This window comes from Sceloporus occidentalis, unplaced genomic scaffold (genome assembly GCF_023333645.1).
Source record: "Sceloporus occidentalis isolate IW3139 unplaced genomic scaffold, rSceOcc1.0.p SCAF_103, whole genome shotgun sequence".
Taxonomy (NCBI): domain Eukaryota; kingdom Metazoa; phylum Chordata; class Lepidosauria; order Squamata; family Phrynosomatidae; genus Sceloporus; species Sceloporus occidentalis.
In genome coordinates this window covers 227,438-295,878 of record NW_028317083.1, presented here as the reverse complement: position 1 = coordinate 295,878, position 68,441 = coordinate 227,438, and the positions used below count along the sequence as shown (strand labels likewise).

General features: G+C 41.2%; 5 protein-coding genes across 5 annotated transcripts; 3 read left to right on the top strand and 2 right to left on the bottom strand.

Moving 5' to 3' along the window:
- Nucleotides 1-12,743: 12,743 nt before the first annotated feature.
- Nucleotides 12,744-20,712, bottom strand: LOC149283472 (zona pellucida sperm-binding protein 2-like). The gene is made up of 17 exons (XM_089497431.1): nt 20,708-20,712; nt 19,746-19,810; nt 18,286-18,372; nt 17,790-17,875; nt 17,487-17,636; nt 16,932-17,105; nt 16,744-16,840; nt 16,470-16,651; nt 15,833-15,938; nt 15,578-15,753; nt 15,281-15,372; nt 14,707-14,834; nt 14,449-14,638; nt 13,763-13,898; nt 13,410-13,503; nt 12,943-13,038; nt 12,744-12,865 (listed from the first exon to the last, which is right to left on the bottom strand). Exons 1-17 carry the CDS (start codon nt 20,710-20,712, stop codon nt 12,744-12,746), a joined length of 1,986 nt encoding a protein of 661 aa, XP_089353557.1.
- Nucleotides 20,713-24,135: 3,423 nt separating this feature from the next.
- On the top strand, nt 24,136-29,525 carry LOC149283471 (ankyrin repeat and SAM domain-containing protein 4B-like). The gene is made up of 2 exons (XM_089497510.1): nt 24,136-24,299; nt 28,475-29,525. The coding sequence occupies exons 1-2, from the start codon at nt 24,136-24,138 to the stop codon at nt 29,523-29,525; spliced, it is 1,215 nt and encodes a 404-aa protein (XP_089353636.1).
- Nucleotides 29,526-32,424: 2,899 nt separating this feature from the next.
- LOC149283470 (ketimine reductase mu-crystallin-like) lies at nt 32,425-42,337 on the bottom strand. Its single transcript, XM_089497430.1, has 8 exons — nt 42,171-42,337; nt 40,888-41,038; nt 38,477-38,539; nt 37,574-37,675; nt 35,218-35,401; nt 34,931-35,052; nt 34,209-34,293; nt 32,425-32,498 (listed from the first exon to the last, which is right to left on the bottom strand). Exons 1-8 carry the CDS (start codon nt 42,335-42,337, stop codon nt 32,425-32,427), a joined length of 948 nt encoding a protein of 315 aa, XP_089353556.1.
- A 3,321-nt stretch (nt 42,338-45,658) lies between these two features.
- On the top strand, nt 45,659-54,059 carry LOC149283469 (cytochrome b-c1 complex subunit 2, mitochondrial-like). The gene is made up of 14 exons (XM_089497504.1): nt 45,659-45,691; nt 46,894-46,971; nt 47,216-47,365; nt 47,898-47,962; nt 48,498-48,554; nt 48,781-48,905; nt 49,072-49,169; nt 50,250-50,307; nt 50,801-50,896; nt 51,428-51,627; nt 51,716-51,796; nt 52,923-52,999; nt 53,670-53,823; nt 53,976-54,059. The coding sequence occupies exons 1-14, from the start codon at nt 45,659-45,661 to the stop codon at nt 54,057-54,059; spliced, it is 1,356 nt and encodes a 451-aa protein (XP_089353630.1).
- A 4,018-nt stretch (nt 54,060-58,077) lies between these two features.
- LOC149283468 (uncharacterized protein C16orf52 homolog B) lies at nt 58,078-68,129 on the top strand. The gene is made up of 3 exons (XM_089497518.1): nt 58,078-58,183; nt 67,586-67,798; nt 67,945-68,129. Exons 1-3 carry the CDS (start codon nt 58,078-58,080, stop codon nt 68,127-68,129), a joined length of 504 nt encoding a protein of 167 aa, XP_089353644.1.
- The last annotated feature ends 312 nt before the right edge of the window (nt 68,130-68,441 follow it).

Sequence of the window (68,441 nt, the reverse complement as noted above, 5' to 3'; positions counted from 1 at the left end):
AAGCTTCAGATCTTGAAGGTAGAAATTAATAATAGAAATAGCCACTAATAAAATGTCCGACACTCCAGCATCAAAATATGTCTTATGGTGGATTAGAATGAGGAACCTTGGACATGGCTAGCTGCACACCGGGCTATGGGTGGGGTGCGGGGCAAAGCGTTTGGGGAGTAATCCAAATGTGGGCAGGGAGTGGGCTTGGTCACACGCCACTTCCTTGTTGGGTCAAAGAGGAGAACTAGGTATGCTGCCCGGATTTTTGTCACTATACTCTGTATCATTTGAGTTGTGTTCTTGGGTCATCATATTACTCTGATTTTGCATTGGTCATTCCTGAGATGTATACCTAGGAACTTTTAGGCTCTGGCTACCAGGAGCCCTTCCTTGCAGGATACAGCCAGGACTACCCTCTGACATCAGTGGGCGTTCCCACTGACATTGGTGGGCGTTCCGGCTGACGTAGCGGGCGGTCCCACTGGTGCTATGGGCGGGGAGTGGGGCATGTCAGCGCCCTGCTTCAGCGACCCAGAGGATTCGGATGTCGACCAAGAGAACCATAGAAGCGACGCCTATCCCGGAGTCTCCAGGCAAAACCCGGAGAGTTCACAAACATATTTAGTTGGCTTCCTAACGTTCCTGATAGAGCCAACTTGTTAGAGTTCAACTGCTCAGACAGTCAATGATGGCTAATATCTGATAATCTGTATCAGACAGGTAAATATGGTGCTTATACAGTCTTTCTTGCCCAGAACTTTGTTCGATCCTTTCAGGGCAAGCGATTCACTTTCTACTTTCTAGCTTAATGCTTAGTACTTAGTGGGTTTGTAGATATATATTGTAGATATAATATATATAGTATATATCTGTCTCTCTGCTGCTTCCAATATCAGATATCCCTACAGACCAAGTAATGGTCACAGCTTAAACTGAACTGGTTGATTGTTGTAATACTTCTCACAAAGAACAATTTAATACTTCTCACAAAGAACAATTTGGATATATTGGAGAAAATACTGTGTCATGCACAGCATGCTGATTATACTTCCAAAACTGAGATCGATCGAGGACACCATGCTTTGCGATATGGAATTTATTTAAACAAGTACAGAGATACAGGTACATCTGGCAATTAAGAGCAAACCTATAAGTCTGCTTCTTTTTTATTCCCATATTCCCAAACCTGGCAAGGAGGAACTGAGCAACATTAATGATAAAGCAACAAAAAAGACCAAACGCTGAGAAAAGAAAGAACGCGATGTAATATGAAAAATGTTTCTCATAAAAATCTGAGGACATATTATAAGTTAATAAAACATTCCTTAATTTCACTCAATGGTTGATTGTTCAGTTAAGGACGTTGGTAACATTACGGATATAGTTTGGATGGCGTAAAATAAAAGTGAACTCAAGAGGAGGATCTGCTTTTAGAAGTGACAGCAGCAGAAGGACCTCTAAGAAAGAATAGGCAGACATGCCAGAGGCTAAAACTTGAATCAGCATCCGCTATTGAAAAAAAGGACATTGTAGAGCTTGTCTGAGAACAGCCTACTGAAAGAACAGTCATGTCATGTTTTCATCAATTATGAAGTCACTCCAGCCTCTCTATGCCATGACTATGTCTTTGTGAAACACGAGCCCCTCTTACTTCCCTGATCTGGCACTAGGGATTCCAGCGGGCTTCATTGATGAGCCTTGTCACTTGGTGATAATGCATTGAAGGCATGTGAACATGCTCCACGATTCTTATGCACTCACAACATGGCTCACACATGCACATGGCTTAGGACGTCAATATAACCTCTGGGAGAGTTCGTGTTTTTATATTGTTACAGGCAGGGATCGGTGAACCAAGCTGCTTTTCCCTTCCCTGATAAAAACTTCTGAGCAGAGTTGTCCGTTTAATTATGATGTAACATTGGGTGTCCAAACAGAATTGCTCACAGGTCACCACTCCATGCTTCCGATGACATCACATCACAGTCAACCTTTATGAGTGGAAATCTCGGAAAGGAACTGAATAATGATGGTGTCATAGGGTACATGTATGATGCACGTAATCCGCTGTTTCCATTAGTCTATATGCAATTATACATCAGCCATTTAGAACCAAAAGTACCTTCAATTCGTGATGAAATAAGTGACATCATAGGGTTTGTTACATCATTACACATACATATGTCAAAAATATCTTGTCCCTTTTTAAATTACTGACTCTCCTCCATAACCCCTCTAGTACTTTTGTAAAACCTCACACTTTTCTTTTTGTTCTTAAATTAACATCCTTGGAGTCCAAAGCATTTTACTGCATGCACAGTTATTGAAAGTGGTTAGAAAATGTAACTACTCCTCCTCCAGCTGCCTCCACTGAAACCAGCAAGTGTAAGCAGGAAGCATACTGGGCATGCTCAGTGTCACTCCCATTGAAATCGGGAGCCACTCACCCGTGTGCTACCAGAATATCAGTGTTCAACTAGCTTGACTGCTGAATTTCCCATTGACTTAAAGGGAGTGCTAGTGAGCATGCCCAAGAAGTGTACCGACAGACTTATTTACAGTACGATAGGGAGGAGCTAAATTCAACAGACGTCAATTCTTTTCTAATTTACTATAAAATGCATTGCATGCACATGCAAAATGTGATTAACATGAAAAGAGAGTTGGCGTGGGCATTTAAGAAGGCATGCTCAAAGTGATTAAAGTCACACTGCCAGGCCTTGACAAGCCACTGGGTCGCTGGCCGACATCACGTCATGCTCACGCGATCTTCCGCTCCAGTGACAGATTTGATACTGGCCGGAGAGTAGGATCCAGTTCCACTGCAGCGCTGCGGGGGATCTGGATCCTAACCCTGCTGCCTGTCCAGCGCCCGAAACTGCATGTCCCGGGCGTCGGGTGATACGAAGTGTGCATTCCTGTGCTAAACCCCGATTATAGGCCGTACCCCCAATTTAAAGACTTAAAAGTGGGGCGGGGTGCAGCCTATATGCGGGCAAATACGGTATTTAAAAACTCGGATGTTGGTTGCACTAGAGCTTCTTCATGTAGATTTAGTGAAAAAATCCCCTTTATTTCTTGATTGTAACAATAAAATGGGGAAAAGTCTAAAACGTGTAGACTATAATACACTGGGCAGGTGGCACATTGAAGTAGCTAACAAAACATATACTAAATATTGTATATACGGTACTATTATAAAAGGGTCTTTTTTCCCACTAAACAGTAGGTCGTACCCCTCAAGCTGAATTTCCCATTGTACATGATGTTATCCCTTATTATGCAAGATGCATAAACAATTCCACGTAGGCCGTCATGGCCACCGGAGCGAGATGTTTTTTATTGTGTGTGTGTAGGTGGGAAAGGCGTAAAGTCACTTGGTTGGTTTGGCTCAAGGCACAGAGAGCGTTAAGAGATGTCAATTTTTGCTAAACTATGTGTGCCTTGGGAAATAAAGCTCATCTCCATAAACAATTCCTCTATAACTTTTATGCATCTTGCCCTGGGCTCATAATAGTCCAGTTTCATCGGTTAAAAACAAAAAAAACCTGGAAATTGTGTAAAAAAAAAACAAAACAAACGCATTATTGTACCCAACACACTACCATTTTATATACTATATGTTGATAAATCAAAAATCAGGGGGAAATAATCCAGAACCAAGAAACTATTAATGGGCTATTGCGTTTGGGGCAAGAAACCCCTGTTTCCAGAGTGCAGTCCCCAGGATTGTCCTCAAAACCTTTTTTTCTTTCCAGCTTAGCTTTGGGCTGAAACACATCCATGGCCCCCCCAAGTGTAGACATGGGTTAGAGGACGGGAGGAGGGGCATGGATACACAGTTGTATTTTCTGGGTTTTACTAATTGAGTAAAATGTTTTCTGCTGTCTATTAGACTTGCGCATTCGCCGAAGAGAATACAGTGCCGGCAAAACGTAGGAGAAGACGAAGACTCACAACCACGAAGAATCGAAGATTCTTCGTGATCGTCTTCGTTTTTGCCGCGCAGCCGCCAAAATTTCAAACAGGAGTGAGCTGATCTCGTCTGTCCAATCAGCTCACTCTTGTGACGTCACGCTAAGGGTCTCGTCCAATGCCTGTGCTGCTGTTTTTTGAATTCTGAAGGCGCCTTTATAAGACCAGAGCTTGCCTGAGAGATCCATTCATTTTTCGCTGTGACTGCTTTGGCAACACTGCTGTGCTGCATCCGAGCGTTACAGAGAGATTGTTCTGTTCTGTGTGAGACTGGTAAGCCTTAGCCTGCCATTTCTCACAGTGTACTTCATCCTCACTTCAGTGCTACTTAATATAATTAATAATAATAATTTGATTAATTTAATTTTTTTTATTTAATTTGTCATCAACTGTAGTGTAAGTGCTGTTGAGTTGACAGTGCACCCAGTGCCTCAGTGGCACTGGGGTGCCCTTGCCCTGGGCTGGCACTAGTGCCTATTGCCTGTCCTGCTTAAATAAATTAAATAGAATTTATAAATAATAATTTTATAGAATCTATAATTTAATAGTTCATTATTATATATATATATATTTGTCAGTCATATATATATATATATATATTCTATAGTATACTAGTGTAGAGTGTACTGTAGACATTCATCTACTAGTGTCTAATTTAAAATCAGTAATATTAATTAATATAATTAATAATTGAATTCATTATAAAATTATATATATATTTGTCAGTTATAGTTAGTAATAGTATACTAGTGTAGAGTGTACTGTAGACATTCAAGACATCTACTAGTGTCTAATCTAAAATCAGTAATATCAATAATTCTATAATTCTTTCTTGTCTTAATAGTTAATTAAATTAGCTATAAATAAAAGTAATAATATTAAATAATTACTACTAGCGTATAGTTCAGCTAATCTTATTAGTACTGGTGCTGCAGCTCTATAGTTTGTGCTTTGTTTTAGCAACAGCAAGAGACCAAGTCAATTTTTCTTAATTAATCTTTCATTTTATTTCATTTGTTTTGCTCACCTCAGTCCATCAGTGAAGTGAACTTGTTGGGCTAGTGAGTGCAGCCGCATAAGTGCTGTGTTTTTTTTTGATCAGCAAGCAGTGACGTTAACTGTTTTGCAAAGATTTTCTCATTTATTTTACATTTTATTTCAATTTTATTAAAAGTACCCTTAGTGTTTTGCTCACCTCAGTCCATCAGTGAAGTGAACTTGTTGGGCTAGTGAGTGCAGCCAGCAGTGAAGCTAACTGTTTTGCTGTGACATTTTATTTTATTTCTAATTCTTTTCAAGAAAAATTGACTGTGACGAGCTGTACTAAGCAAAGCTTCAAGCTACTAGCTGTAGTACTAAAATAATTCTAGTCTTCTTTAATCTTAATCTATAATATATTATAAATAATATATAACAATATAAATTCTAATTCATAATCTATAATATAAGTAATTCTAATTCTAAATTCTAATTCATAATCTATATTCTTCTATCTATAATACATAATATATAAGTAAATTATTTCTAATCTATTAATATTATATAACTTAATATTAATTAATAAATCATATACTGAATCTGATTTAACCTCACTTTAGCTTAGTGGGTTTGAGAGCGTCTGCCTAGAGGTAGACTTATAGTAAGGAAATATAGCTTTAGGCTAGCATAGTAGTAGGCTAAGCTCTTAGGCCCGTGTAAATTCAAATTAAAAATAAAATACTGCTAGTTATTAAATAGTTAATCTTGAGTTAATAATTTAAATAACTTTAGCACTTTGGCAGATTGCACACAGCACAGTGCAGTAGTGCATAGTTTTACTTTTTAAGCAGTAGCACTGAAGAGAACTTCCTCTAATTTTTTGTCTTTAATTCGTTTTTCCTTTTTTTTTATTTTAATTTTTTTTTATTTTTTTTATAGTTTTTTAAACACTACACTACACTACACTACACACACAACACAACATTTGAAATGGATCCTCCTTTTGGGACTAAGGAGGGACAAGCTCCATCTACCACCGCCACCACCAGCACCACCACCAGTTCTAAGATGCAGCCTTTGCGTCAGTCTAGTCGGCCAAGTAGGCCAAGCTCTCGCTTATCATTTGGGGAAGCATTGCTTGAAGGATCATCAAGTAAAGGAAAGGCACCAAAAGCAGGCAGTAGTAGTGCGGCTAGGCCCACAAGCTCTATGGTTTTTTACGGAAAGCCTAAAGCACCAGAAGCACGTTCAAAGTTAAAGGGTAGCACAAGTAGTACCAGCCCAGTGACTAAAAAGAAGTGCCTTTTGCCCCAAGCAGCATCTTCCCCATCCACCAGCAGCATGCAAGGTACCAAGCAGAGCCAAATTAGCAGCAAGACTCAGAGGGGTCCCAAACCAAAGCGATCTCATTCCTTTGTAGGGAAAACCACCACCACCACCACCCCCACCTCTACCGCCTCTACCACCACTAGTGCTGCGCCTACTGTTCCCACTGGTACCGCCACGGTCCTCCTAGTACCTCTAGCAAGCCACCAAGTCCTTACAAAATTTTTGTAAAGACAGTTAGAGAGAGGGCTACACATAGTGGAACTCCACCTAGCGAGGTAGCAGAGGAGCCTGAGACTGAGAGGCCAAGTGCAGAGTCTATTCTTCCTGCTCGCACTACTACTAGTCACGAGTCTCACGACGATATCAGTCTTAGCTCCAGCCTAGCAGGAATTCCATTCGATCTGGCTAATGAAGAGCTAGACTATGAGCCAGAGGAAGTAGAGGAGATGAGTGGTCAGGAATCAGATTCCTCAGGGAGCAGTGTCCAAATGACTAGTGCACAATTTTCCCCTGAGCCTCCACCTTCTCCGCTACGATCATCACCACCACCACCACCACCAGCAGCAGCAGCAAAACCTAGCAAATCTAAAGCAATTAGCAGTCCCACTATGGCCAGTACTGTTACCACCAGTCCCACCACCACTAGTTCTGCCTCTGTTCATCCACCCCGAGCAGTAGGAGCAGCACCCAAGGCACACTCCAAGGCTATGCGCGCCCCAATTTGGGAGCACTTTGAAAATGTTGAAGAAGGGCGCTATGGAAAGTGCAAACATTGTGGGAAGCTAATAAGCAGAGGGAAAGTGTCTGGCCATTTTACCAGTGCTAGCATGAAGCATCACCTCAGCACTCAACACAACGCTGTGCTATTGGGGAAAGATGCAGAGGGAAAACTTAGTGCAGGCAGCATAGCTGGTGGCCGTGGAAAAACCCCAACAGCTTCTTCTTCTGAGCCAATAGCAGCAGCAGCAGCAGCAGCAGCAACTAGTGCTGGCAGCCAGAGACCAAGGCAGGTTGGAGCACTGCATGTCCAGCCCACCCTGGAACAATTTGTGGCATTCCAATCCAAAAGGTCAATGCCCAAACAGCAGGCCAATAAAGTAATGCGACTGATTGGTCAGTTCATTGCTGTTGGAGGGGCATCCTTCTCTATGATCGAAGGGGAGCCTTTCAAACAATTGATGGCGGCTGTGGCTCCACAATATACAGTTCCGTCACGTTCCACTTTCAGCAGGAACATTGTCCCCTCATTGTATCGGTCCTGTGTTGCAGCAGTGAAAGAGGAGCTTTCCAAGGCTGCTGGTCAGTCTGTTCATTTCACTACAGATTTGTGGAGTGCACCTAGCGGCCAGCATGCCTTTCTTTCTTTGACAGCACACTGGTGGCAGCCCGGTGTGTCTAAGGAAGCTGCTGCAGCAGGCTACCGATCTTTCCTTCTCCATGCAGAAGTGATGGATGAAAAGCACACTTCCCAAAACATTCTGCATGCGATGAGGAAAATGTTTAGCCTTTGGGTGGGAGCAGAGGCGGGCACCAATGTTGAAGTTGGTTTTGTGGTAACTGACGGAGGTGCCAATATGGTGAAAGCGCTGCGAGATGGTCATATTGTTGGTGTGCGCCCACATCATCCATCTTGTAGTGAAGGCAGCAATGTCAGAAGGAACTAATGTGGCAGCAGTAGTTCTGTCCCGCTGCAGAAAGATCGCTGGGCACTTTCACCATAGTGTTAAGGCTAGCCAACTTTTGAGGGAAGAGCAAGAGAGGTCAGGTCTTCCCGTACACTGCCTACGTCAGGATGTCAGTACACGGTGGAACTCCACGTTAGACATGCTCGAGAGTATTTTGGAGCAGCAGAGGGCAATCCATAATCTTGCCTCAGAGCACAATATTGGGATTACCTCTCCATTGAATAGGGAGGATTGGACAGTGATCGCCCAGCTAGTGGCAGTCCTTAAACCATTCAGGGATGCCACAGAAAATTTAAGCTCAAACACTGCCAGTCTGGCCCAGGTAATCCCAGTGTTCTCCCATCTAGGCAGCAAGATGGATGTGTTCCTTGGAAACCGTGAGGCTGTTCAAGGTGGCACTCTACATCCTGACATAGCAGCCATAGTCAGGAAGCTGAAGGATCTGCTAAAAGTACACCTTCGCAAACGAATGGAAGAGAGTCCCGAAATGATGCTAGCGTGCCTTTGCGATCCAAGAATTAAGGGAAAGCTAGCTTTGAAATTTAATGTTCTCAGTAGCTACCGGGAGCAATTGGTCAACAAGGTGCGTGACTGGCAGCGTAAAATGGGAATGCTGTCCGAGGAGGGAGAGGTGCAGGAGGAGGAAGAGATGATGTGGTCTGCTACTCCTAGCAGCAGCATCAGCAGCAGTGCCACAAGCAGCACAACACAGCTGAGTGGAGCAGCTGCGTTTTGGGAAGAGGCACTTGGGAGTATAGTTGGACCATCTGACAGAGCTAGCAGCAGAAAGGAGAGTAGTGCTGCTGAAATGGTCAAACTTTACCTCTGTGAAGTTCCTTCTGCGCCTAATGTTGATCCTCTTAGCTACTGGGATGAAAAGAAGAGTGTGTGGCCTGCACTCTCATGGGTTGCGCAGCAGCTACTATCATGTCCGCCAACCACTGTTCAAAGTGAGCGCGTGTTTTCTATGACTGGAAACATACTGAGTCCACAGCGCTCACGCATGGCACCTCATCTGATGGAGCAGATTGCCTTCCTTAAATTCAATCTGCCCAAGTTGGGTTACCCAGCTCTTAGCTTGGAAAGTTATTTTTTTTTATCTGTAATGTTTAAGGTAGTTTCTCCCCCTGGTTGCACGTGTTTGCGGTGTGGCAACGTCTGCTACCTCCGCCGGTGTAGCCAATTTACGCTAGGGCCTAGTGTCTGAGTTCTGGAAGTCCGCTCCCAAACGCCATGGACTGACAGACTTTCATGCTTTGCCCTGGGGTGAAACAGGTGAGCGGGTCGTCAATTGCCCACTCATTCACCTTTTTCCTTTTCCAACGGTGCTGCTGGTGGTGGTGCCAGCATCTTTTGCCAGTTCGCTTCCTGGCTGAAATCATGCCTCAAATGTCCCTAATGGAGAGGGTAGTTTCTCCCCCTGGTTGCACTTGCTGCGGTGTGGCAATGCCTGCTACCTCCGCCGGTGTAGCCAATTTACGCTAGGGCCTAGTGTCTGAGTTCTGGAAGTCTGCTCCCAAACGCCAAGGACTGACAGTCTTTGGATGCTTTGCCCTGGGGTGAAACAGGTGAGCGGGTCGTCAATTGCCCACTCATTCGCCTTTTCCAATGCTGCTGCTGCTGGTGGTGCCAGCGTCTCTTCTCTGCCAGTTCGCTTCCTGGCTAGTGTCATGCCTTAAATGTCCCTAATGGAGAGGGTAGTTTCTCCCCCCCTGGTTGCACTTGCTGCGGTGTGGCAACGCCTGCTACCTCCGCCAATGTAGCCAGCTTACGCTAGGGCCTAGTGTCTGAGCTCTGGAAGTCTGCTGCCAAACGTCTAGGACTGACAGTGTTTGGATGCTTTGCTCTGGGGTGGAACAGGTGAGCGGGTCGCCAATTGCCCACTCATTCGCCTTACCCAATTCTGCTGCTGCTGCTGCTGCTGGTGGTGCCAGCGTCTCTTCTCTGCCAGTTCGCTTCCTGGCTGGTGTCATGCCTCAAATGTCCCTAATGGTAAGGGCAGTTTCTCCCCCCTGGCTGCGTCTGTTTGCGGTGTGGCAACGCCTGCTACCTCCGCCGGAGTGGCCAGCTTACGCTAGGGCCTTGTGTATGAGCTCTGGAAGTCTGCTGCCAAACGTCTAGGACTGACAGTGTTTGGATGCTTTGCTCTGGGGTGAAACAGGTGAGTGGGTCGCCAATTGCCCACTCATTCGCCTTTCCCATTTCCATTTCATTATTTTCCTTCTGATACACAACCAACCAAACATAACACACACAATAACACAAATAACACAGTGACATAACACATAACACACATAACACAGTGACAAGTGACAACACACATAACACACATAACACATACACGTACAATGCAAAAATCACAAGGACCTTTCCTCTTGTTATTTGTCCTGGCCTTCATTTCTACACTCACTAGCATTAACGCTATAACTCACACTTCATACTATAACATTTTTCCATCCACATACCTGCCAACAGACCCAACTTTTTCAGGGACAGTCCTGCTTTTTTCCAGTCCTGTCCCATCTAATTTAGCTAAACTAGGTATGCAAATACACGTTGGTAGTTATAGCTCGGTAGGTAGCACTAGTATAAACATTAAATATAATAAAGTACTAAATAATAAATCTAACTTTAAAATACATTTAAATAAACCCCTAATTTTTTTTAAAACCCATTACAATTAAATGATTTAGACGTAATACATCTTTAACCAAAGCAGTGCACTGCTACTAATCTTAAACATAACCGTACATTAACCCTAAGCTATTTTTTAGTTCTTGTCCAACATTTTTCCATCCGCATACCTGCCAACACACCCAAGATTTTGGTGGACAGTCCTGCTTTTTTCCAGTCCTGTCCAGTAAAAGTTGGGTTGTTGCAAAGTATGCCATTGTAAATAGGTAGCAAATGTTAGGCATGTATTACAAGTGGTCCAAAATCAATTTAAAAATGTAAAATAATCCCTATTCTTTTATTAAACATCTATGGATGTGTGATTGTGTATGATAAACGGAGGCCAAGTTCCTTGGAGCATTTGTCTCTAGGTCATTTTGTGTACAGTACACCTCAGTAAGTGTGTGCAACTCTATTGGTCGTTTCGGCAGGGGGCTGGCCTGCCATCAACGAATGAAGTGCGTTCTGCAATTCACTAGTTGATGCCAGACCAGCCCCCTGCCGAAACGACCAATAGAGTTGCACACACGTTCCTTCACGGCAGCTGCTGCTGCTCCGATGTGTTAACCCCGTAGTAACCCCAGCAAGGCAACCGGGAAGGAAACGAAGATTAAACGAGCACGAAGAATGTCCGCGAATATTCGCCCGAAGAGAAGACAGGAACGGGCGAATATTCGCGGAATACGAAGGTTTTTTCCCCCCCGAAGACGAGCACGAAGACGAACACGAAGAGCCCCCTGGTGCCCAAGTCTACTGTCTATACACCCCTTCCTTACAACTTTTTGGGCTGTAGAATATGATATTACAAAGACAGAGGAACAGCAGAGTTGGCAAAAAGGGATACATTAGTCTCGAGGGACTGTCTTTCCTAAAGTGGGATATTGGGGAGGTATGTCCATATACTTTTAACACTTGTACCGAATCAGGTTTTTGTTTGGTTTGTTTTTAAATCGTTAAGGGACTCAATGCATCATTCATGATTCTACATTCAAATCTTCACTCAATCTGCTTGCCTTTGGGCAAACCATACTCCTCTCCCGTGGCTCAAATGTAAAATTATATATAAAAAAAAAAAATAAATAAAAAAAAAAAAAGTAGCTGCAATTCTGTGTATTCTATTTCTTTCCCAGCAAAGAGAATTCACAAGCAGCAATCTTAAATTAAAGATGTGATGTCTACGTAAAAGCAAGGTTAACAGAGCATAATATTGTTGAAAAAGCAGGTTTTAAAGAATTCTCTTAAAGAGATGGTTCTAAATACAAGTTGTATATTAACACCATTGTGATTTGTGCCACCCCACAGCTTTTCTAAATGAGTTTGTTCAAATTTCTTATTTGAAATCCAAGATTTAAACTCCCTTACCTGCTGGATTCATTGGGTGTCTATAAAAAGATATGGTGCACAGACTGTTCTTATCACCATAGCTGCTAATGGAATGGCCTGATGAGTAGGACCATACTGTTAGGGGCCTTATTGCAATAACCCCCCCCTTCCAAACATTGCACTAGTCATCATCACACACACATCAAGACCAAAAAAAAAAAAAAAAAAAAAAAGTAAAAATTGACAAATTATTTGTAAGCTTCACAAATTACACTGGAGCGTCAGCATTTTGAAAGACATTGTGCGGCCGGGGTCGAAGGATTAAATGCTGCCCTTCCACCACCTAATCTGCCTCTTATGTATATGGCATGCGCTGTTGGGCTAGTTATCCGGGTGCTACAGGACCACCAATTAGAGGGGGGGGGCACCATATGGCCAAAAGATCAATGCAAGTGAAAAAATGAGGATCAAAGTGGAAAAATGAATCGGAATGAGAGTCAGCTGGCTGAAAACTTTCCACAATATTCCAACATGGCACGGTTTCATAATGTTACCATCGCCTGTCATTTCACATCGCTTCAGCTGCAATATGCCCATGTCTCTGGCTGACTGCCATGTGACAAATTCTTTCCACTTGTCATTTACACTAAACTGGCTACCATGTGTCAGTGTAACACCCCTGAATATTGTTTGGGCAAATATGCAGGTGGCAGAAAACAGCCCTGCGGTGGTTAATAAGAAGCCACACAACATACAATTTCTTAGATCAGTTCTTTATTACAAAAATGTTCATTTAGCTGTGTTTTTTGCCTTAAAAACAGAGACTAAACCAACACCAGACAGAGTCACAGCAATCAGAGCAAAGGCAGGCAGGAGTCCAATGGTCACTTGTCCAAGAACACTTGTTTCATCTGAGGAAGAAGAGGAAACTGTTAGATATACAATCCTATAGCCACACAAACCTCAGAGCCAGGTTCTAGAAAGATACCTTGAGACCGCACAGAGGATTCCTCTTCCATCATCAAGACTGGGCCAGGCAAGCTAACCAGAGAGGAGCCTTTGTGCATGTGCAGGCCATCCGAGTCTGAGAGAAAAAGTTACCGTCATTAAGAGGTCTTCTACACCCACCCCACTCCAGTGACATAGGAGTCAGTCCATAATAACCATTCATATAAAACGTGAGGCATAGTCATGAACCTGTTATGCTTAAAGGGGTTGTTAAGGGTGAAGGCTCCAACATTTAGGTCTATTGCTTCAAGTAGTTTAGAGGGCATAGCCTCATCATATATACTCATTAACCAGAACCAAAGTGCTATTTAAAGCAGACAATCCATGGCTAGAATCCTGACAAAAGGTTCTAGTAAGATGACCCTCAACACGACGTTTCCCCCACCACACTATCAAAATACTTCCATGTGTCCCTTTAAGTAGGTGTACACAGTCTGGAATTTGTACCTCTCCTTCGCCTGGATGCTGGGCAGGTCTTTGTACAGAGTGGAAAATCTGGTGTCATCTTATTACATATTGTTGCACTGCAGTGGATATAAATCTATAGGATAAAGAAGAGACGTTCTATAACCTGCAGATTACCACATTTATATTCAACACTCTATCCAAGGTTGATGGTTTATAAAATACCCTCATACTATTGCTTCAAGCCACCTCACATGGTCAATAACCCCTCTAATCAAATCATGGCATTTTGAACATTTAAGAGTTAATCATTCAGAAGTTTTGCCATTGAGCTTAAGTGACAGACTAGGAGATCTTGAACTTTTGCAAAGGACATTAAAAGTGTATAAGCTTACCAGGTTTGTGGAGGCTTCACCACCAGACATAAAAGCAAAGGCCTTTACTTCAAAGCGTTTATGGTGAGTAGGGTATGGCACATCAAGACCAACAGCATGAAATATTGTCATTCTATCATCTCTCTCTTCTTGACAACTAAGGGATTCAAAGACCATTGTCATGTCATTCATATCGCCAAAAAGTTTCTTCTCTACACATTCTCCACGATATAATGTATGCAATAGCCAACCATATGCTTTAAATTAGACAATGTCAGCAGAACACAGCTCTACATTTTCACTTGGTTTTCAAGCAGTTACTGATGGCATGTATGGATACAACATATTAAGTGTTGCTGCCTTCTATTAGACTAACTGAAAATAATTTAATCCCATGTAAACTTATGCACTGCACAGGACATTTCTAATGAGGGACTTGTGCCGTTTTCTTCCTTTGTATAGATTACATCACCCAATTACAGTAGAAAGCAGTGTTAAGATAACTTAACTGTCACACCCATGTCCTAGGCAGTATCCAGAGACACCAAGAAAGCTTGCATTGTGTTTTATCTGCTAAATGACACTAAGAATGCCAGTTGACCTCCCCAAGGAAGACGAATGCTGAATTTATACCAAGCTAATGCATTGTTTCTATATGCCCCAGATAACTACACCGACCGCAGGTTCAGCAAGAACACAACACTTACCCATCTACAACAATTTTCCATTGGGGCACAGCTGTAGGATCGCGGGACATTGTTGCCCAGCAGTCATCCAACACTAGTTCAATGTTTGGGTCATCACGATTCAAGACCCGTACTTCAAGAAAGATGGGTTCTCGCAAGGTCTTCAGAACTGGGTACTGGCTGTCTGTATAGGCACTTCTGTAGGCATCATCTGTAGATTGTAGTTTTGCATTAGTTTGAGAGTTTGTCAACAAATCAGCATGAAACCAAAACACCTACCTGGGAATAGATCCAGTTTAAGGGAGAGAGGACCATCACTTCTTGAAGACACAAGAGGTGGAACAGTTACAACAGTCAAGTTCAGTGGGGAGTAGCCGCTGTCGCTGTAGTAGCACTGGACAGTTATTCTGCAGTATTAAACATAAAGGTTGTTCTTATACAAGAATTGTGCAGGTTTCAGTGTGGACAGAGTGTAGATGATTCACCTTAAATAGAGACTAATGCTGGATTTAATATGCCTGCTTGTGTTGGCAGCAGTAAAGAACACCCACATACAGATTTGTAATATCATTGCCATGCTGCCAAATACATGCCCACGATCACACCTGGACCCAAGTCACAGTAAGTGGGGGTAAATAAGCTTTATACACATTTCCCACCCATGCCGAGTGGCTTGGCCATATCACTAGAATGAAAGTGACCACATTTGACACAATTCACATCTGATGGAATACATCTTACTATGGGGTATTTAGTTGCATAAACTTCACAAGCGCCATTATTCTTATTGTGTATGGCAACAAGCTGAAAGATTACTAGATCTGTTATCAGGCAGAATTAGACACAGCCATACCTTAACTCACTATCTCGAGAGATTCTTCCTCGTCCAAAATCCTTCCTGAGTGCTCTAGCTTCATTTTCATAAGTTAACCTGCCATTTACAGACTGAAATATAATAATATTAGTTGGTGTCAAGTAATAGTCTACCTCAAAGCACATAGGCCGGTAACCCCGGGGGGGGGGGGGGGGCAGGCATGATTCTTTACCGTTATGGCTTATTTAGATCAATGAAGCTTTACATTGTAGAAGGGGGCATAGACTGTGCCAATGAGGTAACTTTGCCATTACAGCTGCACTATAAGAAACGTACCCTAGTTCTAGTGCCACAACTTAGTAAAGATACATTGTACACAAGCTTGTTTGTCAATCGATTGATGGGTGGACAGGTTCCATCTCCAAAAATAACAGTGTTCAAGTCTAGCTTTGGCAGGGTGTGCGTGTCAAGTATCTCAAACCTCATGAATCCTGTGGATGAACAAGTTGCAGCTAAAACAAAAAAAAAAAAAAAAAAAGTTAATATCCAGCAAAGTCAGTGCACATTTATGATAATTACAATGAGACTTACGTATAGGGTCATCTGGACGACAGCTTGGAGATAGCAGCATTGGTACAGTTATATCGTTCATCTTAAAGGTTAAGATAAGAGACGGCAGGTAGAAACTGCTTGTTCCCTATATAACAAGGTAATACAATCAGGAATTTGTAAGACAAGTTTGCAGACAGCCCCCTACCTAAAAAAGGCCAATAAAATACAAGCCATATTCATACCCATTTCTGTTTCATGACATTTGCATTACTCATCCAAAGAGAATGGGATAGATTTACCAAGCAGAACATATGAAAGCCTTGCACAGCGAAGAGCCACATGTATGGGTTCTAAAGCTCTATTGAAATAGAATCTGTTACGCCGCCAGCATGTTGGTTTATATACAACCCCTCCACACCCCATCACCGATATAGCCAAACATCTACATGCCCTTTACATATAGCATTTATTCCTCACAGCGAAGACTGCAATATTACTGCAGCTGTGCAAGAATTCATATAGTTTGTGCCAGGAGTGGGGTACATTTTGCTTTTATTAGCCCATCTGGCACTAGAACCTTGTATGACAAATGGCAGCCTTACAGGGAATTTTATACCAAGTCATCCACTGGAGGCAAATGCATTTCTCAATGTTTTATGTTTAACAGTTTTTTTACCTCTAGATAGCTTGCGCTAATATGTAAAGCGAGACCATTTCTTCTGTCAAGTGCAATTCCCCTTTGTTGAAGTGCAGCATTATTTAATGGAGTGGTTACTCCCTTTACAGTAATACTCTGCAGGTCCCCACCAAATGACGGAATGTAGATGGACATGTGCGTCCCATTGCAAATATGAGGACCTAATTTAAAAAAACACCATTAAAATAAAAAAATAAAAATCGGGGGGGGGGGGGGGGGGAGGGGGTTGTGAAACCATTACACCCTAATTTACCTCTGGAACAGAACATTGGTATATCAACAGTAATTCTGGGAGCACCAGTCTGTGAAGTCAGCCGAACTGCACCAACATAGAACTTCTGGTTTTCAAGCTAGAAGATACAAGCGTTAGTGTATACAAGAGTGACCCTAGGCCATCTGCAGCGTCAGAGGTAAAATCAGTAGGACAACCAAGTGTCTTACCGTGTATTCTTTAACTCCAACAGCATCAAAAGAAGCTTGGATCGTCATGAAGTCGGGATCAGAAGTCAGTATATAGCCCATTGCTCTGGCCTGGCTCACAGAGACAGTCTGAAAGCTCTCTCCGTCATGTATCTGTACGTTCCAGAAGGGTGGCCGGAGAGCTGCAGTCATAATCTGCGATTGATCAGATATATCATGAACAGTGTGTAATTGATGGGTCGTACTTTCCATGTAGCGATGGAATTTTATGAAAAAGCCAACTTTGAGATAGTATGATGCGTGCCCACTGAATGGCTTAGAGATGAAGTGGCATATAGCATTGTTTATTACAATTCTAAATATGAATTTCGAAGGTTCCTCAACAGGAATGGTAGCGCAGCCGAACCTACTCAAGATTGTAGTTAATGCAGACAGATTTTAATACATCAAAGAATCTTCCATACCTCATCATCAAAAGCTGAAAGCCTTCTTGGGAATTTTATCTAAGGAAGAAATAGCACAAGTTGAATCCTTTGCCGATAAGATTTACTGCAATACAATATATGTATAACCTACCATCATGAAGTTCTGTGTGCAGTTTACCACCGTCCCTCTCGCAGCATCGTCTGCGTCATCTGCCTGCATGTCATTGCAGACCGCCCTGTATATTGAACTCTCCAGTCCTGCACGTCCAGCAAGTTTTATGAGCACAAGGTGCATTCCCATCTACGAAGATATAAAGTTGAGCAAATCACTCAGCAGTCCAAAGCCCTGGATGAAGGTTAGAGTCAGCATTTTCCCCGCCACGGTCTAGTCTGACAAGTCTTCAAGACAGACAACACCCCGATTTCTATGAGAAGGGGTAGAACTACTACATACCTCATTTTTAATGCAGTTAGCAGGAATATTAGCAGTTTTCCCCTCTACTAGATCGCTACAGCCTTTGACTAGAATTCCAGCTGAATCTGGGGAGGAAAAAAAAAAAATAAGTCAGATTGGATAAAAATGAGATCAAATATGATAAATTATTCTAGCTACCATACAAGATTATCCGGCTAGGATTTTGTATGTACCCCACATAGGAAAGTTCTCTTATCTTCTAGATGCCGTGAAGTCTTGTGTTAGACAGTTTGCATTATTGCAGTTACCATAAAGCTTATAGCAAGACACCAGGCTAAAATATCAGCAATATGGCAGCTTACAAAGTAGTTAACGCTCATTATTGGAGTACTAATTACCAGCAAGGATAACATGCGCAGAAGTAACTGTCCAGTTCATGAACCACAATGTAATGTGAAGCTTGAGGCTATATTGGCTTTGGAGCATCCGTTTAAGGGAGTCACATGTTTCATCACTGAGACTAGTAGCAACCTACCTACAACTTGCAGGGTATTCCATGAGGCCAAGCGAAGACCCTTTGGTTTTCTTACTTGAAGACCATCATCAAGGCAGGAAACAGCCCCTAGAAAGAAAAAAAAAAAAAAAAAAGAAAAAAAAAAAAAAGTAATTTGTTAGTAATTTGTTCTTAGATTCAGGAGACACTTTTTTTGTTAAGACCACATTAGCCTGGATTTGCGTTGAGACACATGAAGAAGCATATTAACTGCGAGCACTGCCAAGACGACGCTCAGTCTGGAACTAGGAAGCTACATCAGTCGGAGCTCTCTACAAACCAGGTAACCAGTTACCGTGCAAAATTTCAATTTCTAGAATTAATGTTTGCTGTGGCACAGGGTGTTATACAAGCTTTATCAGTGGTCACAAAACATGCACTACAGCACCGAGTAAACCTGCTACAGAATGCATTTTAACCCCTTAGTGACAAAGCCCGTACATGTACAGCCTCAGAATGCATTGTTTTCAATGGGTTTAGGGACCGCCCAGTGTCCTTAAGGGGGTTAAAAGCGCAGCCAGGTAATCCAGCCATCAGCTCAATACCAGCCCTAGAGGTGCATCGCCTATAATATTGCCAGTGGGAGAGCTTTTATTTATAATGCACTAATCCAACAGTCAGATACAATGCAGTAACCCTCCAGACAGCAACCAAACAGTCGCCCTAGAAATGGATCCAACCAGGGCCAGCCCAAGGCAAAATGCCTCCTGGGGCGAATTTTAAAATGCTGCCGCCGCCCCCCCCCCCCCTTTATCTATCCTTAAACCCCCCCCCCCCCTTCTACTTACCTTTCAGCAGTCCTGCAGCGAGTCTCCCTGTTCGGTCTCGGTGCCGGCTTGTAATGCAGAGCGCCAAAAATGAGGTCATCTTTCGGCACTCAGCATTACAAGCCGGCACCGAGACCGAACAGGGAGACTCGCCGCAGAGGAGAGAGGGGCGCCGAGCGGGTACTGACAGCGTGGTAAGCGAAAACCACTCAGCGCCCCTTTCACGCTCTTTTTTTAAAACCGAAAAGGGGGGCTTGGTGTAGTGTACTAGAAAAAAAGAAAAAAAATAAGTGCTTTCCCAACACCTCTAGCACCAATGTAGTACATATTCATTGTAGGATGCTTAATAGCTTCATCTCATTTCCTACACTATGGTCAAGGAGACTACATCAACACATCAGAAAGCCTCCAAACAGGGATGCACCTTATACTTCCAGGTTACATGTGTATAAGGAACCGGTCAGCCACATTTCTCTTATCGACAGATAATCAACATAGAATTTAACAGCAGATAAGAGCCACGGTCTCCTAATCTGCCCATTTTTCCTGATGTAGAGACCTTAATCAACCCTTGGTCTCTGATTAGAGTCAGGATAGCGATAAGTCTATCCCATGCATGTTTGACTTCCCTCACTATATTACACCCTGCTTATTAACACTCTAAAGTCAGATTACCTGGAAAATCCAATGTCTCTGCAGCTTCAGAAACCACAATCAGAGACCATCCGAGAAGGAAAAGCCTTAAAGGAAACCCAGAAAATGTAGTCAGAAGCCATCAAACCAAAGTAAAAAAAATAAAATAAAAAAAATTACATTTACAACCATAAAACAGTACCTGGCCAATTTAAAACATGGCAATAAAGGCACCATTGTGCCAGGGGTGACACACACCATCAGTAAAACCCAAACTAATGACCACAAACCAGGTCAAGAGGCAGTACAATACACACAAAAAACCTATACACCAAACATGAAGCAATAATGCCATCTCTGGGAGTCTACTTATATATAGAGGCAGCCGGTAATGAGTGAGCCAATTAGCCAGTAATTGGATTTCAGATAATTAGATTAACCATTTGACTCAATGATGTGCAACATGCTGTTAAAGAAACAGCATCATTTAAAAATATAGTTTGTGTTCAGTGATGTTTCTTTATTCCTCCCAACAAGTATCAGAGAAACCAGGTGGACCACATTGACCAAATTGTTCTTATCTGCTGTCAAATTCTATGTTTCTATAATTCTAAGTAGTTTTTTTCTGTTTCTTCTCACATGGTCACAGGTGTGACCTGTGTTTTATATTCTTCTGCTAATTAATGCCTGATATCATGGATATCCAGTGCTCTGGAAGGGACTCATTTAAGCAAAAATGGATTTTATAAAAAGCAGGACACATTTATTCCCAAAAATAATGGGCATTTTGCTGTTCAAGATGAATCTTAACTTTATTGTTTAATGCACTCATTCAAATTATATTCTACAGGACGCAAAGCGCTTGCTCAGTATATTTCACCCATCATATTTTTCTCCATAACACTCATGTTTATAAGTTATTGGCTTTGTCACTGCTTTAAACACTTCTATCGCTATTGGTTTTAATGGGACTGCACTAGTTTTTATATTTTATAAAGTCTTACCCCATACTATGAAAGATGTATAGTCTATATAAATAATGTATATATGTATATATATAGAGATAGAGATATATACATACTGTATATATCATGGTTTTATTTCTTGAAATTCCATATGAAACCTCTAGGGTGTCTAATGTAACAGGGAGTTTAGGTAGCATTTAGATCATGAGTGGATATTTTTCACCACCATTTTTATGGATTTTGCACATTTCCTTTCTGTACATTTGTTGCACGGCCACCTGCCCACCTTACCTGAGGAGCCACCTTGTGGCGCTCAGCTGCACTGCAAGGCGACCACATCATAGTTGCAAAGGAGGTAAATATCAGCACTGGTCTTGCGTTGCATTATATGCAGCCTATTCTGGTAAATTTCTCCCATAAGAAGGGTCAAGAGTACTCCACATGATGCAAAGTTAAAGGAACAGGGAGTCTTTGTCCCACTTTGTCTTTCTTTCATGTAGAGGCAATGATGTATTCTGTCCTAGGCGAATTAGGCATTTGCCTACAGTGGCAGATTGGGGGGGGGCAGACCCTGGTCTACTTTACTAGGGCTGATTATTCTTTTGTGCACTTGGTCTCCGTGGTGCAGATCAATCCAGGCCTCTGTAGTAGGTTTTGTGTGCCACCTAAGGTGGGACTCAGCTCAAAAAAGAAGCCAATAGGAGGGGGGGGGACCCCCATAGCATGGTAAGACTGGAGGTGCTCCCCTGGGTGAGGTCTAGGGCAGTGGCCCACGCGAACACATCTCTATGTAAATGTGTGCACTCATTCATTTTCCTCCTGGCAGACAGAACTATTGGCATCAGACATAAGCTGCTAAATGCCCCCACATTTGGGGCATGTTCCGCAAGCATTCATGCTTCCTCCTGTCCATGCCAATGCAATGTAGAACAGGCTAATCTACCAGAAACATGATGGGCTGGAACAAAACATTTGTGGAGAGAATCGCTTTGTAGGGCACAACGGGGTGTGAGGGGGCTCAGATATCCCAATTAATAGAAAAGACATGCCAAATGCATTATTTAAGGCCACTTTTATAATGAAAACTTTCAATGCGGGGGGGCGGGTAACATCAGATCATATACTGTTCTAAATCACATTTGGCAGACAGCACATTCAGGGTACAGTATATAGCCCTGTCCACAGCATATTCATGAAGGGGGATTGCTCATAATATCCATGAACACAGAAGGTTTTCAGTCGTCCCACACCTTGATCCCAGAGCAACGTTGGCCCAGACTAGGTCCCCAACTCATCTTTGAGAGCAGGTACAGCGAGGTGCTCAACTGGGAGCACTGGTTGTTTTTGGTAAGCCCCCCATGCATCCATGGCTGACATCACTATACGTGGTGCTGGAGTCTCCTGAAGCCCTCCTGAAATGGGATTCCATCTATTGTAGCACATGCTGCTCAACATCAAATGGATTATGGGAAGGGACTAAAAGATTAAAAATGGGGAATTGAGAGAGACAGAAATAAAAAGAGGTGTTTAGAGGGTAAAGCAAGGGATACGAGGTAAGAAAAGGTTTAATGAGAGGGAGTGAAAGGGGAAAGGAGGGCATTTGTAAGGTGAATGTAGAGTGTAAGGTGAATTGTAGAGGAAAGGTAGAAGGAGGTGGGAAACTAAAGCGGGCTTAATGTAAGAAAGTGTGGTCATTACACTGGGCCGCTTAAGCTCACGTGAAGGTTTTTGGCCATGATCAACCCTGATTTTTTTTCCTGCTAAACACTTTACCATTAAATGCCAGTTACGTCAATCACGATACACCCAAAGGCCTATTTACTGGTAAATTACAGATAATATTATTAATTAGAAGAACTTACTAGGGGGAATTCCCAAGGGGCAATGCACTGGCCTTTTAATTGCACACAATAACAAACTTGGTACATTTCTCTACGTAATTGTTTAAAATACCACATTAGTAATTACCATTAACGGGGGAAAAAACTCCTTAGATGCGGACAAAAGAATTACTAAATTACCAATCACATAAATATCTCTGACATAAATCTATCCGAAGAAAAAGTCAATAATAAGGAGGAAACAAAGCTGCAAGAAAGGCATTTCCAATTTCCATGTTTAATTAAGCATATTAATTATAAACGATAGAGGAAGATATATATATATATATATATATATACAGTATATGCATACACACACACACTATACGGACAAAAGTATTGGGACACCTGACCATTACACCAATTTTTATGGCACTGCATTCTAAATACATAGACATTAATATAAAGTTGGTCTCCCCTTTGCAGCTACAACAGCTTCAACTCTCGTGGAAAGGCTTTCCACATTTTGTGGCGTTTCTGTGGGAATTTTTGCCCATTCATCCAGTAAAACATTAGTGAGGATCCTCCACTGGATCGCAATCTTTGTTCCAGTTCATCCCAAAGGTGTTTGAAGGGGTTGAGGTCAGTGCTCTGTGCTGCCGGTCAAGTTCTTCCACACCAAACTCATCCAACCAAGTCTTTATGGATCGGAGAGCAGTGCTCACCCGGCAATCTCTGGGTAAATGAGTAAACAGGACATATTTCCAAACTCCAAATTAATTTGTGGGACCAACCCGTATGTATTCCCATCCGCTGCATACAAAATAGGATTGTGAATACCGCCTCCTGCGTATCCTCCTGTTGAAAAATTCAACATTTCAGTTGAGGGGGGCCAGCACCCCCTCATTAAATATGCAATATCTCAGTAATTAGACTAGATCTAACAAACATTTTGTCTGATCAAACCTGATCTAACGCGGAGCTATCATAATCAATAACAGTTTGCTGAATTTTTTGTTGAGGGGGGGCTGGCTATGGGTTAGCCCCCCTGAAAAAGATTGTTAATATTGCATATTTTAGAGTAGATCTAACGGAAAAAAACAGTTGATCTAACCTGATCTAACAAATTAGTGTTTTTTTGTTAAAATTTTTAATATGGGGGGGCTAACCCGGGGGAGGTGGGGCAGTCCCTCTTTTAGTCCCAAATCGCCCTGTCCCTCTTTCCGCTCCTGGCTGCACAGCAGATAACAAGAATGATATACATGGTGATATTGCCCAAATTCTAGAGAAAACTATTAAAACTGGAATTGCTAAAGAAAATGTACCCAGTTGATAATAAAATTTACATATTAGGCTTATATGAACCGTTATATTATTAAAATGTTTAACGTGGGGTAGCTGATCGTGTGGAACGCCGCAGTCTTGTCTTTTATCAGAAGTGTGATGGTTTAATAATGTAGACACTGCAGTTGCCAAGGCTCGCTCACATGCGTTAAAGTAATTTACAAGGACTTTGTACCCTGTGTGTCTAAATGTGACGTTTGGGCTTGTAATTATTAATTAACCAGTTTTATGATGGTTAAGTAAAGAATTTCCTTATAACCTTGGAGTGATTCCATAACACCCAAGCAAAAGACCAGAAAGAAAATGTCTACCAGGTACCACCAAGCTGCCATTGATGGTTATCAAGACATCTTAAAAGAAGCTACTAAAAAGGATATTAATAATTCAGACGCAGATGGAATGACCCCGACTCTGCTGGCTGCTTACCACGGACATCTGGAGGTACTTGAGTTGGTGTGCAACCGAGGGTAGGTAGTGCAACAAAGGTGTGGTGGCAGTAATAGGAAACCTTTTGTATTTCCCCAGCATATATTCCACATCTCATTTGGATTAGAAGATTCTATAATTATACTAATGGCTAATTATTTTTAGTGCTCCGGACGGGCTTCTTCACGCATGGTGTTTCGAGGTCCACCTGTCTTCCTCGGTACTTCATTTAGGGCTCATAAAAATCCTAATTGCTATTTATAAATACAGCACAAATGGAACTTTACCGTACATTTACCGTACAACGTATGTAACGATTAGTAATATACCCTCTAAACCTAATCATTTTCCTTTTTCTACAACCTGAACACCAATTACAGCCTAAAATGTTGGTTTATTGACCACACCGAACAGAAATAACAGGGTCGGGCTTTGGCCAGACTTGTACTACAAAATAATTTTTAATATGTATAACTTCTGCTAGAAGAACATATCACAATATATATATATATATATATATATATATATATATATATATATATACAGTCATAATAACTGATGATTATCCATTTCCGTCACCCTTTCCATACCATACAGAATTCCGCTGTTGAATGAAATACATATATAAAAGGGTCTTAACTATCTGCAGTAATGCAAAATCCAGCCGCAGCATGATAGAATCTGTGTTGGTCGTATTGAAAATTAAATGCATATATTTTTAAAGCTGACATAAAGCTCTTAAGTTTCCAGAACGAATATTAAAAAAAAAAAAAGTGACAGGGAAAATACTGTTTTAGCCGCCGGCACTGAATAACGCCGCACATAGCTTTTGCAGCCATAATTGAGTCTCATAAATGAAGCTCAGTGACGCTGCAACCAATAATCATGATAAGAGCTTGATTTGTAACAGGGTTGTCTAGATGGATGCCGAAAAGTCCAATTTAGCCAAGGCATAATTTCTCACAAGCTCCGACCGCCTGAAAAATATATAGATTTCCCTGTAACATTTAATTTAGCAATTGCGGCATACGTTTCCTGAAAGTTTCCGGTATTTAAAGTTTATAGGGACTTTATGTAACAGTTTTTGTTTTAAAGATCAAGAGTATGTTAGATGCCTTTGGAGTTTTGTAGCTGTACAACAATCTGGTAAACTGTCCATCCTTCAGTGTGTGGCCACCAGGTGGATACAAGTGGCCAAGTATATCATAAATCTGGAAGGCGTCCAAATGTACATCATTTATTGGCCACAAAACTTAGTTCCAGATCTGATTTTAAACCCCGGTGGGGCCCTGGGCACAGTGTAACTAACTCTTACCCCTACCCATACCTTCCATATACCTTTTCAGCACTGATCCTCAGAGCTCTCCTTCTAGGGCTGACATACAGGGCTACAAACAGATTCACATTAATATTTTAGAGCTTCTTGATCCAAGGAGAAATCCGATTGACTTTTGGAGTGAAGAAGAATTTTTTCCCCCTGATGGCAGAATTCGAAGTAGCTTAATTCAAGTTTTTTGCATTCTTTTGGATGAAGAGTAGGAAGGGTTGGATGAAGGTTAGGTAGAAGGGTTGAACTTGATGGACTTTCTTCAACCTATTTACTATGTAATTTTAGGAGGCAGGAACATAGATGGAAGGGGCGTTAGCCCCAAATAGATGTAAAAGGGGCAGAATCTAGGTGGGGAGTAGGCATGCCCAAATCTCATACTCATATGAGTAATCACCCTACTCAGTTTATCGCTATCGCAGGTCACATAAACAGTCTTGGTAAGCCAAGACATCGAGCCACACTGCAGTCCACACTGCTTTGGCCACTTGAGAGCTCAGGGAATGTAACAGGATCCACTTGTGCCATAGAATGCGATATAGCCAGATGTGCTATTAATCCTCCGGCTGAACACCTTATGATAACAGTGCTTTATGGAGCTCCGAGAGTCTACTAAATGATCTCTTTTGCTGGCCATCATTCCAAGCATGTTATTGATGTAATTTAGCACCAGCATATTTCCCTGGAAAGTAGAAGAATATTGGCTCTTTCAACCAATTTTCAAAAAAACGATTAAAATTGTTATTCATCTTTGTCCTATTATACTGGCATCCTTTTGTGATGGAAAAAAAAATGATGAATGGCAATGAATGTGATATATATATAATATGTTTTCCCCATATGAACAGAAAATGGATTCTATTGAATTTCTTCTCGCATATTGTATCGCTAATGATAGTATTTTAATACAATGCAGATCATTTACATGCTGTTGATTTCAAACTTGTCACTCAAAAGATAATAATTTGGTACCGATGACACCATCCCCCAACCTCAACTTAGGCTAGGGACAGCGGGCTGGGCAGAGGTAATAGTGTTTAATACAGTAAAGGAATTTAAACATGCATGGGACGGCCATATGGCTCCTCAATGTAAGACAAGAGCAAGGATGGACTCAGGTTTGAGTCTTTACAGTAGTGAAGAGCCAATCCTGGCAGGTTTCTCCAACAGGAATAGCTGAGATGGCCCCATTTCATGGCTAATTCAATGGGCAGGAGACTTTAAAGAAATCTCACTTAATTAACTATACATCATAAAGAGCCAGCCAAGCTTTCAGACATTCGTTGGGTTAGGACCTTCAAGTCAAAGAGATGAAACCACAACTCTGCTGCAAATTTTCCCTTTAGAGAACAGACCCCATTGGGACATCTCCAGGGTCACTTTTTATGTAGTTCCATAGGACATTTGAGAAGTCTCCTGTCAGTAGTTGAGTAATATCTCTTCCCAACACATCAGCCCTTGCCACCTCACTTTAGAATCCCGCCTCAAGTATCTGGACAACCCCTGCCATGTTATCCCTTTAACTCAATTGAAAATGTACATAAAACAACGTGGAACAGTTGCTTAGCAGACGTGGTACGGCCAAAGACAGTCAGATATTTCCAGATGTCAGGATAGACAGTTTACTTCTTTAAATTACATGCAGTATAAGCATCTGATCCTCTTGTTCTCACATTTCTTATCCTATGACACATTTATAACCAGCAAGCATTCTGAGCACATAGAACAGATTGACATAAGAGGAGGAAAGAGGGGTAGAGGGATTTGGGTTCCAAAGTAAGAGTAGGCAGCGAGATGCTTTTTGGTGGACATATTTACTAATGATTTCAACAAGCCTTGTGACAGACGCTGGTGTCTTTGTACAGACAGTTGTCCCACTTCTGCTGGTAACTGGGCAACATTTCTTACAGCAATGCTGCTCAGATCTCACGCAGAGTAACAGAGTAAAACATATTTGATTTGTTTCACTGACAAAATCAGTACGGGCTGCACATAAAATCTATATATATACAGCACAGAAATGATGACGCCTGGATGAAAATTCTGCCTAAAGCCCTTTGTTACTCTATAGAAGCCCTGGTGGATAAACGTGGAGTTAGACGTAAACAGGCAGCTGAACCCTTGTCCCCTTGCCAGCCCTCCGCAGCCCACGGCTGCATATACTGCCATAAATGTGATCTGTTTTGTACTTTGCATTAATAAATGACTTCAGCCTCTAACTTTTATGGAATGAATGACAGCAACAGATTGCACAAGGAAAATTTGCTTGAAGGAGATTGCATACATTACCTTTAAATTACTCCCATGTCACATTCCGTAGTGTAATATATCATTATTTCAAATTACCTGTATACCCAACTCCATACATCCATGTGTACAGAAGCTTAGCATAGTATACAGGGTATGCATATACAGTAGGTGCTACATATACTCCTAATCAGCACACGATTATTGTTAATTCTTTTTTTACTGCTGGTAGGTTGTGGTCTATTCACTAAAGATGGAATTTGTAGAAGTGGAACATTTCAATATATATATATTATAAAGTGTCGACCCCTTCTCTTGAAACAGGGCTCAATTGGCTCCGCACAATGTCTAGGTGGCATGGAGGAGTTCTTAAAACGCTCATCACTGGTTTAGTTATGTGTTCTACAGGGGCAGCTTAGTCCTGGTACCAAGAGAAGCTCCCTAGGACAATGATACCAGGGAGTGGAAATGTCCAACTCGAGTTAGATCCTCATTCAAATCAGAGAAGGTTGATTAGAGGACCTCTTATAATATCTAAAGAGTGTTTTAAAGACTAAGATCTGAAAATTGTATATATATAGCTGTATATCTATACATTATGTTATTGACAATGACCGTAGTCACTTTGTATTTGTCTTTCAGCGGAGATCCGGATAAAAGTGATATCTGGGGAAATACCCCTCTTCACCATGCGGCCAATAATGGTCATGCTAATTGTGTGGCGTTCCTGGTTAACTTTGGAGCCAACATATTTGCCGTGGATAATCAATTCCGTACTCCACTGGACGTGGCTGCCATTAAAGAACGTACAGATTGTGTCCATATCCTAGATGGAGCAGCAAATAAACAGATATCCTTAAATCCTAAGAAAGTAGCCCGATTGAAGGAGCAAGCCACTAAAGATGCAGAGAAGAAGATTAAGGAATGTGAGAAGCTGCAAGACCGACATCAAAATCTAATGAACAAAAGTTACAACAAACAAAATTCCAATACCTTTAAATCTTCCACAGGAACATTTCCAAGTTCTACAGGCGCTCATGGTTCAACTCCATCAACGATATCCACTTTGACCAAGGGTTTGAAAGACACATTGCAGCTGAAATTGAAAAAGAAAGATAAAAATACATACGACAAAGGAACAGCAAGCAATGTGATCTTTGAAAAGGATGAAAGTAACATTGGTCATCGAACTAAAGTCATGGATGTCTTTAGTGAAAACGACGAAGATAACCAAAAAGATGAAGACAGCTCTCCAGATAAAAGAGAATCCATTTTCAATCGCCCTGGGCTTGGGAATATAGTTTTCCGAAAGAATCTCGCAGCGGCTGTTAATTCCAATTTTGATGTTGGGTTCAACATTTCAGATGAGTTGTTTAAAGAGGAGGTAGAGGATGCTAATAATTCAGATGCCAATAATGAATACAATGTGCCTTGGAATGAAGATGAGGTGGAGTCCGATGAAGAAGGCGAAACCTCTCCTCTCCAGGTCTTCTTGGCATCCAATGGTTTACTTGAACTGTTTGGCACACTTACAAGGGACAAAATTGACCTAGAGTCACTGATGCTATGTAACAATGAAGATTTGCAAAGCATTAACATACAGCTTGGACCGAGAAAGAAGCTCCTCAATGCAACAGATAAAAGAAAGCAAGTTCTGGAACAACCAGGCAAGATCATTGATACTAAATTATAACCATGTAATTAGTTATATTCATTTCATAGATAGATAGATAGATAGACAGATAGTGGTTGAGGAACATGCGTCATTTTGGGTTGGATGGAAAGACAGTTATGTTTTTCTACTGTAACCTTCGACAGGTTGGTCTTTAAAGGAACTGCTGATTGCTGGCATTTGAGGTTTTGTATGATATATAGCACATTAAGTTTCTTGATACACTAAAACTTTCAGTCTTTTGCTCTATCAGAAAACACAGCCTCAATATATCCTATTCTATTTTTAATTGTATGTTGTCCACCAACCCTTATGTCACATCATAGGTGCCGGCAGTGTTGATATAATGTACATTTAACACAGATAATCCTCATATTATATCTCTTCTTCTTCATACTTTTATCTATCTAGTTTTTGAAGGCCATTAGAGTCGTCATCCCTATTCTGCCAAAAGAATGCAGTTGCTTGGGTTGTCCTAGAAAACGTAGAATACCATTCGAACTTCCTGAAAAAAATAGATTTTTCCTACTCACATATACTAACCTAAATAGGTTAGTATATGTACTAACATCTCCTAAATAGGAGATTTAACTTAAAAGCACAGCTTTATTGTATGTTAACGTGTGTCAATTATAAGGAGTCATATTAAGGTGTTTATGCACAATAATTGTATTTCTATTTTAGTTTACTTTGTTTTCTTATGAATCAACACGTAGAGGACTAGCGTTCGTTGTGTCTATTACTGCATGTATCATTGCTGTTTTTTGCTGATTATTACAATATCTCTTTTCATAAAATCGATTATATGTATCAACTGAATAAATATAAACAAAATCCATTTCAAAGTGAACCGCTAACTTTTCCCATAACAATGTTTACCATAATTACATTGACTTATTATAACAAACTATAGGGACACTCTGATATGTGTCAAAGGGGAAAACTTTGAATGACAAAATGCTCACCCAAAACTCGCAAAATGACCCCCCTAAACCAATCAGAAAAACATAACGAGTAACATATAGCATAATGCATGGGGATGTAACATATAGCATAATGCATAGGGATGTAACATATAGCATAATGCATAGGGATGTAACATATAGCATAATGCATGGGGATGTAACATATAGCATAATGCATAGGGATGTAACATATAGCATAATGCACAGGGATGTAACATATAGCATAATGCATAGGGATGTAACATATAGCATAATGCACAGGGATGTAACATATAGCATAATGCATAGGGATGTAACATATAGCATAATGCACAGGGATGTAACATATAGCATAATGCATAGGGATGTAACATATAGCATAATGCACAGGGATGTAACATATAGCATAATGCACAGGGATGTAACATATAGCATAATGCATAGGGATGTAACATATAGCATAATGCATAGGGATGTAACATATAGGAGCTGTGAAAAGTGACAGACCAGTTTAACATTTTGTGTTGGAAATGAGGGGAGACGGAATAAGGCAATACTGAAATCTACAAGAAAATCACTAGTATCAGTATGATTTAGAGAAAATCACACTAAAAGAATTCTATGTCTGCATTATCGGCTGTAACGTAAACAACCCTAACGTCGGTATGAAGATGATGTGTTTTAGAATGGCTTTCAGGCACTTGGCATTTAGGCGCTGGAGTTAGAAATGAAAGTTGCTGTTACAATTCCATCCTCTTAATATCAAATCAACCTTTAATGCTTTCTACAAAGTCACTCCCCTGCCCAGACATTAAACACCCGGAGGCCGCGTAATCAGCTCTGATTTCCAGAGCCTTTGGATAAAAGGAAGGAACACAGATCTGCTGTCCGGAGGGAAAGGAAACATAGTGTATATATATATATATATATATATATATATATATATATATATATATATATATACATACATACATAAAGTGATGCAGGTGCAACATTGGAAGAAAGGTCTCATCTCATTTGAATTTGCAACAGAATAACAGCTCCAGTGTAATAATTAGGCAATGGAACTTCACCCAGATTCAAAATCCAAAGGGCAGACCTCTTACCTTACCTATAAGGGAACAAAAAATCCCGCTCTCACTGATAAACCTTGATCCTTTGTCACGACAGATATGTAATCAATGGAGGAAATTCTAGCCATAGAGGCTTGGACAACGCCACATAACAGTCCAGTTTTCCAGACAATCACCAATCATACAAACACTTTAATAGTCCATCATTAGGATTCTATGAAGTGACTCGACAAATCTGTTAACCAAATGGCTTTAATATCTGTCTTCTTTGAAACCTTGAGTTTTCATTATTTATTATTATTTATTGTTTTATATAGCGCCACCATATTCCGTAGAGCTGTACAATGGGTAGACAGGACATAACAAGTTGTATATAACATAACAATTTGACTTGCAGGTGGGGAGGGCCCTGCATAAACAATCTTACAATCTAGGGGTTGTAAAGACCTATTTAAAGATTCATTTAATTGAGTCACCTGCTTTCAAGAAGGGATATCAACCATAACATACTGGTAGCAAAACCACCAACTGGTATCCATCGATAGCGGCGTAGGAAGGAGTCAGGTCAAAACTGTGTGATCATAAGTTTTGAGTTAACGTTTAAAAATAATGGTTCAGACGCTTTTTGAAGTGGAACAGGGTTCGGGACATTCCCACCAGACGCTTAATACATATATTTATAGACACATATAGCTGACCCACAAAAGTATTTAATAGTATTTATTTAATAAAAGAGAAAAGAAATATCAGTTTGCTACACAGTGTACCTGAATTCTAATAAAATCATTCTAATATCAGACTAACAAAGGCTAAAGATAAAATGAAAAGAATATTCAACTTTAAAGAAAGCCATTTGTTCGATGTTTACTGTAAATTTCTTAACTACAATTGGAGATCCTCCATTCAATCAGTTTCCTTATTTATTGTCCAAGAATCGTATACAAGTTTTGCAGACACAGTATCTTCAATTGCCATACCTAAAATATAAAAAAAAAAAAAAGGAGAAATAACAATTATAAAGCAAGAGAGAGAAAGAGAGAGAGAACGAGAGAGCCACAGAGGGAGAACGATAGAGAGAGAGAGAGAACGAGAGAGAGAGAACATAAGAGAGAACACGAGAGAGAACAAGAGAGAGAGAACATAAGAGAGAACACGAGACAGGGGAAGCGAGAGAGAACAAAATAACAAGAGAACGGGAGAGAGAATGAGAGAGAGAGAGCGAGAAAGAACGAGAGAGAGAGAACATGAGGGAGAACGAAATAACAAGAGAACGGGAGAGAGAACGAGAGAGACAACGAGAGAGAGCGGGGAGAGAACAAGAGAGAGAGAGAAAGAGAACGAGAGAGAGAGAGCAAGAGAGAGAGACCGAGACAGAGAGAGAACGAGAGAGATAATAAGATAAAAATAAATCAGCAACCACCTTATAGCAACTGTACCTTAAACATGGACCTTTGCCATCAAAGCTATTACCATCTGAACTCATTAACTGAACTACCTATATCTCTCGCTTTTGTTTAGTAGTCAGTGCAATTGCTTTAGAGATATTCCGTTTACACATTAACCTCTGAGATCTGGGCGCGCCATCTCACCCCGGACCGCCTGGCATTACCCGGTTTGCCAGTCTAGACTCGAGTGTAAAAAAACTGCAACGGTAGCGTTTGGGAAAAATGAAGGATCTGCTTTAACAACATGTGTGAGATCGTTCAAAGGGGAGGAATAATCATACATTTATTTATTTTTTTCATTTGTAAGACCCATTAAGTGGGTTTATTTAGTGTACTGAACGGCAAAATGTAATATTCTGGAAAACATATGTTTGAAATGCAGCGTCCAACAGATTGTTGCTTAAACATGTACTTTATACCTTTAGGTCTAACATATGAAACGTCCCTCCATGGAATAAAAACTAAGGAGAGCGGCTGCTAAAATATGTGTGTAATTAAATAATTCTTCTTTAATGCCAGTGACAGGACACATTTCTCAGTACGATTCAGATTCTAGAGCCTCTAGAAAATAAAGCGATCATGTGTATTTTACCACTGAATATTGATTTCAAGGCACTAGCATTATTATTTTAATAAACCGCGGATTTACCAAAAGAATCACTATTTTATACATTAGAAGCATTTAATGGGATTGCCGGTTAACTCTGCCATCAGTGTCCTGGGTGTAAGTGGAGCTGGGATACGGACGCTTTTTAGTGAGGAGAACTATAGCAATAATAGCGATAGGGACAGAGTTTTCTGGGGTTAATTTCCCAGTAAATTGTAGGTGATTTGCTGGAAGATGAAAAATCCCATCTCATTACAGTCACTATCCAACATGAACCCTGGGACCCAATTATTTCAAAGGGCTGCTTGTTTGGGGAAATTGAGACAAAATGACTAATTTAACGGCTACTCACGTACAACTCACTGGGTAAATAGAGTCCTAGAACCAAATGGATGGTGGGGCATGAAGGATGTTCCTCAAGTATGAGGAATGAACATTTCTTTAGTGCAATTCCATGCCTACAAACCGGATCAAGCAAGGAGATCCTTACGGTTCCCTGCTTCTTAGGTTATCCTTGTGAGACTGGTGAAGGGTATCAAGTGACCTACCATGGCCTGTGGACCACAGCTGCCAAGTAAGTTTAAAAATGGTGCAGCGGAGAATTGCAGAGACCCTAGAGCCAGCTCCACACTCACCTACTGACTTAAAAACTGTTGTTTTCTCAGGAGAAGCATGCTTTGTCCCCTTCAGCACTTCCCCGATTTCAGCATAAATGTCTGCCTAGAACAGAGAGAAGCATACATACAAAGATCAAAAGATCTCTAAAAAAGGTATATTATTTCTTCCATCATAGGCATGTTTGATAATGACTCCATACTGCACCCCCAATAGTCACCATGAATCAAACTTCTTACTCCATCTTTCCGGCACCTGTCTAAGAATTATCTATTCTATGCTCCACATCTACTCTGGCTCTTTCTATAAATACTTTAATCCATTCTTCCCCTAAACTAGATACCATTATGTGCATTATATCCACTTTAGTGTCAGGTTGGTTTGTTGATTGGAATCTTTAGTCAAAGGTGATACTTTTTTGGGCCAACATAGAAAAAAGTGTCACATAAGAGTTTAGGACCTCAGCAGTCTCTTCTTCTGTGGACATGACCCTGAAGACATCTGGGACCTGGGCAACCGTAAGAGTTCAGTGACTTCCTTCGCTGTCGTCTCTTGGGTTTGGCCAAGTTCTTCCTGAAACATTTTCCTGCCTTGTCCTAATCTCTCCTGTGTGTGTCTCCTGAATGCGTTTTGTCTTCCTCGGCTGTCAGGGCTCACGTGGTAAACACAACACACCAGGAAGCCTTAATGAAACACAATATGTGGGTACGATGACCTTGCACGTACCCTACAGCAGTCTTACCTGTGATATAACAATGTCTCCGGATTCTTCTGCAGCTGCCTCCCTCGAGTCCACGTACAGCACACAATTCTTCATGAGTGTATCGTCCAGCTCCCTCCAATCAGGACGGCAAGCTCCTATGGCTAAAATACAACTTTATCTTAATACATTCCACAAATACAGTGGTGCACTTTGGGGGGGGGGGACCTTTATAAATGAATATTTCAATTACAGATGCAACACTCCAGATTTAGTGCTTCATTTTACTTATTTTTTTTGTCGGCGGATATATTCTCTTTGGGTTTTACCGTTTACGTGGGCCCCTGGCTTGACCCAGTCTCCAAACAGCACAGGTCTTGTTGACATCGTAGCTGTTATAATGACATCAGCACCAGTGACTGCTTCCTGTGGGGTTGAACACACCGACACCTTTCCTCCCACAGCCACAGCAAATCTCTCCGAATTTTCCCTGGTGCGACTCCAAATCCTAACCTTCGCGGCGAGAGGAGAGCACAAGCATCAGAGCAGAATGTAATAAACATGCGCTATGTGCGTGTTAGGAAGGTGGTGTAATGGTTTATTAGCTGAAGCCCGCATTGTACTCGCCGCCTCATATGGTTTTGCAAACATAATAATCCATGTCCCGTAGGGTTTCTAAAAGAAGATGAAATAACTTGGCGAGGATGGGGCGATCCGACATTAGGATTAGAAGAAGGCCCACTGTTCGAGGCATTTTCATGTAATACTCGCATCCCCGAGGTAGATAGATGTGTTTCTTAAAAATATCTGGTATTAATCGAGCGTGAAACTGACTGAATGTAAGGGATTATTACATTTCAATCATTTAAAAATTATAATTACATCCATACTGCCGCATGATAGCAGTACAATGCACCAGGGGAACATGCATGAGCAAACTGTACGGCGGGGGGACCGAAAGAATACCCTGCTGAATAACCGTAATGAGATAAAGTCTCGTAAGTCTTAATTACCTAATTGATGAGCACATTTCAATATTGGATGGAGCTGGTCTATGATCGTATCATATGGCGCATGCTCAGTAGTACCCCCCGGCTGCTGTTACTCCCATTCACTTTAAAGAGAGTTCAGCTCCACGCAGGAAAGTGGACTCCAATATGGATCTAATCGTTAAAATTATACTGGAAAGTTATTTTAAATAAAAAGCAATTGGCGGTTGATGACAGCACAGCAGGCAAGCCCGCCATTGTACCAGATGGAAGGTGACAGCTGCAGGTGATCCTGCGCAAGAACGACACTTAAATCCCTGAAGCATTTTTAATATTTCAAGATAACTTGCATGGGATTTGCATACGGCTCCTAAATCCAAGACACGACCAAGCACTGATTAAGGGCCGAGTCTCTACACAAGGAAAAACGGGCGGAAATCCATAGAAAAGTGTTTTTTAGTAGGACTGTTGATTGTCTTTTGCCCACAAAGCTCACAGCTGTAGTGAGAGGAAGCGTAAGGGCGGAGCTTACTGGAACAAAATGGCTGCCTACGTTAGGAAATTTAACAATGAAAGGCCTTGTATGTATTTTGCCCATGTCCATGTATTACATGGAAAAAACTATTTGCCCACAGCGGTTAATTACCCCCCTAAGGTGAACATAACACCATCAGCAATTTTTACAGCCTTAAGGCTAGGTTTCCACTTGGGTTTTTGTCCTGCGTTTTTTTTCTTGATGAAAAACGCCAAGAAAACTGCCACTGCATTTTTCTGCGTTTTGGCGTTTTTTTCTGGAGTTTTTTCTGGCGTTTTAGCCTTTCTGTGGAAATTGCTTTTTTTGACCTTAGGCAGTTTTTCCAGCCTTTACAAGTTAGAAGTTTCACCCAGCTAAAAGGGATTAGGATAAATGGCAAGTATCTGCCCCCTGATGTCATTTACTTGGTAGAGTTCTACTTAAACGCCCCGGTGGACCCGTTTGTCTCTTTTCTGTGGTTTGTAAGGCCTGCTTTATTCCGAATGTCTGCTCCTCTAGGAAGATTGGCCCCAAATGATGGTGCAAATTGTTTGCTGTTGCTTTTGGCACGCAGGATCCAGTTGATGCGTCGCGTATGTTTGTTTGTAATGGCATGTTTGTTCCAAATGGTGTAGAATTCAATATGAACTTTGTTTTGTGTGAAACTGTTTGTTTCCAGCCTATTTCTCGTAGGACACACAGATACTGGGTCCATCCTCTGCATTGTAACTGTGGAAAAACGCCATAAAAAACGCCAAGGCAATAAACCCACATGGCTTTTTCATGGCGTTTTTTCTCTCCCATAGACTTCTATTGGAGAAAAACGTGGATATGAGAAAAAAGTGGATATGGCATTCTGCGATTTCCTATTGAAAAACAGCTAACATCTGGCTGCAGCGTTTTTTCACAAAAAAAACGCCAGGTGGCGCTACTGGCGTTTTTATGGGCGTTTTTAGCTAAAAAAAACCAAGTGGAAACCTAGCCTAAAAGGAAAGTAAATTACAGTTGTAACACTTTAATATATATTTACAACATTGATGCAATATCACCGGGAACATTGCCCGCCGGAGGGAACATTTTAATTATTTCTTTATAGCGGCGCACAGCAACATGAGCAACTCAGCCTACAGAAAACGAGAGGCATCAATCCAACCCCTTCAGCCCGTAATAATAATTATTTACCTCCTTGAATGCAAACTGTTGTGTGAATGCCTCAAAATGGCTACGTGCTTGAGCTCCGGTGCCCAGAATGCATAGCACTTCAACATGCGCGGGCTTCAGCAGCTGGAAGGAACGCAGATCAGAGCGAGAGCATCAATTACTCTCATTCATTTACTTATTTATTGGCTAGGATGCTCACAAATGTACTAATGATTTATTAAGTCATTTACATTCAGACCGCATCTTTCAAAAGCGTAAACTTGTAGTCAATTAAAACAATGTATGCTCTGCGCTGGTTTTCTGAAAATAATTGTTAAATTAAAAATGATTGTATATTATTCACAAAATACAAAAAAACATTAAATTAGCATTAATGAATGAGAGGTGATATTTGTCTTGGGCTTCTTGGCCCAGACTAGATGGGCCAAATGGTTCCTATCTGCCGTTACTTTATATGTTTCAGTCTTTTCGGATCTTTTGCTGATGTTACCTCTAGATTGTAAGCTTGCTATCAGTATGTTATGGTTGATATTCCTGCTTGAATGTAGGTGATTCAATTAAGTGAATCTTTAAATAGATCTTTACAATCCCTAGATTGTAAACTCGTTTGAGCAGGATCTTCCTGTTATGTTATATTCGTTTTGTTATGTCCTGCCTACCCATTGTACAGCGCTACGGAATATGATGGTGCTATATAAAACGGACTGGCCGTTGGCCGACACGGCTACGGGATCTGTCACTGGAGTGGATATACATGGCTACACAATGCATGAGCATCAAAGGTGGCCACCGGATTTCAAGTCCAACCATGCCCACAGGTACACTCATACCCAAGTAAAAGGAGGAATTTGAGACTTTAATAGAGTGACTGTCCATCCTGAATAGGGACAGATAGATGCCATACTTTTTTGGTTTTGTAAATACCTTTGTTGCGATCACTGACACTGCAGCCGTCCTCTTATCTGTTATCACCTTGCCATCGATTACCTAAATAACAAAATTACAGATCTTATCAAGTGAGAGTAAATCAATTCACCAATTTAAAGCAGCGCCGTCTCATAATCCATGAAATTGGCCTCCCCCTCCTTACTGGCAGATCCTTTAGAACTGGAGTCAAAACGAAGACATAGGAAAGAGTCGGAAGAGTGCTCAAAGTGCCCAAAGCCGGTTAAAAAAGAACATTTATTTAACTTTATGTTACAAATATAACAAACTGGAGGAGATCCCGATTTCATTCTCCGGTGTCCGGAACACCAGAAAAATCATACCGCGCATGCTCAGAATTGTGTGTATGCCCACTAGCACTCTCAGTGTGAGTGACACTCAAGTTGGGAGGTATGTATAAGTAGTGAGTTTTATTTACAAATTGTAATTAAAAAATATATCTATTTTCAGGAAAGCCCAATACCCGCCGGCTGTGCGAAATGTAAGTAATTGGTATTCTCCCATGCAAATAATAATATTTTAAAATTAAAAAAAACAACATTTTTATTATTTTATGCCTTTTCGGGCTGTGGAACAGTGTGATCAGTGTGATCCCAAACAATCTAAAATCAGGGGTTTGGAATCTAAGAAGGGACTGTCTGCCCTAAAAAGGGTCACATGGGAGATATTAGTTTTTTGTATTTTTTGTACATTATATGAACGCTGTGAAAGTTGACTTATTAGCTGGGCTCGATGAGGCATTCGACTGCTCCTTTAACTAGCCAAAGCGCATTATATTTCGGCATGCTGCTGAGCTGAGAGATTCTCTTTGGCCCCTTTCGGCCCTTCGCATTCTGTTGCGCTACAAACAGCGCGTTATCTGTCGGCTTGGCTAACGGAGGTGTCAGTATTCTCGGAGTATTCTCTGCAAATCCGCCGTGATTTAGGAAACATCCATCATGTCAGCGCTGCACCAAAAACCTCAATAATTAATAGCACATTCTATATCTCTCTGGGGTTTTATGAATTTGAATGCGGAAAATACCATCAAACTGCGGGGCGTGTAAAGCTGCTTAGTGGCAGACAACCAGTAAAAAGTATTTTCTGTCAACGTGGTACTGATTCCAATAACTCCCATCATGCTCAGCTGTCTTTTGCCAGCCACCCATCAAATGACATCAAATCAGTCTAGCTGTGAGGATTGTGGTATTCAGGGACAATCTCGACTCTTGGGCTTTGTTTTGCCAAACTGCCCCACTTATTCCGGTTAGGGAGATGACAGCACCCCCCCTGTGGCCTCATGACGACACTTTGAAGCAGTGGACCGGATTATGATGTCATATCCTGGTATTCACTGCATGCAGCGGTAAAATAAGTGCAGCATAAATCAATGGTGGCCACTGGCTAACACCAGGCTTTAAGCAATGTACGTGGACTCTATTTGCCCTATTACACTTAATTCATAAACTGGGGCAGTTGTTTAACCCCAGAACCCCCGAATACATGTCCACTATATATTCGGTATATATCCATGCCACCCTCTAGGATGTATCCTGTCTTAACATAAAACCGTAATCTTTATTACAAACCATAAACTTTCTTGGAATAATGATGATGTCAGGACTAGGTGGTATTAACTATAGAATAGTAACTGCACTGAGAACTGTAGCAATGTTATATGATATGTGATATGACTGTAATAGCTTTATTTTAGAACAATGATGACATCATAATATGACAGCATTAGCCTTAATGTACAGCCTCGGTATATCAGAACCAAGCTATGGTAACCCTATTGCAGAATATTAGCAATCTCCATACTATAATAACCTTATTAGAGAAAGAGAGTGATGTCACAAGCAGAATGTAACAACTTTATTGCAAAATAGAAGTGATGTCAGAACTAGACTAAACCATATCCTTGACACTATATCGGGGACAAACTTGTACTTCATTATACACAGTGCTTTATGATTGTAATTACTGTATAACCCTAAAATAATATATGAATGTTAAATTAAAAGCCAAAAGGATTTCTACACCGTCTTGAAGTAGCGCAACACACTCCAGTGAATTAGCAGAATGGCTAGAGCGCCATCTAAAGTGAGCTTCAGGAATTACAGCGCACGTGTATATGGACACAGGTCAACATGGAGCGATAGGGGTCTGTGCAGCCACCGGCACAAATCCCACTAGCAATCGCTTGCACACAGACCATGAAGGCGGAATCAACATTGTAGACATTTGTGCTGGTGGCTGCACAGACCTCCATCATATTACACGCGCAGGGACTCTGGGGCAAATACCAGGCTCTCTGGCACACCACTGGGCTGCTGGCCGACATCACTGCATTCGCCTCCGATCTGCCACTACAGCTTGTCATGTACAAAGATTATTGTTAGATCACTTACAGCCTTTAGGGTTCCATTTGTTGGCTCAAATAAGAGAACAGTAGCTTGATGCGAGGGTAATTCACTTGCGGTTTTCTTCTCATAGAACGTTACCAACTTGGTGGTTAAGGCATCGTCCACTGAACTGTAAGCAGGCATAACGCCTAAAAACCTGGAGGCAACAAGAAAACATATTTCAATATGAAACACATGCCAAAAATACTTACACCTGGGAGAACTATTGTCTCTGTCCCCTGCTGGGGATGGAACTGCCCTGGAACGTGATGAAGGCTGATATGGCTACCAGTGTGGAATGGGTGACATTGGACTATTTAAAAGGTGTCATTCATAAGAAGAACATATGATTTAATTCAAGCACTTAGAACCATCTATCACGGATCTCTAACACCCATGATCTCTCTACTGTGGGTCCAAGTGGGAAGTTCTATCATATTCCTGGAATGTTCCTACATTAACCCTGGAGACCCCCTATAACGCTCTTATCACATTTACTAAATCTGAGAACTTCCCAGGGCAGACTACCAGGAGCTCTCCCTATTCTGCTGGAGTGGCTTTGTGAGAGGCAGGGCTAGCTGTGCATAGGGATGGCTAGCCCCAGACATCATTTAGTGGGGGGGGGCTGGGGGAGAAGCAGGAGGAGGCAGGAGTAGGCAGAACGTGGGTGGGGAGTGGGCGTGGTCAATTACCACTTCCCTGCCTAGAGATAGCTGCAAGTGACCCCGAGAGCTGGAGAAACATTGCTTCACCCAGAGACTCCAGGTCAAACACAGAGATTTCCTAGGTACACCTGGGGGGGTTAATTGTAAAACAGCATATAGAAACATAGAATTTGACGGCCGGTAACAACCATTCAGCCTATTTAGTTTTGATGTAAAGACCCATAACTTAACCATCTTTGGTCTCATCTTAAATTCGGGATAGCTTTATGCCTATCCCATGCATGTTTAAATTCCCTCACTGTATTAGCATTTAACACTTCTTCTAAAAGGCTGTTCCACTTATCTGCCACCTTTTCAGAAAAGTGAAACTTCCTTACATTGCATCTAAGCCTCTGACTCTAGTTTTAGGTTATGACCTTTCATTCTAACATTTCTCCTTTTGTTAAATAAATGTTGATTTACAGTAACGGTATGTTAGAAATCTTATGCAAATACGTTAAAGGGAGTTTTTAAGGTTATTTCAAAAGGCAAATTCGCTTTCAAACTCTGTTTAATATTTCCATATTTTATTACGAAGTATTAGTGTCTATAAGAATGAATGTAACACAGCGAGCGCGGTCTTACCCGTGGTACTTAGACACCGGCAATATGGTCCGGACTGGCTGAACGACACCACCTTCGCTGCCGCTGGAGAAGTTAATCAGCGCCCTCTCCAAAAGAGGGATCAAAGTAGGAAAATCTAAATACTTTTCAACTTGACGCTCTCCTATAAACACCGGCTGATCGCCCATGATGAGGTTTCCGAATCCCGGGTATTTAACCGTACGATTTCAGTTTTTTCTCAGCAGGCTGCGGGAATCTGCCGGCTGGAGGTTTTCTCTGATGAACCGTTAAACGTGACCCAAGTTTCCATGTCGCCTCCTTTCATAGACACTCCCCTCCGTCGGCTGGTTGGATCGTCACAGATGGAGTTTAACCCCTTTTGTTAGCCTTGCACTAATTCCTTTGACCAAAACTTTCTTTATTCATCCAAAGGGACTTTGTCACCTTACAGAGTGTGGATCTGAGTTAAAACTTCGTTCCGTAAAGAAAGGTATTATAATAAAGAAAAATACCAAGCCTAATAAAATAAAAAAAAAGTTTTATAACTGATGGAACTGTAGCCAGAAAAAAATAATTAAAGGGCCAATCCAACCTGATCTGGTTGAAAATCTGGAAAAAAAAAACAACACGGCTGGAATAATCAATCAATACAAATGTTGTTAAATTCAAAAGTATTTTGTTGGAAACATACCCCCCTTTCCAGGTGATATTGTAATTATTGTTTATTATTATTACTATACTTTATTTATAAAGCGCCAACAGATTCCGCAGCGCTGTACAAGGTAATAATTTTACAGATAACGACAAGTACAAAATGACAAGCAATTGACATACAGATACAAGAGGAATTTTATTGTTTCTAGTCTATTCTTATTGTTTCTATTCTGAACAATAGAACTTACATTCTATTGTTCAATAATAGGTAAACTTTAAGAAACGTTATGATTACCAGATAAATGCATATCCACATTCTAGCATCCTAACAAAGTCCTACACAACACTATCACCGGATGATCACATTGACGATGAGACTGCGGAGCATCTTACAGACGGGTCAAGGACGCTTTAGGTGGAGGAGAAAGACGGGTGAGAACCCACAAGGTCACGCTTACCCCTTTTCATAATAATGCGAACTGTTAAAAGCTTAACGCATTCCTTTTAGCGTTATTGTGGAGCCATTCCTTCTTAATTAAGGCCGACTGCACGTAGCATCATTGAGTTATTTTGGCACGTAGCATCATTGAGTTATTTTGGCACGTTAGCGTGGGAAGCCGGCCGGCCTGCTGTTCATATTCAATCTATTCATCTGTAAACGGCAGAGGACTCTCGCTTCTCCTGGCCATGGCACTAATTGTTTTTGACTCGGCATCGACCTACACTAGAACACCCACCGTCTTCTTACTATTAATGGTCACAAAAAAAGCAAAGTCCGCATATAATATTACATTAGATACACACATCTCATATATAATGACTTCATTCAATAGAGACTTTGTTCCCTAGCTGTCTCGAGTACCTTTTATATGGTGAAGTAGCATATAATCAATAGTATATAAGTGTTTTACAGACAATGATAGTCACATAATGCATTTTTTTTCTTTGGGGTTTTTAGTCTCTCTGACGCAAGTAAATAAAGTAGCTTTTCTAAGGTCACATTTAACACGAACCGACATTGAATAATAAATCAAAGCGCCATTGTTTTCCATTTAGTGTTGTAAGCTCTTGTGCACTATTCCTAGTGCTTGTGCATAAACCTTTCCCAGAAATAATTAATCATGAAAAATCATGCCTTGAGTATAATTTTTCAAGGCATGCTTAATTGTGATGTGACATAAGAGCAGGCGCCAATAGGTTATTTCCATCGAAACGGGGAAAAAAACTATTAAATGCTGCTGTTTTTATATAATTAACCTTTAACAGGAAAAATTCAAATATAGCTATTAAGGTTTGTTTGCATAAAGCTGGACAGCTGAAGTGGAACAGCACCTTTAATTCTATCCATTCTATACTTTCTATGGTACGTGTGACGTCTGCAAGGTATATAGGGGGTTATGTATGTAAAGGGCATTTCTGGTGTAAAGGGGTGAAGTTTAAGCAGTCAGCAAGAAGATGTCATTGTTTGGGGTGGTGATTGCATTATTTCACATACAAAGCGCTTTAATATCCATTTATTTGAGGCTCCGTCCCTTTAAGTAATAAAAATAAACCTACAGAATCTGTGGCCTGTTAGCACTAGCGTTAATATTTTTCTATTTCTTATAGACTAGTACAGATGCCATACATTACAAGGCACAGTCGTGCCAAAATGCTTTTCTTGGAATGTCCCTCCCAGCTCCCCGTAGAAGGTTTCTGTACGAAACAATCTCCACCGCTATCAGGACCCGGGTCTTCCGCAGTATGGCCCACATGCTCTATATACTATATATTTATCCGCGGACGCTATTTAATTTCCAGCGCCAGCGTACCTTATCTGATGTAACCTTCGAGCTTCACGGAAATAATGTGCCCCCAAAAACAGATAGAAATCCTGTGATATCGTTAAACAAACAGACGGTATATTTTGGTGTAATAACTAGACATTTTCTTCATCTTTTTATGTTTTATTCAGAATAAATAATTCTTATATACGGTATATATATATATATATATATATATATATATATATATATATATATTATATTATTCTTATACTATATATTATATATAGTGTCAAAAGATAGAAATACTTTATGCCCTTACCAGGGAACTTTCTAAATGAGATGAGACACTTTAATATTAACCCTTTAATAGCCAATCATGAGGATTCTATGTAGTGGCTCGCCCAATGTATTATCCTAACGGTTCTAACACCGATTCCCATGGAAACCTTGATTCGTCATTATTCAAAGTTACACTTAATTGAGTCACCTGCATTCAAGCAGGAATATCAACCATAACAGACTGGAAGTAAAAACACCGATTGGGAGTCATATATAATTTCCTTGCTGTGTGGAATACGAAGGGTTACGCGCCATACTGTGTGACCCTGAGAATCTGCTCCTTTACCCTGATCTTGGGGCAAAAATCTTGAGACTGAGAGTTCCCATCTATGTTTATGACTTACTGTCCTTAAAAAAGAAATCTTTATGTGTTGGTACAGAAAACTAGAATGAGGCAAATTATTACTTTAGAAATATATAGTAAAAATACCAAAAAAAAATAAAATAAGCTTTTCCCAAAATAGCCTAGGTAGCCTTGGTCATGAAGAGGTTAATGAATGATGGGGGGGCGGCTATATGCTGCATAGATGGTAAAGTTTTGCTCATTTATATATCATTATATAAAAAAGAATAGGTAGATATTTCGGAATTCGTATTTGTGACTTTTCACCCCGCCGACACGGAATTCACGTCACGTGCCTCTCCCGACAGCGTAAGGGTTAACCTGTAGAGGGCTGGCGCTGTGCATGCTGGGTAAGCGGACGCCGCCATATTGTCTTCCTGTCACCGGCTGAAGGAGAGAGCGCGGCCATGAAGCTCGTCACAAGCGCACGGTACCTCTCTGTAAGGCAGTTTTGGCGTAATTTAAGTCGCCGTTTTTAGTCTCACCCTTTATTGTTGCCCCAGACGGGGTATTACGCGCTGTATTTTTTTAGTGCAGTAACGGAGGGCTTCCCTATACCTTGCCAGGCCTGCAGTCCGGTAACCCCTCGGTTACCCTTCGCATTTCTCTTCCTATCCCGTGTCACCTTCACTGCCACCCCGTGCTGAGAGACCTGTGTGGGGGTCTCTGTCGGGGTGGGTTTAGGGGTGTCTGATCTCCCGGTGCAGTTGTATGCGCTGTATACCTTGAAGGTCACCCCATTGCCCTGCCTGAGACCTCGGTGCATCCAGTCAGAATTCTGACACCTTCCCTTTCCATAGGCATTGCTTATCAATGTGTTTAGGCGGTCGCCCTGTTCATACGTTTTATTAAATGTTTAATTAGTTTTGATTATATTCTGTGGACGGGTCTATCGTTCCTCCTACATGTTTAATGCATACATGGAAGTGGTGTGTTGTTGAATGTACTTGATGTAAGTCAGCGCCCCAAACCCATTATTATTTTAAGTATTTAATTGCCAAAGGACCCCGCAACATATTGCAATAACGTACCCCTGCATTGCCGTATGAATATCAGTTTATCTCTATGCTGTAAATGGGGGGTAATGACAATAAACCTATTTGAATCAGAGTTAAACTTTATGTAAAATCCATTATTTTATATGTCAGCTCCTGGACGTCAACATGGTTTAAGAAATTTTTTATAGATGTTAATTTATGCACAAAGCTTTTTTTGTCTCTGTTGTAGAAATATATAATATAATAATTACATATATCTCTAATATATTCATACTTCTGGTGATATTTTTCTGACTGTATATGGAATGAATATGCTTAGCACGTTTACATGATTTTTATTTTTTTTTTATTGATTTATCATAATTTGCAATAACAAATATAGTTATATTGCAGGTATCACGTAGGCTGTTCATAAATTATTTTGATGCCGGTCTGCTTTATTATTTGATATACCACAAACCTACTAGAACCTGCAAACTAAACGATCTGCGTACGTTGTTGGTGCTAAATATATGCTAATAATAATGGCAGGCCAGTTTTGACCGTTACTATCATCTGCAGCATGCGTTTGTTGACTTAATTTCAATGGGACAATTCAAGTCATTAAGTTGTATGCTTTAGTGACGCATTTTATTCTGTTTCAGAGGAGGCTGTATTCGGCAAAAGCAGCTGTGTCATCTGAAGCAGCAGGACACGCTCGCCTTCTCCCTGAGGACATTGAGGTGATCATTTGGATCTGGGGGATTGGTTTGGTAGAGCGTTGATCAGTGTGTACATATTAAATATGCCTAATCTCCCTGAAGTTTTAGTCACCAACATGGGTTGACTAAAGCATGTATTAGGCTGCTGAGATTGCCAATAATTAATGTATATTGAAGCAAACATAATTGTAGACCCTATGCATTTTATTGAACATTAAAACTATTTGTATTCAACTTCCTCTGTTATTTTGCATTTATGTTTTAGATCACAAAATTGCCCAATGGTTTAGTGGTGGCATCTTTGGAGAACTATTCTCCTGTATCCAAGATAGGAGTCTTTGTCAAGGCTGGGAGTAGATATGAAAATGCCAACAATTTGGGAGTGAACCATGTCTTACGTCTCGCTGCCAACTTGGTAAGTTTTCTTTTGTTTCTCCCCTCTAAATCTTGCAGACTGCGGTATTTTAAACATGTTACTTTCCGCTGTGATTCATACCACAGATTTAAATGAATTTTGCAGGCTCAATCCATTAGAACTTAATTGCATATTAGCCGTAGCTAGGATGTCATTGTGCTTCATAGTGCCCAATCCTGACCCCTGTCATCAGGGGCAAATGAATTTGGGAGCGTGTGAATGTTCATATCCAATGTGTGCCCGAACTGTGCGTCTTCCCCTAGTTACAGTGCTCCTCCGCTGGCGCTCGGAGGGAGGTGAACCTGGTTAATCCCTCTGTATATCCATATTTCTTTTCCTACTCATTGATCGTTATTGTTTATATCAAAATGTCTTGGGTAATTTTTGGTGTCTTACTGCCCTGTCTGCCCAAGTACGCTGATGAGTCAAGGGCATTTCCAGTAAAAAATAGATGCAACTTCAAGATTCACTTGATGTAACAGTGATGAAGTGTTTGACAGGCCTTTATGTTATTGAACTGTTTTTCTTTTAGACTACCAAGGGAGCATCAACTTTTAAAATAACACGCGGGATTGAGTCTGTTGGTGGTGGATTGAGGTATGCAAATATATTTTTCATAATTCTTAAACCTATTTGTTTTTTTCCTTCTCAATAGTTCCTGTTAAAATGACTTTAGACTGGTGAAGCACCTTAGATAACGGCTTTTAAGTATAACTGCGCAGTATAAAACAATCACCTGTTATAAAGGCAATCCAGATTTTTTTTTATGCACGTTAATGCACGGGACTGTTGAGCTTTGCTTTTAACTTCTGTTTGCATGGAGGGGTTCACAAGAATTTCCCAAATTAGTGTGCATGAGATTTCCTGGGAGTCTTCATAATCTTATTGACAAATTGCATGAAGTGCCATACTTTATACTTAAATTAAGGAAGTATATTAATGAAATTAACAGAATTTAAACAAAATCATTAAATATAATACCACTGATTACAGTTGACCTTGTTACAGGATTCAATTATGGATTTTCTTTTAATGTTCATTTCACTTTATGTCTAGTTTAGCATCTCTAAATATCCCTGCAAACAAATCATTTGTATCTAATATAACATTTTTCTTTGCTTAACCTCTCTAGTGTGACCTCTACAAGAGAAAATATGTTGTATTCTGTTGAATGTCTGCGAGACTATGTGTAAGTATAAGCATCATATCCTAAAACATCATTGATTTGTTTCTTCAGCTGTGACTTACACCATGGCATCTCCTGTGTAGAAGGTTTGTTCCATCAATATTAGTTTTTGCATTTTGCCTAGGATATTAATGATTTAAGTTAAAGGAAAACATTTTGAGTTTGGGTTTAACTTGCGATAGTGCCTGTTATCTAGACAATATAAAGTTGGTATTCATCCTTTCTTTAGAGACACTGTTATGGAGTATCTCATCAATGTGACCACAGCACCAGAGTTCAGAAGATGGGAGGTATCTGACCTACAGCAAAGTGTGAAGCTTGATAAGGCTTTTGCCTGTCAAAATCCACAAGTTGGTGAGTCGTCCCCATTTACTTGCGAAATGGGACCTTGTTTTATGTATAGTCAAAAGGAACTGAACATATAAATCTGATTCTCAGCCGCATGTAGTGATGTTGCTTACATGAGTTTCTTTCAATATTTAACGTATGAATCTTCATTTTGTGTTTTTCCTTTTAATAGGTGTCTTGGAAAACCTTCATGCTGCATCTTACAGAAACACACTTGCTAACTCATTGTTCTGTCCTGACTACAGAATTGGAAAAGTGACATCAGATGAGGTAGAAACACATACTAGTGCATATTTAATGTAAAATAAAGTGTATGAAGGTTCACAATGTGCTGCATGTGTATAGTGTGGATAGACAACAGATATCTCTTGAGTGCTTTTGAATTCTGAAGCTCGTATCTATTCTATTCTTATATACACTGCAGTGAAATGTTCTCAAGGAGATATACGTGTGTCCTTTTCTTCCCAACTAAGATATTTAAACTAATTGTTAGAAATGTCTAAACTAGGAATGCACCAAAATGAAAATTCTGGTGCGAAACTGAAAATTCAGGATTCACTTGGCCAAAACCCAAAAATGACCTTTTACATATAAAGAAAAAAAAACAAAACACCACATTTATTAAAAGTAACGCACCAAAATTGGCCTAAAAATGAAATAACATTAATATATATATATAATATATGTGTGTGTGTGTATATATATATATATATATATATGTATATAGTGTGTGTGTGTGTGTGTTAACCGCAATCACACTTCTATCATGCCCAAGCATCCCAGAATAACAGCACCTATCACACACAGGTTCTAGTACTGGGTGTCTGGGCATGATAGGAGTCGGATTGCTGTTAACAATTTTATATGTATATATATATATATATATATATATATATATATTATTTTTTTTCTAATCAACTCGGCAACAACCAACAAAAACAATTCACTAATTAGGGTGGTAAAAAAAATTTAAAAGACTTATATATGCAGTTTAGCAACTTCTATAAGTTTTGGTAACCATCCAGCCAAAGACCTGTTTTGTAATTGGGTGCACAGCCGGTGTATAAAAATCTTGTTTTTAGAATGGATCACTGTTGCCTAACTGGCTCTTATGATTTCAAATTGTTTTTGTATATCTGTATAGTTCAGTGAGCAGTACAGGCAAACTTTTCAGGTTGATTCCTAAGGCAGTCAATTAAACTCCTACCAGAACTATTGCATTGTCAAATGCTTTTTTAAAGTGAACGCATCTGAGAATCTGGTGTTCTCGTGTATTTTTTACAAAGTAACTTGTCTCTAAATTAGCACAGTTTTATTACTCAGTGATGTGACAATTTACTTTCCCCTCAGTTGCAGCAGTTTGTACAGAACCATTTTACAAGTGCAAGAATGGCCCTGGTTGGATTAGGTATGTTCTATCTGAAGTGTAAATATATATACTGCCCAAACTTAATGTCTTTGTACTCTGTAAAAAAAGAAAAAGCATCTTAAACACCTTAACTGTGTTAATTATTAGCCTTTGTGATGAGACTCCTCAAAATAACGGGCCCAATAGCAGTTTGTACATTTTTTTTTTATTTTTTTAATAGCACTATCATTGTAACAAGAAGTATATAACATAAATACTTTACAGAAACAAGTTAGGAGGGCTCTGCTCAAAAGAGCTTACAATCAAGCGCCATTGTTTCAGCTTATTAACGAGTTTATTTTTGGCATTTATACACTTTTTGCAGTTTAGTTCACGTTTTTTAAAAATATAGCTATAATTTCAGATACGTGTGTTTTAAAAAAAAAAAAAAAAGTGTATAGCGTATGTATTTCTGTTATTGAGGTAAAACATGATGAGAACATGTAATCCATAGTTTTTATTAACCCCATTGTATCTTTTTTTATTTATTTAGGAGTGAGCCATTCTGTACTTAAACAAGTTGGAGAACAATTCCTGAACATCAGGAGTGGCGCTGGCTCTGCTGGCGTGAAAGCCCAATATCGTGGAGGTACGTGCCGGATTATTTTTATGGTATTTGTTCTAAGAGTGCTTATATTTTTGTTGGCCAGTGTATATTGGTTAGAATGTTCTTTACTTTAAACTATCCCACTATTTTAATAGTGCTCATTACCAGCTTGATTCATGTTTAACCCTGTAAGTGTTTAGCTGTCGTATACACTTTAATGCCCTTAGCTATTTTCTGTGCCGGAGATGTGTTCTTCATTCACATGATATACTTACAGCAGGTAGGGTCTTATTCTGGCTCAGTGAGTGCCCCTTTAAGCATGAGGGGAAAGAGATCCCCTTGATTTCAAAGGTGAGCACTTTCCTGCTATTGGCAGCTTCAAGCAGGCAATTGGTGACAAGAATCATCAGATCAGGGCATGCCAGCTGCGCTCCGCAGATTGCCAGCCAGTTAAGAATAGCTGTTACGTGGCAGTACCTCAAATCCTGGTTTGTTTTATTCGGCGCTGGCTTTAGCGCACCCCCCCCCCCCCCCCCCCCATTGTTCTAAGCAGTATTTGTTCATTCCTTGCAGGTGAGATCAGAGTGCAGAACAGCGATAGCCTTGTTCATGCCGCTGTTGTTGCTGAAGGAGCGTCTGCCGGGAGCCCCGAGGCAAATGCATTCAGTGTCCTGCAGCAGATTCTGGGAGCAGGACCCTACATCAAGAGGGGAAGCAACATCAGCAGCAAACTGTCGCAAGCTGCCGGCAAAGCAACTAATCAACCATTCACTGTATGTTTTTGCAGGGCTTACCTTAATGTAGAACACAAGGTTATCTTTTTAAGACTTCAAATGTTTACACTTATTTATTCCTTTTAAGGCTTCTGCATTCAATGTCAATTATTCAGATTCTGGACTTTTTGGAGTCTACACAATCTCTCAAGCAGCTGCAGCGGATGATGTAAGATTTAACTATTTTCTTGTTATAATAACCAAGCCTTCTAGTAACTGTTGTTGCACGTTTAAATCAACTCTTTAATAGCTAGCATTGAATAGTGTTTCAGAAGCAATAAGAGGCCACAGTGCAAGTTGTAAGTCCATTTTAGTAATTTTTGTCTACAAGTTATCTGATACTAGTAAACACCTTGAATTTTAAGTTTCAATTTACACAATATATAAAGACACCTGCACTTTAGTCATGAATATTTTCTATCTGTTACTTTAGCCTACCCCTCTAGATTTTCCTTCTCAATGTTAAACTAAATTACTATATACTATATACATACATACATACATACATACACACACACACGCTGTATTTGAGGCTTTTATTTGGGGATTACCCTTTAATTGATCTTGCAGAAAATCGAAGAGTCGTCTGAGTTTCTCAGAGTTGTGGTTCCAGCTCTTACTTCGCTATTCATTATGAAGGGCCAACGCTGGCTAATTTGGTCCTGTATAACATATGATTCAATGGATGAAGAGATCTTGGCGAATGCTCTCTTATTTAACTGTATATTATACATGGCCAACCAAGCTCGTCCTACAGCAGAAGCTTACTAGAGCTTGGTCCTTCATAATTCACAGTGATCCCACCGTGTTCTTTATATCCATAATTGTAGTCATATGTTAGTCAAAAGCAAACCAGTCATCCATGTATTGTCTGCAACCAAAGGAGATTGGGGCTCAGAGAGAGGGTTTGTGCTACTGAAACGGGAATGACAACCTCTGGTATATATATATCCGCATCACTGCATCTCTTTGCAGTGATTCTGTCTGTTCCTTTCCACATAGGAGTTGGCATGTTGCTTTTAGTATTCCACCCTCCCTTGTATCTTAGTGCTTTCTGTGATAAACATGTAGCATTTCTGTCTGATATGCAGCGTACAGCTGTGAATGTGCCCCAGAAAAAATAATTTCACTGAGGGGGTGTTACAAGCATTTATTCCCCGTCATCCCCAGGTGTGATGGCATAAGTAGTCATTAAAGTGTTTGCAGGAGCTTTGTATCTTGTTTTGTTTGTCTGTGCCTGGGGAGCTCATATGGAATTATGTAAGGTCCGCTATTAATGTGCACATTTATCTTAGGTGGTTAAGGCTGCTGTCAACCAGGTGAAGGCCATTGCTCAGGGCAATGTGACCGAAGCTGATGTAACAAGGGCAAAGTGAGTACTGCGTCAATTACTATTGACCTAAATGCTCTTTTGGAAACAGACAGAAGTCTGAAAAATGTAAACCACTTAAGCAGTTAAGGCTGAAAACATTTCAGTCCTGATATCCCTGCTCTGTAAATCAATTTGTACCCCAGCCCTAGAGGGGAACCAATATAGACAAGTAAATGATTTTTTTTTATATAAAGATGGTCAAATGCCATGAAAACAAATCAGATGGAGTAATTAGGTATACTCTGGTTCCAGTATGTTTCATCTTTATTTCTCTGTGTGCAGATTTTAGTATGTTGGATAATTAGAAAAACAATTTGAACAATGTTTCACTGCTTAAATATTCAGACCTTTTAATAGAATATGTAGTGAAAATCGTAACTTTAATTACCAAAAAAAGTATTATACCTTTGAGGGTCTGTGTATAAGCTGACAAAATATTATCATACTAAAATTGCAATTAACTGAAATAATTTGAAAAAATGGAATATTTAATTTACTTGCTGCTGCCTTGATTTTTGTTCTAGTGTTTTGGCTTGGAGTTCACGTTAGTAGGGTACACGTTGATCACTCACTGAATGAATGATAACATATACGGAGACTGCCTGAAATCCTTGTACCCTGTGTCCTTGTGGCAGTGAAATTGAACAAAAGCTGTTGTTTGATATTTCAGGGCCCAGCTGAAGACTCACTATCTATTCTCTGTTGAAAACGCAAATGGGCTACTGAGTGAAATTGGTACCCAAGCACTGGCCACTGACACCTACACATCGCCAGCTGATGCTATTCAACAGATCGACTCTGTAACCAGTGCCAGTGTTATAAGTGTGAGTAATTCAAACTTATAGAATGTTAATGTTTCCAAAGAAAATTGTCTTTATATAAGATACGTCAAACTAAAATTGTTGCATGCGTCAGAATTCTGGTTGCTTTGATAGCCTATCTTGATTGTTTTTGTTTTTTGTCTTTGGGTTTTTAGGCTGCAAAGAAGTTTGCTTCTGGAAAGAAATCATTGGCAGCGTCTGGAAACTTGGAGAACACTCCATTTGTGGAAGATCTGTAATACTGCTTCAACATTATATCTTCTTGGTACACTGTAAAATCAAATTGATCACCTTTACGTTGTTCCAAGCCTGTGATGTCATAATGCGTTATTTATCATGTCAGACTGTCTGGGTTATAGCCTAACATTGAAGCGGGAAAGTGATTCTAAACCTGGGAAGAACTTGGCTTGTGTCTGCTGTCTGTTCCTTGAAGGCCTGGAACATACAAATAAAGATTGATATTTCTACTGGTATTGAATTCTGTTCTATATAATGAGCAGCAAACTGGAAGTCTTCTGACAACTTTCTTTTAAGTGTTTATTTTGGCATGTTAAAGTATGTTTTTATGCTTTATTCAGGATCGTATTTCCATGGTAACATCGCTACTTATTTAATCTGCCAAATACTTTGCAGCTATTAATGGTGGTCAGGTAAGTATTGGAAACGCCATAATTAAAAACAGAAGCAGATGTTGCTAGCGTGGAGTATAGCATCTCCACGTAAAGAGTTGTTGCTGCCTTCTGGGTACGGCACCTCAAACCGGTGTGCTCACTCAACAATTGTATCGCGAAGTCAGAAGAATGCATATTAAAGAGGGTTACTCGCAGAGTATGTTAATATACATTGAGGTGTCAGGGACGCGAAGCTGCCCCTAAATCACAAAAAACTTTTAAGATGATTTAATGATCAAGGCCATATTAAGGAGCTTTGAGCCTGACGCAATTATGCAGGAAGCCCCCCTCCTGGATTCCCCTTCTTCTGTTCTACCCTTTCCTCCCTCTTTGGCAATTTATTTTGCCCTATCCATTTTCCTGCCTTTTACGTTTTTCATCCTTTCTGTTCTGTACACACACGATTTGATTTTAGATTTTTCTTCTGTTGACTTTGCGTTATGATAAATAAAGCATGAACAGGTCTATTTGTGAAAGCGTTCTTTACAGCATATTCAAATATCACGTCTACAAATGCGCACACATACAGGAGTTACTGCATCCTCCCCTAAGCTCCTGTACATTTCTTGTGGCCTGTAGCTCCCTCGCTGTGCGGCGATCATCATCCATCACTTAACTGCGCCGGGAATTAATGTCGTTTCGGGGCACACAGTGTCCGTAAGTGATGGTGGTTGCTTGCGCATTTCAGGACCCAATCAGATGGCTGCTTTGTGGGGCAGTTGAGATGTGTGGGTACATTGGAAGGCCGGGGCCCCCAGAATGCTGGGGCACAGGAGCAAGTGCTCCGCTGCTAATCTGACCATGATTATTATAGTAACAACCTATCAGTAACTGTTTTAGCGTCACATTAAATGTTCCTGGAAGGGGCGTAACTAAAAACCACAAGCCCCCCCCCGAACGTTAACAGCTGGTCTGTGCCCCCCCCTTCCAACATGCACTCTGGCACATGTATGTAAACACACAAATTACACACATGCTAACACACACACACACACATTCGCTCACATACATACATGTATAAAAACATATAAATACATCCCACCCGCTCACCACTCCTGCAGCTTTCTCTCCATCTGTGTGGGCAGCCTCGTGACCCTGATCCATCCCCATCTATCCCACCATACAGTGAGCCCCTGCTGGGAGCCTTTTGAGCTCTGCCTAGTAGACCTGATTCTCAGACAGTCCCAATGAAGAAAATGGGTGTTAAAGAACTTAGAAGTAGAAGCCTCCCTCCTCTGAGGTCCTTCTATTTCTGTACCCAGCTACACCTCGTGGAAGCTGTGATTGAGGTAACATGCAATTTGAGGGGTATAGTAAAGCCCCGCCCCCTAAAACAAGCGACTCGTTTTGTTCATTTGAATGAGCTATGTTTATTGGCTACATATGACAAATATGTTTCACATGTTGCTGGCCACGCATGTTGGATTTAGAACAAATTCAGTCCCCGCAGATTTTGAAGATGGAGAAGGGAGTGAAAATCAAGATGAGAAATGAATTAGCTCTACAGATATTAGCGAAAGCTTTGCCCCCCCACTTTTTCCATGAAAATACCAGATTCACATTTTTAGTACAAACCCTTTGCGTCGAAACATTTCTGATCTTTTGCTGCCAATGCCTGGGGGCCAATTACGTGAGAGCTGCCATCTTCACTCGCTTTACTACAAGCAGCGTCACTCGCTCAATGAGTGTCGCTAAACGTCGGGAAACTATGGAGCTTGTAATGAGTTTGGCGGGGTCGTTAGGGTCAATGGAGCACGACGGCTGTTAGCGGAGAAACACAAAGATTCTGCTTCCTGGGGACCTTTATCAACATAAAAACATTGTTCACATAAATATCATACCTACCAACTACCCCGTTTTTAGAAGGAACAATCCATCTTTTGGGCTCAAGATCAAGACATCTGTCCCAATTTCCCACTTTTTTGAGGATTGGAGAATGCTTGCTGGGTATGAGGCTATCACGGGGTTCCAAGGCCCAAAACATAGAATTTGATGGCAGAAAGGAAACATTCAGCCCATCTAGTTGGCCCATTTTTCCTGCAGCTGAGACTCAGACCGTTATCAGTCATCGTTCTCGTCTTAGATTCATGGCAGCTTTATTTCTATCCTATGTATGTTTAGATACCCTCACTGTATTGGCCTCTACCACTTCTACTGCGACACAGTTCCACTTATCTAACACCTTTTCTGTGAAGTAAAAGTTCCTTTAATTAAATTCACAGCAACCTGACTAGAAATGGAAGGATTTTTTTTTAATGTGTAACAAAAAATACACATTTTTCTTCTATATTCATTAGTCAATTATGTAAATAGCTATCAATGTGTCACCAAGTCACACCACGTCTCCGCTTTCTGGTGTAGACCTTATTCTTTGTATGGCCTGATAGCAAGACGCTTCCAACACAGACACAAAAAAATGTACATCGCATTAAAACCCTGTCCCTCCACGCCGAGAATCCACTGCAGGGTGGTGGGACTTGTCCAGAGAATCTGGCATTTGGCGGGTGCTACTCTTGCTATGATGAATTAAAATGCTGGGTAGCATGTGTGCGGTAAGCGTGTTTTATTACTTACCGTTATAGTTCAGCTCGCGCAAGGCCTCCCTCTGCACATGTTATGGAGGGTAGTGGTGCGATGCCATTCAGCATCCCATTCCTGTCTCTTATAGATGGACGGTGTCCGATCAGGACCCCCAAAGCTACCAACATACCCAGGGTTTGCCAGGGTCTCAGGGTCTTTCCCCAAATCTCAGGGTGAAGGGGCAGATTCTCAGCCTGGAGCTGATGTGATCATATATATATATATATATTTAAGACTCCCAGTTGCTTTTGCTATCAATATATTATGGCTGATATCCCTGCTTGAATAAAGGTGACAATTACATATATCTTTAGATAATGACAAGTCAGTTTCCATGACGACAGGTATTATAATGCCGCTGTCAGGAATGGCATGGGAAATCCAGGCTTCTTAGCAACAATATATCGCACATTAGACCCAAATACTGTAGAATAATGAATGTGAAGACAGCTGCCAAACAGAAGCTAACGCTCCATCCGGCAACTGAATAACCAATCATATTGTCAAATAATGCACATACTAATACAGCGCTACGGAAATTGATGCCGCTATATAAAACAATAAATAATAATACTAATACAGCAAAGGTGTAATTGTATCATAGACTCTGCCACAATCACATGAGTTCATTAACTTTATTAATAAACATACTAGAAGCAGCAAACATTCTGAGGGCCCTCAGGGGAGGAAAACGAGACAGAAGGGTTTATAAAGAACCATCACGCAACTTAGAATCCCTCAGCACAGGCAGTTGCTAGGGAGACTCGGCCCGTGACAGCTTCCGTAGCAACAAGAAGTGGGCGGAGTAATCCCGATAGCGTCTGAGTGTAGGAGGCGGACTGGTGTTTCGTTGACTTCCGGAGATCTGTGGGGAGAAGAGGTTTGAGTTCCGGGTCAGTGTACGGCCCGGTCTCAGCGCTGGGTTCGTATTATTCACCGAGGGATCTCCCCCCCTCCGTCTGAGAGGGGAGCGGGAACCCGGAGCCCCGGCGGCGGGGGGGAAGATATGGATAAACTGACCATCATTTCAGGATGTCTGTTTCTGGCCGCCGATATTTTTGCGATCGCCAGTATCGCTAACCCGGACTGGATAAACACCGGGGAGTCTGCAGGTGAGAATGGGGAGACGGGGGCAGGGTGGGGGCAGCAGAGCGTGGCGGTGATGGGGGAGCTAATGGAGAGGGGGGTGAGAAGGAGTCAGTGAAGGGCACGATCCAAGCAAGGAATGGAGGAGAAGGATCCTACAGAGCCAGCCAATCTCTATTAATCCACCTGCTCTGAGGTCTAACCCTCAGCAGGCTCGGGATGGATGGCCGTGATAGGGGTTTCTGCATAGGCAGGGATGTGGGGTGAGAGGAGGAGAATTAAATGCCTGCACCTCTGGCACAGATGTGAGCTGAAGCCATGGGTTACTGCATATTAACCCTTTACCAGTGATCACTTTAACATAGAGTTTTTATTTATAGGATTAAAATACCCCTTTAGCCAGGCCTGTTACCGCCTTACCGCCTTAACTTTTATTATTTATTGGGAGCTTCCTATGTATTTGTGGCTCTCAGAGCAGGATTGAAAGGGTTAACAATGATGAAGAATGTTGCACATTTCTTGGCTGATCTTCACATATCGTGTCTTTGTGAATAATCTGAGCCTCTTCGTATATCTGTCCGCCCCGTCCATAGATCTATTCACTATCGGTGATTCCGCTCCATGCCGCGATCTCCTACTTTGCTCGACATCTTTTATTCTTTCTGCGTCTTCGGTCGTCATTTATCTTTTCGTTAAGGATGTTGCTGATTTTGTAAGCGAATAAGCGAGGACCCAACCTTTGTCAATCCATTTAAACCGAGCCGGTCTACAAAAACCTCGTTTCATATGAAAATACCCGTATTTTTTTAAAATTGTCCTTAAAATATTTGGGCGTACCTTATAGGCGCTTGTATGTGTGTTTATAGAACACTTTCAGGAATTAAAATGCAAGCTCCTTTGCAAACAGAATGTTTAGGGAAACTTTTAGTAGCCCTCCCCAGGTGGCTCGGTTCTTAAATTACTAGCCTCCACTGTTAGCCCAGATGCCTGCGGATCTAATAAAAAGTTAACAAGTATTATTTATATAGCGCCTGCAGTGTCCATAGCTATGTTACATAGATCTGCTCCAGCGTTACTTATTACGTTACATTTTATTTATATAGCGCCAGCAGATTCCATAGCGCTGTTACAATCAGTGGGTCACGCACATTAACTGATTCCAAAGGAGGTGAGGGCTCTGCCCTTGTGAGCTTACAATCTAGTCTAGTACGTGATCCGTGTCTAAGCGGTTACCGTACAGTAAACGTGGTGTTGATTGTAATTCCTAGAAGCACTCAATTGTTACGCAAGAATATAATAAGCGCTAGAACTGTTGGCTTATTCAGTTTGTTGTGGTTTACAATTTGTACGGAATTCACACGTTTTTTTTTTAGCGTGATAACTTGGTACGAGCAGGCGTAGATTGTGTTCGTGATCGTAGCGGTCTGGATCGTACGATGGCGTCGGTTCCTACGAGAGCTCGATTAGCCTGAAAAATGGTGATGCTTCGGAAATGTTTTCGGGGGGGAACAGTAACGTCATTGGGCATTTCTGTCCCTTTTCCTGAAATATATAATAATCGGTGTCCTTCCCACGTGAAGCTCTCTGCACACCCGCTCCGCTCTCCTTTTCCGATTGAATAGATGGCGCGTTTTTCTGTCTGGCAGCCATCGCGTCGGTGGCACGGATGAGTTGAAGGTTTCAGTCCTAAACCCTGTTGCCGCAGAAGATGTCATTGGGTGCACCTCCTCCAAGATGTGGAAGTGATTGTGTACGTTACACACGCTGTCTTCACTCAATGGACATTTGAAACAGACGCTAGAGGGTTAAATAAAGTGCTTTGACCCAATAAACACAATACTACATGCAATGTTCCCAAGCCTCTGATCCGCGGAGTGTCACCATGTGCAACGCTCTGCAGAGCTACCGGCTCCAGCAACTTTCTGTTGATGCCACAGCTGACAAGTATGCCCATGGCAAGGACGGGTCGAGAGGGGGTTAAGTCCTGAGCCCTGCCGCCCTTCGGAAACGTAGAAAGTGGCGGCAGATCAGTCCCATTAAGCCCGTCCTGTCTGCCCATTTAAACGCTGTAAAGATTCAGATCGTCATCAGTCCTCGGTCTTGTCTTAGATTTAGGAGCCTATGCCATGCATGATTAAATTGGCTCTCTGTACTAGCCACTACCACTTCTGCTGGGTGGCAGTTCACCTGCCATCATTCCTTACATTACGTCTAAGCCTCTGACTTTAGATCCTGGCCTCTTGTTGTAACATTTCTCCTCCTTTGAAATAAACTTCCCTCCTGTACTTAGCTAAATCCCTTTATGTATTTAGATGTTTCTATGGCAGTCGATGCAGCTGCAAGGAAAGTAAGACCCGTCCCGTTTCACTATGAGACGGGATGAGCGAGGCAAACATCAGTAGCCCCTTGAAGAGTATATTTGGGGGGGGGGGTAAGATAGGGAAAGCAAGGTACCCCAATATTACAAGGGGTTAAACGTTATGAAGTCGGCAGGGAAATTACAGTTAGATGGCTGTAGAATGGCCCGTTAAGTTATTGGTTGGTTAAAAGCACAGGTCAGATAGTAAATAAGTATTTGCTCTTCCGCATGGTTCAGTTACTTTGCGTGAACGTGCCAGGATAGGCAGCCATGCGTGCGATGATGGCTTCCGCACGCGATCCGGTGGGTGACGTTTGCGTGCGCGTGTGGCAGACATGGGTTCTTCCGCTGGTAATATGAACGTTCTTGGTTTCGTTGGAGTCTCCGCGCTGTCACGCTGAGCCGTCTCCTCTGCATTCTACATCTCTATTTTTCCATTCTAATAATGGACAGCCGTATTCTAACCGTCTGAGAATGAAGAGCTGGCGCTTTACAGCCGCCGCGTCTCTAGCTTTAAAAATGATGCAAATCTTGCAGTAAGTCGGGATTTGCCGTGTAAACGGTTTCGCGTTCGCTTCTTCGCAGGGAAGCTGACTTTACACATTGCTGATGGTGCAAGCGGCTGTGTAGTGGGACTGCAGCATCAGACGTGTGCACATGCAGCAAAAAATCATACATCGCTAGCCAAGAGAAATGTTTACTAGTCAGCGCACTACGTTATAGGCCGAGAACATTCTCATTTACATGAAGTAAACATAAAGGCAAGACAATTTTTTTGTCCCAGCTTGACTTGATCGTAGTCGAATGACATCATTTTTTATTACCTTTTTAATTATTTTTTAACTTTTTTCTTTAATGTCAAGGCCTAGATTAAATGTGATTTTTATTAAAAAAAAATATATATTTATTTATTTTTTTTACTCTTAGACAATGTAATTTGCTGCCAGTTCTATGTTGGAACATAAAACTATTTGATTTGCACATTTTCTACTACAATATATATAGATAAAAATGTTATTTCTGTAAGGAATCCCATTACCAGAATTTCCCTGGGTATCTGCCTTGATTTTATTTTTTTATTATATTTTTTCTTAGTTCAGGTTCTTATTGACAAACCTTGTGAGATTTTCCTCCCTGTAGTAACATTTCTCATTTACGTTACATTATATATCGCATACGCATGAAATAAAAGATTTGATGTCCGAATAAACCGGTTACCCAAGAGGCGAAGCTGACACCCATTCGAGCTAAAAGCTTAAACGGAAGCCCTTGAGAGCGCGTGCTTAGGGGCCCGTCATGTGTAGAACTAGAATTATTAGAACTAATATAATATATATATATATATATATATATATATATATATATATATTGTTCTTCCAGCTGAATAGATGCTGGCTAATAGGTCTGATTGAATTACTCTTATCCTGTTTCTATCGCGCTCTTCTTCAGGAGCCGCCGGCTGCTTCCTAGAATATCATTTATGAGAGAGTTTCTCCGAAAGCTGCCAGCGAAGGTAAAGCCCCCCTCGGGAATTACATGCACCGGCTTTAAACAATTTCGTGTTCGAGCCGAACGTCTGCCAGATTTATCAATGACAATCTAATCGCGTTTAATGGGAAAAACCTCAGGGGTAATTTTTTAACACGGCCTTGTTGTAAACAACGGCTACCTTAAGGTTCTCCGTACCGGTCGAGGCGTCCTCGAGGAACATGCTTTCCGGCACAAAGATAATTTCCCTTAAATCCGATTCATTTAAAACCTAATCAAATCTCTGTGTGCGATTCTCTTTTCTTAGATTGCTTTCTAATGCGCTCCCCCCCCCCCCGTGAATGTTTATTTAGGATTGGCGCATTAAATGGCAGTTTATTTAATTTCATGGAGCTTTACTTGGCGTCCGACTATGTGTTTCCAGTGAAGCAAAATATTGAAGTCCCGTCCCACATCGACGAAATGTGAATTATTAATAAATAGAAATTAAACATTCATCACAATCTGGTTTGGTTGCCAGAGCAGAAGAAGCTTCGATTTTTCACACAGATTACAAGGTGCCACTTGTGCGAGGGTAACTTTTTTTTATATATACTAGATTATAAAACTACCCCCCCCCCCAAATTTTGTATCTTGATGAAAGAAAAAACTAAAGGCCTAATTATGAGATGACCCTATTGGAGAGAAAAAAAACCCCAAACCATTGTTCTTGCTTTCTTTGCTCTCGCGGTCTGACCCGCTCTCAATTTCTGCCCATGTTCTTTGCTGATCGCTTCCATGTTCCCGTCTCCTGTCTTCTTTCTTCGTCCTCTTCTCTCTGGTATCCGTTCCATTAGCCAGGCGTTGCACAAAAGGGCGGAGTCTCTATGAACACCCTTTCCCCCGATTGGAGGAGCCGGGGAGAGGCTGTCCCCATGGTAGCGCTTTGGCTCCGCCCTTTTGTAGAAGTATTCCAAGAAGCCAGGATATTGCAGATAGATCCGTGGAGAAAGAGAAGCGTTTCTGCACCGCTACATGTGTGTGACACGGCACAGAAATCCTCTTGGGCCAGCTCGGTAGCATGTATGTAGCATTCGTGTTAACGGGCGTGTGGCGTTCAGGTGGGGGATGGGGGAACTATTATGTAGTGGTGGCTGTCTTCTTCATTCAACGTATCATTTATTGACATGGCGGACACTCAAGATGTGTTCTTTATTAACTGTCTATTCCCCGGATATAACTGAAGTTAAGTGTTTCATACCTCCCAACTTTCTCCCCCCGGCGAATCCGAACACGGGGGGGCGGAGCTTGAAAGCTATGCACTACTACAAAGCAGGAGAGTTGGGAGGCATGGTGTTTGCTTCGCCGTTGCCCTTCTTCCGGTGAATCGCATGGTGTTCCCCCCCCCCCCCCCCTAGACACTCTTTTTCCTTACCACCTTTACCAGCCCCGCTCCTGGCGGCTAGTGTACTGCGCATGCTCGGTTTCTGCATGCTCCCCTTTTGCCGCATGGTTCCAAATCTACCGCGCCAATGGTTTGTCTAGACACGAGGTCGGTCGCCGGCAAGTTCTTTTTACTTCGGTACACCCCAAAGATTTGCCTTGATGACGGCTAAACGGCGAGGAGGTTTCTTTATTTCCATAGCAAATGTGTGAGCCTGATTTGCATAGACTTCCTTTTAGATTCGTATGATTAATTTATGCATGCGCTGCTTAGCCTAATTGAAAAGAAATCGCATTTGTATCCCTCCAGGCCTCGAACGTGACGACCAAAAGAGCGTCCTGCGTGAGCTTTCCGCGGAAGCCTTTTCCCCGCCGTGCGGCTGGCTCTTGCTAATTATTTCCCTGCACGTCTCTGTGGCACGGAGCGCGGCGCTTTACAACGCATGTTCAGGGCTTCTGGTTTTATGGCTGTCGCGTTTGTGCTTCGTGTCACCTGCCTGATCCGAGGGATTCGCTTTAAAGAGACATTATCCTAAAGAAATTAAAGTCACGGAGCAGTAGATACGAGCGGATTAACAGCAAATACACCTTTTTTTTGGGGGGGGGGATATCATCTGATTTATTTTACTTTTGAACATTTTTATAATAAGAAAAAAATAGCATAGGAAAATAAGACAGCCCCCCAGTAACATCCCCTGAAAGTGATATATATTAGTTTTTTTAATGAATAAGGTGATGCTGTCTCTTTTTAAATGCATTCTAGATCAGGTCAACTACCTTTGGCTTTTTTAAATGTTTTAATTTTATTTTTTCTCTTCCATAGTGATCACTATTGGATGTTCTTAAATGGCTATATTTAAAGCAGATCGGTCACTTTCCTATGTGTGTTCCTCGTTTGCCGCGCAGTACATATCTACTACCATCTCGGTAAAGTTGGGCAGCCTCCCGGCAGAGATGTTAAAGGCCAATATTAAAACATGCATGGGACAGGCATATGGCTCGTGAATCTAGACCAACGGCTGGTTAAGGTTTTAAGGCCTATGGCTTTACAGTTCTGTACACTAAGTCTATAGAACGCTGTTGAAGAGAAAGCGATATATATCTTTATGCCTGGGGAGGAATGCTACGTTTTGTAAAGGTGGCAGTCCAGCTGTTGCCATCGTCGTACGTTCCTTTACTTTGAGATGCGGGGCAGCTGGCTGGTATACCGGCTGTGAGTGTGAGTATGAGTGTGTTCAGATGTAAAGAATAGTTTGCGTGAACATACATGGACCACTGTTTTGCCGTTGCCGGCAGTGAAAGTGTTAACGTGTCTTGTTAAGCCGGCCGGTCTCTTTATTTCGCGGGCCGGGTGGGAAGAATGGGTCTCTTTGTACCTTTCATTCTCTTTAGTGTTTGGAGATGACGCGCACTCGGCTCCTCCTGGTATTTTACGCTCCAGACAGTGTCCGCTTTGTTCTTTTAGCATCGCTCGGTCCAGGCTTTCAGTACACAAGCCGCGCTAAACGGGGCAGTCCGCGACGGCCCGCCTTGGAGCAAGAGATGATTGCGCTCAGGGCCGTTGCGCTTCTTCTATGGGGTATGAGACTGCGCCCCTTCTTAAAGTGTTCCTTTTACGTTCTCATGGTGTCCCCCTTATAAATGCATGGGGGGCATTCTGCGCAATTCCCCCCCACATGCGTTTACCCCTTTCCTCACCCCATGCGATCCTCTGTGCACGACGAGCACATCTCTGCGCATGTGATATTCTGACCGGCTCAGGGGCTCTATTTAAACCCCTGTATGCATCAAGAGTCTATTTGTTACCCAAATGGCTTGTCATTATTTAAAGATGCATTGAATTGAGTCACCTGTATTCAAGCAGGGATATCAACCATAACATACTGGTAGCAAAAAAACACCAATCGGGAGTCTTTTGTATGATCGCAGGAGGGTAGACTAGAATCTACCCCTACATCTTGAGATTGGGGCAGAAACCCGGGTATGCTCATTACTCGGCAGCGCCTCCTTTACAGAGATGGTCCGTCTCGGCTAATAGTTGCTTGGGACTGCGGGCCACATGGTGCTCAGCCTGGTTCATGGGAATAGTCCTCGGCACCTCCGAGGCTCTCCTTCCCGTCTCTTATAGGAGATCTTATGACATTAGGACCCCCGAGTAATGAGGTTAGTTGCTCTTGGAACCCACGGTCTGTTTTAACATCGCTGTTACCGGCTGTGCCTTTCATTGTTTTCAGTCAATCAAATGACATTTTGGAGGCTTTTTCTGTTTCTAGAATAAAACCTGAAAATGTCAAAAAAAAAAAAAAAAAGGACCCCATGAAAACACATGACTTTTAATAAGAAAAAAACCTTTTCATCATAAATACAATTTTGCTTCAACCGCTACATTTTTTTTTTATTATTTTTTTTTGTTGTAACTTGTGCTAAAGATTTCCACTAGAAATGTCATAAAATACTTAGCTTTACTGATCCTTAGAGGAGGAAATTCTGGTTTTTATATTTGAAAATCTTTATACGGATTTATTGGATTTGCTTCCCTTGTAGCCAAGTACAACCATTCATGTTCGTGTGTGTGTGTGTATATATATATATATATATATATATATATATATATATATATATATGTATTATTGGTAATACCCACCACTTATCTACCACTCTTTCATTAACGCCAGAATTCCCTACGTTCCCTGTAAGCGTCTAGTTGTAGATTCCGCGTTCTTGGAAATGGTATATTTGTCATATCTTTCCAGTCTGTTGGGAGCGATGAAACGATCGCGTGTTTCCGCTTCGCTTACGCCAACAAAGCAATGACTTTTGGCAGAGGCGGCATATTAATAATTACCGTGCCCTGAAGCCACAGAGCAAAGCGATTTAACAATGATGGCAAAGGTCTGGCCTGTAACGACCTTTCTGCCTCCTGACCCCCGGCGTAGACCTAATCTACTTAAATATTCTTAAAAACCTAATTCCTTCGGGAATACCCGCTCAATGGCATGTCTCACTCGTGTAGTGAACCTTTTCTTTGGTTAGGATGAGCGCAATCTATATATATATAGATCTCCAAGTCCATATTGGAGTGGGGTTTTTGCACGTTTTCAACATGTTAACACTATTAATTTGATACGGTTCATGAGATCGCCTTCACCGTCTGGATTGAGGCCCGGGCAAGTGCGGACTTGTTTCCCTCTTAGCTCATGAACTAAGGACACGCGTGATGACATCGTAATGTTAATTCATTAGCCTTTAACCTCTGAAAGCCCTTTGATGCTGTGCGTTCTGCGTAACGCTACCACTACTCCGGAGAAGTGAATGATGAGCTGTGTTGTCCCCGGCGTAGCCCCTAATGGGATTAAAAGAGCAGACCCCAGAACTTTCTTAATAACGTGCCGATGGAACTAACAGGCTTCTATACATCAGGCCTGCTTCATATATGATTTTTTTTCCTTTTTATATATAGAATTTAGGAAGCAGTCGGCTCATTTTAAGCCGCTCTGCCGTTTTTGGGGTCACCAGATGGACAGTTCCCTGAATCCAGATAAAAGGGAAGGTTTTCTGTGCCTGGTAGCCCTGCCAAAGAAGAATGCATTTTAAAGTAGCCTACATTTTGGTTGCCATTTTTCCCATATGCTGGTTTAATCAAGATTCCCCTTTTCTGTGTTTTAATGTACCCAAATAAATTGGACATCCCTTCTTGAAACCGCAGAAACACACAAAAAATACTTTAACATGTTAAAATGAAAAACTGCAATTTTGCTGAGGACCTGCTGCTTCTGCTGACCAGTAACCCAATTTATGTTCAGAAACATCTCCTGATTACACCACGTTTTTTATGTAGTCGAGGGCCACAGCCATCCCTTACATATTACCATATAGTGTTTTTTTATTACTACTGTGGGTTTTTTTGTTTTTGTTTTCCTTTTTACTTGTAGTGCTAGAGAAAAAGGATGTCGGAGCAATGTAAAAGAAATTTTCTTAGCACTTTAATAAGGGTGTGTGTATGTATGTGTGTGTGTGTGTGTGTGTGTGTGTGTGTGTGTGTGTGTGTGTGTATATATATATATATATATATATATATATGTATATGTATGTATATAATAATAAAATATATATTAGACATCTCACACACAATCATACTAACACTCTCTCTTATTTCCAGGTGCTCTGACAGTCGGCCTGGTTAGACAATGTCAAACCATACACGGACGTGACAGAACGTGTATTCCTCCGCGGCTCCCTCCGGAATGGGTGACCACACTCTTCTTCATCATCATGGGAATCATATCATTGACTGTTACTTGTGGTTTATTAGTGGCGTCTCACTGGAGGAGAGAAGCGACTAAATATGCCCGCTGGATAGCCTTTACCGGCAGTAAGTATGCTGAGCCGCTGCGAGATGCCACCTCCTTATTGTCATCCGTGCCGTTTGTCAGACCTTAGACTTTTAGAAAATGTTTTCTTAAATAAAAGCCTTGCATAGATCAAAATTCTAATCTTTGTGTCCCCTTTCTTCTGCAGTGATCCTCTTCTGTATGGCAGCATTAATCTTCCCGATAGGATTTTACATCAACGAAGTTGGGGGCCAACCTTACAAACTGCCCAACAATACTGTCGTTGGCTCATCCTATGTACTGTTTGTCTTATCAATTTTCTTTACAATAGTGGGACTATTATTTGCAGGCAAAGTATGTTTACCCGGCTGATGTGAAGAAGATCTATATATGATGACTTTTTAACGGGATGAATATTGTAATTTCTTTTGGGGGGGGGGGGCGGGGAACGGGACTGGGGGTTGTCCGAAGACCCCTGAGGACACTGCCTTCTCAGGAGAATGTCTCAAACGGACAAGAGAACCGAGAAGAAGAAAAGATATTGACTTCTCACTATGCACTTTGGATCAAGTGGAGAGTCCTTTTTCTTTCCATAACCAAATACAAATATCATTGACTGAGCTCCTGAGCATATACATGCCGTCAGGTCTGCACTGTGACGGGGACTTGTGAGGAACGCTTTAC

Coding starts and splice junctions, on each gene's coding strand:
- LOC149283468 (XM_089497518.1), top strand. CDS start 58,078: ATGGATAAACTGACCATCATTTCAGGATGTCTGTTTCTGGCCGCCGAT. Junction 58,184..67,585: donor AAACACCGGGGAGTCTGCAG/GTGAGAATGGGG, acceptor TCTTATTTCCAG/GTGCTCTGACAGTCGGCCTG. Junction 67,799..67,944: donor CTGGATAGCCTTTACCGGCA/GTAAGTATGCTG, acceptor TTTCTTCTGCAG/TGATCCTCTTCTGTATGGCA.
- LOC149283471 (XM_089497510.1), top strand. CDS start 24,136: ATGTCTACCAGGTACCACCAAGCTGCCATTGATGGTTATCAAGACATC. Junction 24,300..28,474: donor GAGTTGGTGTGCAACCGAGG/GTAGGTAGTGCA, acceptor TTTGTCTTTCAG/CGGAGATCCGGATAAAAGTG.
- LOC149283469 (XM_089497504.1), top strand. CDS start 45,659: ATGAAGCTCGTCACAAGCGCACGGTACCTCTCT. Junction 47,366..47,897: donor TACGTCTCGCTGCCAACTTG/GTAAGTTTTCTT, acceptor TTTTTCTTTTAG/ACTACCAAGGGAGCATCAAC. Junction 47,963..48,497: donor TCTGTTGGTGGTGGATTGAG/GTATGCAAATAT, acceptor TAACCTCTCTAG/TGTGACCTCTACAAGAGAAA.
- LOC149283470 (XM_089497430.1), bottom strand. CDS start 42,337: ATGGGCGATCAGCCGGTGTTTATAGGAGAGCGTCAAGTTGAAAAGTAT. Junction 37,676..38,476: donor TGTCAGTGATCGCAACAAAG/GTATTTACAAAA, acceptor CGTTCCTTCCAG/CTGCTGAAGCCCGCGCATGT. Junction 35,053..35,217: donor GCCAGGGGCCCACGTAAACG/GTAAAACCCAAA, acceptor GTTGTATTTTAG/CCATAGGAGCTTGCCGTCCT.
- LOC149283472 (XM_089497431.1), bottom strand. Junction 14,835..15,280: donor TCTCGAGATAGTGAGTTAAG/GTATGGCTGTGT, acceptor TTAATACTGCAG/AATAACTGTCCAGTGCTACT. Junction 13,039..13,409: donor AGCATCCAGGCGAAGGAGAG/GTACAAATTCCA, acceptor TTTTTCTCTCAG/ACTCGGATGGCCTGCACATG.